Source organism: Rhinolophus sinicus, chromosome 14 (assembly GCF_057876585.1).
Source record: "Rhinolophus sinicus isolate RSI-liver-muscle chromosome 14, RSI-T2T, whole genome shotgun sequence".
NCBI lineage: Eukaryota > Metazoa > Chordata > Mammalia > Chiroptera > Rhinolophidae > Rhinolophus > Rhinolophus sinicus.
In genome coordinates, this window is record NC_142514.1 from 176,062,753 (window position 1) to 176,131,549 (window position 68,797).

The following is a 68,797-nucleotide window of genomic DNA, read 5'->3' on the forward strand; positions in this document are numbered from 1 at the left end:
TGGTGGCATCTCTGGAGATGCAGAGTGTACAGTACTCACAATTATGATCAAGGTCCCAATGAATTTAATTAGAGAAGAATCACCCTTGGAGATGTACCAACTGAATGACTCAATACTCTGTGTTGCAGTTCTAGTGTAGATATAGTGTTTCCACGCCTTTGTCCTTATCTCAGAGAGTGTTTGTCTGTAGATGTATTCACATGACTGGCTTTTTCAGGAATTGAAATGGTCGACTCAACACATCGAGTATGTATATGAAACTGTTCTCCATCCTTTAGGTAACCCACGTTCAACAATGCTGTATGAAGGCAGGCCAGCCTAACTGATTAAGCATCATGATATTGTAAAGGCAGTTTCACTATTTCATCTTTTGTTTCTATAAAACAAAACCTGTAAAATATTAGTCTAAATAATTCACATGAAGTTACAACTTTCTCTCCCATCAAAATGTTGATTTAAAGTGTTTATTGTTAGAACAAATGCTGCCAGCAGTGAATATTTTGGGTCTCTGTGAACAATCAAGATTCAGAGTTCTTTAGGTAACAGGACATTCATATTCCTTTTGAAAATCCTAACAATTTGAAAGGCAGGACTTTTTCAGAAAGGCTGAGATGAATCAGATTTCCCAGAAGCATGGAAAAATTTGGTCCCATGGAAACAGTTCAGGGCCAGTGATGAGACATGTGTTGTCTTGCTCTCCATATGCACAGTGGTGGCATCAGTACGGGGAGGGTAAGGAAAAGGGCACTGAGGCCCAGAACGTAGATTGAACGGGTCTCTCGTTATGCAGGAAACCCAGGGTATGCATTTATGCATAAGATTCTGAAGTAGACTTTACATTTTGCAAGAGGACTTTGATGGTTTGAAAATTCACAGTCTTATGAGACTTCTCTAATGTGATTCTCATAAACAACCATATTGTTTGTGAGTACTGAAATATATGGGGATTAATTCAATTCTGCATTACTGTTTTGAATATTTTCATTTATAAAGATCTGGAATAAATTTATATTTTCTAACTTTAGTATTCCTGGAAACTAAGTTTAGGTGTAACTATTTGGGGTCATTTAATGGGCAGGTATTTCTAGATCTCATGATAGGTTCAATTAACACGTTCTCTAAACATTGTTTAAATCTTAAAAAATTAGCTGATATAGAACTCGATTGAATGACTTTCAAAAATCAAAGTTCACATTGTAGTGTGCAAACTGTTAACTTCAATTTCAATATACATGTGAGATTTTACATTTTATCATAGTATTTTAAATATTTTTTATTGGCCACTTCAAAATATTCTTCATTTAATTGCCTGTTTATGTAATTTACCCACGTTGCTATTGGTGTGTTTGTCTGTCATTTGTTAATTACCTTCATCTCTTTGTCTATTTTAGATATTAACGCTTTGTATGTCCTCTAAAATGTAAATGTTTTTCCCAAACTACTTTTGCCTATCAACTTTATGGTATCCCTAAATCCTTAACAGAATTTGATATTGTCTATTTGGGATTTCAGTGATTAGTTAAGAAGATTCTCCCACCCCTAGAATATAGAAAGTCATCTCCTTTATTAAGAACTAGTCATCTCTTCTAGTTAAGAAAGTAAACCTTTCTTTAGTTGTTTATTAAAACTTGAATCAATTTTTATTTTTGTATAAGGTATTAACTATAGTGTCAATTTTTTTAGCTCCCAGATGGAAAGCTACCTGTGGCCACCCATTCATTATATAATGCGTCCTTTCTCACATATGTCTCTAATTACTTGCCTCTACACTAGTCTGTAAGATGGTTGAGGTTAGGACAATGTTTTAATCAGAACTGTATTCTTATAATCTCTGAAAGCACTGCAACATAACAAATCATAATGCCAATTGTTAAATGAATAAACACATTAATTCAGATTTCAGGAAGTCACTAGTAATACAAATATTTACAGGTAATTGTGTCCTGAGCCCTGAAATATGACATACAGAAGAATTATGGAACAAAGGACCAATGTGACTGAGTTTGTCCTCTTGGGGCTCACTCAGAGCCTTCAAGGTCAGAAGATATTGTTTGTTGTGTTCTTGTTCATCTACATCGTGACTGTGGTGGACAATCTGCTCATTGTTGTGACTGTCATGGTCAGCCCAACCCTGGATGCCCCTATGTACTTCTTTCTTGGCTACTTATCATTTATGGATGCTGTTTATTCTACTACAATCACTCCAAATATGATTATAGACTTAGTCCATGAGAAGAAAACCATTTCTTTCCAAGCTTGCATGAGCCAGCTTTTTATAGAGCACTTATTTGGTGGTGCTGAGATTCTACTCCTGGTGGTCATGGCCTATGACCGCTACGTGGCCATCTGCAAACCCTTGCATTATTTGACGATCATGAATCAACGAGTGTGCATTCTGCTGCTGCTGCTGGCCTGGGTGGGAGGTTTTTTGCATGCTGTAGTTCAGCTTCTCTTTGCTCTCAACCTTCCCTTCTGTGGCCCCAATGTCATTGACCACTTCGTCTGTGACATGTATCCCTTATTAAGACTTGCCTGCACTGACACCTACTTTATTGGCCTCACTGTGGTTGCCAATAATGGTGGGATCTGTGTGGTCATCTTCGTGCTGTTACTCATCTCCTATGGGGTCATTCTGCACTCCCTGAAGAATCTTAGTCAGGAGGGGAAGCGCAAAGCCTTATCCACCTGTGGCTCCCACATTACTGTGGTGGTCCTCTTCTTTGTCCCTTGTATTTTCATATATGTGAGACCTCCTTCTACTTTGCCGATTGATAAATCCTTGACTGTGTTTTACACCATTATCACCCCTATGTTGAACCCCTTAATCTATACTCTAAGAAATGGAGAGATGAAAAGTGCCATGAAAAAGCTGTGGAGCAGAAAAAGAAAATGAGGCAGCAGAGAAATGTATTACTTATTTTCAAGGAAGCATTTTTCCTTCTAGGAAAGCCTTGTGTGATTATTGAACTGTAGCTAATTTCTCCTCAGTTTTTATAACTTGGGCATGATGAAAAGCATTTATTATGTGCTCTTTGCTGCATCTACTGTGAGGATGAAGACCATTTTCAGCAATCAGACTGTGGACATTCTAGAAAATATGGACATTGCTCTGAAGGGACCACAGTTACTGTGAATGGCTCCAGAGGAACACTGTGTGGGTACTTCAATCACATCAGCGTAGAACTCAATATATTTGGAAAGAAAAAGAAGAGGCTCTAGGTTGACAAATGGTGAGGAAATAGAAAGAAACTGGCTACTGTTTACAGTATCTGTCATCATATACAGAACGTGATTAAGGGTGTTATATTGGGCTTCAGTTGTAAGATGAGGTTTGTGTGTGTTCACTTCCCCATCAACGTTTTTATTAAGGAGAATGGTTTTCTTGTTGAAATCAAAATTTTCTTGGGTGAAAAATACATCCACAGGGTTCACATGAGGTCTGGTGTTGTTTGTTCCATAGCTCAAGCCCAGAAAGATGAATTAATTCTTGAACGAAATGATACTGAACTTGTATCAAATTCAGCTGCTTTGATTCAACAAGCCACAACAGTTATAAAACAAGGATATCAGAAATTTTTTGGATGTCGTCTATGTTTCTGAAAAAGGAACAGTTCAGGAGGCTGATGAATGATATGTAAGCTGTCCAGCTACAGAAACACCAAAATGTCAAGTGATTTCTCCATCTTATTTGTGATATTTTAAAAATGCAATAAAAGTGATGTAATGAAAACAAACATTTGTTATGTGAATACTTGCGATGATCAAAATATATTTTCAAGATTGTCATAATTTCCTAATTCTATATATGTATTTTGTTTAAAATATATTTTTAATATTTTTATAACTTCTTGAAAAAATATACATTCAGCTTTTGTGTGTAAAATGTCTGTTGATATGATAGACTTATATTCTATGTGATGAGTTTGCTATAGTAAGTACTGTAAATGTATTTTTGTTAGTGGAAGATTTTTCTCATGTTTCTCTCTTAAATAATATAATCCTTTTCAGATTAATATTGTTAATTAAAGATTTCAGGAGATAAAATAAGAAATAAGATATAAAAACTTGGTTCACTTCTCCCCACACAAAGATAGTTCATATTAATATTTGAAGTATACCTATATCTCATTTTTGTATCTGCAATATTTTAAATATATAATTTTTTTTCATATTGCTTGGCATGTTAAGATTGAAGAAGAATGATGCTTTGGACTTCTAATATTAATTATGAGGAGGCTAAGTATATAAAATTAATCTGAATGAACAAGGCAGATACACAGAAAAATAACAAAATCTTATGCATTTTCCTGATTGGAAAATCATATTATCTCCTCATGTGGATCATCTTTGCTTGGTGTTATATTTTCATGAAGATGATCCATTAATCTTCCCAGATAAATTATACTATCTCATAATTCTCCTGCCATTTTTCAATACCCCATCTCCTTTTTTGCTTATAGTGTTTTATTGTTTTCTATAGAGAGACCCAGGCCCCCTAATACATATATATATATATATATATATATATATATATATATATATATATATATGATTAGAATAAACCATAATCCATGATCCTCAAATATGCAATACAAAACTTGACACCAGATATTTGGAGTGATGTCATTGTTAAGAATGATGCTGACAGCATATGCTAGTCTTACCCCTCTTATTAATGGAATAGAGATTATTAGGTAGCAAAGAGGCCAGAACATATTGTTTTATTTGACAGAGATCTCATTCATGAAATTCCCTCTATGAATCAAGCTTAAAACAAAATATTATTTGCCTCATGGAAGGAGAACTGACTCTAGGTGGTGAAAACACAATGGAATATATAGATGATGCATTATAGAACTATACACCTGAAACCTATGTAACTTTACTAACAATTGTCACCCCAATAAAGTTTAATTTAACTATATACATTATTTGCCTCAAAGATGGTAGGAAGCATGTAGTCATGATTCTGCCTCTCTATTTAGTCTGAATTCATAAGGGACTAAGGCTAGGGGCAGTGAGTTCTGTTCAAGGGTAAATCACACTGTACGGAAACTTTATATTCTGAGTTTAATCCCTGTTGTTATTACATGGAAATATCTTATATCACCTTAAAGTCTTCCCAAATGTAACACTATTCACTAAATACGAGGTGTGATAAAAAAACACTCCTTTAAATGTTTGTAATTCTCTTAAAAATACAGTGAATGTTTAAATTAAAAAAAAATCCATTACAGGAAAAGACACATTGCCATTAATCCTCAAAATACTCCCCTTCACTTTGAACACACTTATCCAACCGTTCTTGCCACTTTCTGAAAGCAGTTCTGGAAGTCCTCTTTTGTAAGTTTCTTATTTGCGCTGTTATGGCTGCCTCAATGTCCTGAATCAATTCAAAACGTTTACCTTTTATGGTCATTTTGACTTTGGGGAAGAGCCACAATTTGCACAGTGCCAGATTCAGTGAATAAGGTGGATGAGGACACGCTGTAATGTTTTCATTTGACAGAAATTGCGGTACCAGAGGTGATGTGTGACATGGAGTGTTGTCATGATGGAGGGTGAAACCATTTTCCTATTTCATGTTAATGTACTGTTCGTGATCCATTATTTATGGCACACTTTAAAACATACCTTCTCTCAACCGTAGCTGACACCTGAGTGACTGCACCGAATAAGTTGAACCTTGTCACACACTGTTACTAAGGTCCGATGAGCCGCTTCCCGTATTGAAGATGCCTGCCTTTCCATTGGATAGCGCTCAGCAGCTTCATTCACCGTAGTTTTTGCTCACAACAGAAAGGCACCATATCACACATCGCTTCTGGTGCTTTCTTTAGTGTAATTCTCTTAAAAATTTTGTAGTCTTGTTTGTTTGTTTTCTTTGTTTTCAGTTTACTCCATTATACAAGGGCCACAAATATCATGAAACTAGCCCTTCTAAGGTTTGGGCTGAAAGTCCATGTGCAGTGGTGTAATACCCTTAAGCGTCTTAGAAATATTTTTTGTCTAGTTAACAGATTTTATGAAATACACATCAAATCTTTCTGAAGTCTTAACAGAGGACCTTATATCTAGAACTGTGAGATGATATTCATTTTTATGCCATTTTTCACTTTGAGAGTTTTTTGCTCTTAGGAGAGGCTGGGCATGAGGACTAGTTTTATATTTGAAATTAGCAATTCTTGGCTCCTTTAAATGTTTGTAATTCTGCTTGAAAACTTAACGTTTACTCTTTTAACTCATCTCTCCTTATCCATCCTTTAGCATATTGTACACTAAAAGGCACAGCTGTCATTTTCAGTGTTCTGCTTGGAAATCTTAGCCGACTCCACTGCTCATTGAGGTATATTTTCTATTTTCCACCTTAGTATCGGTGATGGTATTCCCAAACTTTTCTAGCACTATGTAACATGAATCATTTTTTCCTTTCCTGTAGAAATAGTTACTCACTTGATACTGGACTGAAAATAGGGAACTGAATTAATTGACTGAAAATCATTGTGGTTCTAGCTGACATAGATTCCGGCCTTCAGAGCCATGTAACTGTGATGCCTTGTCTTTCCAAGAATTGAAACATCAACTTCCTAACTTCCTCAGCCCGAAAGCCTCTGACCCTCAGGGCCTCTTGTGCAGAGACTCTAAACAGCTGGAGTAAGGACCTCCTTTCCTAGGAATACGATTGAATAAGGGACCTGAGACTGGTTCTCCCTTCATTTGTCTTAAATATTTGTCTTGTTTAAACATTTCCTAATATGAAGTTCATAAATTTGTATTCACTTTATTTATTTTTCTTTTCAAATGAAAGGCTTTTCATATATTTGGCTGTCTGCTCCACTCTCTTGGCAAGACCCAAATCCTGTAGGGATTGTTCTAGGAAAGAAAACCGTCCAGAAGAGGTTACTTTGTTTGAATTTGTTCAAAATAGTCAACTAAACTAATTTATAGTGACCCTACATGCTCCTTCATTTAAAATAGTAATGATGTAAAAAGCCAGAGGCTGTTTCTGCAACTTAGAAATGGGAGGATTATTTTTCTGATAGAAATACCTGGGAGATTTCTGAAACTGAAATTTCTACCTAGGCTGGATTCTATCTTCAATTGATATCTGGTCCTGTCTGTTTGTTAGTTTTCCTTTGCATAGATATCTCTCATTGCTTGTAGAAACTTGTGGAAGATCACCATTATCTGGGATGAAGTTGGGGAGGGGTAGAGACATACTTTTAATTAGGGAGGGAGAGTCCTTAGTGATAAGCTGTTTGAATGGCTGAAAGGCTAAAGAGTTGTCATACTACCTGTGAGAACGCTCAGTCATTGGCTATTTCAGGAAGGTAAATCCCAGCATTTGTCTTGTTAGATACTACAGAGAGAGAGAGTAATGGCCAGAGACATGAATGTTATCCCAAATCCTCAAAGTGATTTTTGGGTGCCTCACCATAATTACTGAGAAGTACATTCAAATAACTACTGTCAGTATTTTAAAATTTTGTGTTGGCCAATAATGTGTTTTGCCAGGTTATTTCCACAAATTAGTTTTTACATAGCCATGAGAACTTAGCAGCTTTGTTTTTCTGTGAAGGAAATTTCCCAGCAGGTGAGAAGGTTCAACTATTTTTGCACAGTAAATATTTATTTTATTTAGGTGTCTTTTGTTTTGTTTTTTCTTGTTAGTTAGTTTATTGGGGTGACAATTGTTAGTAAAGTTACTTAGGTTTCAGGTGTACAATTCTGTAATACATCATCTATTTATCACACTGTGTGTTCACCACCCAGAGTCAGCCCAGCAATCCCTCTCCTGGGTATCTATCCCAAAAATCTGAAAATATTTATTTAAGTGGGCCCTCCACGTTGCATACTGCTGCACTTATCTGAAAGACTGAGGTGGTGGGGAGTCTGTGTGGATATATGGAAAGTCTGACCACATGAAACTAGTTCTAGATCTACTGACCAGCTATACATTGTTACATGTTCTGTGGCCACACACAGATAGTGAGGTACCTACAGTTACTCTCGGTGAAAGGAACACTGATTTCAGAGACTAAGGGAAAGACTCAAGGTGAGTTCTTAAAACAACCAACAAGGGACGCTCATTGAAAATGCATACAATATATTTAAATATACCTAATGTCTTAAATATATAATTTCATTGGAGGATATCTGAATTGAGAAAATTAAACTAGTAAAATACAGAAATTAATCAGAATATACGAAATGTATTTGGATTCAGTGTTACAGCCTGACGGGTGTTTATTGCCCATTTTGCTAAATAGCAGAGAGAAACACATAATGCATTACAGATTACAAATGGATTTGTAATTGTGGTTCATAGGCTATTATATTTTACATGACATGTTAATATTTATAATTTAAGGCTTTTAAATTAGAGAATTTAAAATTGTATACATACCACGTGTGTTAAAATATAAAGGAATAAATGCCTGTTCTGTTCTGGAAGCTTCATATAGGATTTGGGGATTTTGATTTGTAAGCTTGACATGTGTGAACCTTTTAAAATGATCCCAGCAACCCCGATTTGTGCAGATTCACCAAGAAACCTGTGCTCAGGGAAGTACCTTGCTTACTGCCACTTAGAGGATCATAAAACTATAATTTTCAAGTACATAGAGGGTTTTTTTTGTTACTGTGGCATTTTAATTTGTCTCTTTAAAAGGCCATATTCTTAAGAAGCTATGTTAAATAATGGTATATAAATAGGAAAATGTTACCTTAGTGGTTTAAGTTGAAAGCCCAGTAACACCATCTTTCAGTTTTTACAGTATAGAATCCTTGATGATTTAAATGACTGAGGAGAGTGTATATACCTAATTTTTACATCTACAGAATTTAACTGGCTAGTAGAAGATTTACCCTGGTGATTAAACAGTGCTGATTAAAAGCAGGGGCACTAGATAGATGCTGCGGAAAGTAAAATGTGGGAAAGAAAGAACTGGATATAGACTCCCTAGAGACTCCCTTGTACCTTTATGCTCTTCGAGAGGTGTGCCTTTATCAGTCTACACCATCAGCCGTGATAGGACTCCTGAATCACCTGGAGGCAGCAGGTGATGGAAGCATGTACAGTGCTCACAGCTGGCTTCTACAGAAAGCTCAGCTTCTTCTCTACATGTCCCCCTCCCTCCCCCTGCCACATCTATGTGAATGGACTCAGCTTGTCTACGTTTGAGGTTTAGGAATCCTGTAATTTTCCTTAGCCGTGAATGAGCAAAAAGATTGTGTTTGTAGCTATAGTTGTTCACTTCTTTTCTCTTGTTTAACTTTCTCCTTACCATCAGATGTTGGGACTCTGAGGAGTCATTTCTTTTTTCCCTTTCATTTAATTAAATTATTTAAGTTTTTAAAAAATTATTTTCAGGTGTACAAAACAATGTAATAGTTAGACATTTCACCCCTCACAAAGTGATAACTCCCCTCCCCCAATCTATTGCCCCTCTGACATCGTACATTTCTGGTACAATTCCATTGACTCTGTTCCCTATGCTGTACTTCACATCCCGTGACTATAAATATATACAAAATTATGTTTAATGTTCAATATTATTCAGCTTCAGGTGTACAGTGCTGTGGTCAGGCATTTGCCCCGTCCGTGAAGTGGTCTCCCTAATAAGACAAGTGCCCTTCTGACACCCTACAAAATCTTTACATTATTGGTTAGAGTCCCCAACCTGTCTTTCGTATCCATGTGGCCATATCATGGCTACCAATTTGTACTTTCTAATCAGCTCAACTTCTCCCTCATCCCCACCCCCTCCCATCTAGCAACCATCAATTTTTTCTCTATATGTCGGAGAGTATTTCTGTTTAGTTTGTGCATTTATCCTGTTCTTTAGATTCCACATATAAGTGAGATCATATGGTATTTGTCTTTCTTCGTCTGACTTATTTCACTGAGTATAATGTTCTCTAAGTCCATTCCTTCCTTTAATTAAATGTATTGGGGTACCATTGATTAATAAAATTACATAGGTTTCAAGTGTACATTTGTATAACACATCATCTATATATTGCATTGTGTGTTCACCACCCAGAGTCAATTCTCTTTCCATCACCATATATTTGATCCCCTTTTCCCTTTTCTACCACCCTCCTCACCTCTGGTAACCACTAAACTGTTTAAGTTAAAGTGGTTACCCTCTGGTAACCACTGAACTGTTGTCTGTATCTATGAATTTTTGCTTATTTGTTTGTCTTGCTTGTTTGTTGCTTTCAGTTTTATATGCCACATATGAGTGAAGTCATGTGGTTTTCTACTTTTTCTCTCTGACTTCTTTTGGTTAGTAGGATAATCTCAAGATCCATCCATATTGTGACAAATGGCAGTATTTCATCTTTTCTTATGGCTGAGTAATATTCCATTGTACATCTTCTTTACCCATTCATCTATTGGAGGACACTGGTCGTTTCCATGTCTTGGCCACTGTATATAATGCTGTAATGAACATAGGGGTGCATATATCTATATAGATAAAAGTTCTCAGATTTGTGTGTGTATATACCCTGAAGAGGGATTGTTGTGTCATGTGGTAATTCCATGCAACTTGTCTAGCTACTAGGGAAATGCAAAGCAAAACCACATGTGATACCACCTCACACCTGTTAGAATGGCTATCATCAAGACAAGTATAAAAAATTTTGGAGAGGTTGTGGAGAAAACAAGTTTCTTATTTTGTCTTTATGATACTGAAAATATAGGTAAAGAAATGTGTTATTTTGCACAGCAATCTGTTCTCTAAAAGATGAATTAAACTTAAATACTTTTAATTCTAGACTTAATTCATGATTTGTTTTGGTACAGAGTTTTGTTTTCCAATTTTATGTTTAAAAATCAGGTTTTTCTCACTCTGTAGCCCATCCTGGAACATCACAAACTAGGAAGAAAATGGAATTGCTTTCATTATAATATGGAGCATCGTGTATGCTTTATAAGTTTTCTAACTAAAAAATATTTTGAACTTTTCCTACTTTAAAATTTTATTATGTGTTTTTCATGCATACCAATAAATATATGCAATTTATGTAAATTTTGTAGCCTCTTGCCTAAATTTTGATCAACATCATTGGAACTACCTGTGTATACCTCCCTGATACCATTGCTCTGCCTCCGCCCGTAGGTAATTCCAGTGCTGAACATTTCATTAACCACAGTTAAAAAGAATTGAACTGCATGTGTACGTATCCTTAAAGTATATAGTTTAGTTTTTCATATCCCTTAATTTCATTAAAATGATACGAGGTAAGACATAATTTTCTGAAACTTACTTTTGTCTAAGATTTATGCTGTTGCCTGTCTCTCTAATCCCATCATTTCCCTGCTGTGTATTATTTCACGTCTGCATATACCGCAGATTATGTATTCATTTCAGTGGTCATTTGGGTTGTTGCTAGATTTTGATATTGCATAGAGTGCTGTTGTAAACATCCTGTAAAGGATTCTCTTGTGTAAGTAGGGTGTTTACACGTTCACTTTTACAGATGGTTAGCGATCTTCTCCTGGAGTTGTATTATCAGTTGCACATCTACCAACAGTGTGTAACAGCTCCATCACTCTACATCCCTACCACTTGATATTGTCAGATGTTTGATATTTTTGCAAATCTAACAAGTATGACTATGACTTCATTGTGGTTTTATTCTGCAATCCTAATTACTATTGAAGTTGAGCATATTTTCATGGTTATTGGACATTTATTTTTTTACCATCTTCTATGAAATGTGTATTCGTGTCTTTTGCCATTTTTTTCTGCTGTTGTTTTTCTGTTGTTATTAGTTTGTTGGAGTTCTTTAGGAATCTTGTGTACTCATTTCTTTTTTGTTTATATGTATTGCAAAATTTTCATTTTTACACTTCTATAATTTTATTGGATGAATAAGAACTTAAATGTAGTCAAATTTCTCAGTCAGAAATGTAGTTAAATTTCTCAGTCTTTGTGATTATGGTTAGCATTTCTGTCTTACTTAACAAATTATTCTCTATGATATGGCTGGGAAAATATCATTCTATGTTGTCTTCTAAGGATTTCAAATATTGCATATTTTAATTTTCAAATTTAATCCGCTGACTATTGATTTTTGTGTGTACACTGTGAAGTAAATGCTCTATTTAATTTTTTTCTAATGTAGAGAACCAATTGTCTATGCATCATTTATCAAATAGTTCATCGTTTCACATATTGAGTTTTTTATTTATGTCTGAGTTTAGTTCTGATTTATTTATTACAGTCAAATAATCAATTTTTCTAAACTTGTGTTTATGTATATAACTTTATAATAAGTTTTCATATCTGATAGGACAGGTCTCTCAACATGTCTTTTTAAAAAGAGATTTGGCTACCTTGGGCCTTTGTTTCTCCATATACATATCAATTCACCTTGTCATGATAAAAAAAGCTGTTGGATTTTTATATTGGAATTGCATTGATGCTATTGACAATTGAATCTTCCTACCCATGACTATAACATAACTCATAACTCTGTACTCATTTAGGTCTTTAATGCTCTTAAACTTTTAAGCAATTTTGTAAAAAGTTCCTTCTTACATCTTTTAATAAGTTTCTTCCTACATATTTTTGTTGCTCTTTCCCACAGACTTACTGAACATAGATTTTGATTAATATTTGTAATTTTTACAATATAAGGAAAATTATATCTCACTTTAAATCAACAATTTGCATTCAATTTGTTAATAGTGAGGTATTCAGCTATTGGTACTTTACTTCTTTTATGAATAGCCTTTTCATATACTTTATTTGATTTAATTCACATGTCAAAATATTTTATTGAATTAAAAGAGATTTTACACGTTATTAACACAAAACTTAGCAATTTTTCCTAGGTAGTGTTTTTGTAGCGTGGAATAGTTGTACTTTTTATTTCAACGTTGTCAATCATATTCATCAGAGTTTCAGCATTTTAAATTCAAGATTTCGTAAAAATTCATAAATATTTTCTTCTAGTTCACTTATTTTTTTATTTTTAAAGCTTTGAGTACACACGTATGCATGTATGTGGAGGGAAGTTTTAGATAGAGACAAAATGTGTGTATGTGTGTGTTTGTGTGTTTGTGTTTGTGTTTCTGTATGTGTGTGTATGTGTAAAGAATTTAAATCTATTTTTTTTTTCATTTTTTTTAAAATTAAATTTATTGGGGTGACAATTGTTAGTAAAATTACATAGATTTCAGGTGTACAATTCTGTATTACATCATCTATAAATCCCATTGTGTGTTCATCACCCAGAGTCAGTTCTCCTTCCATCACCATATATTCGATCCCCCTTACCCTCATCTCCCATCCCCCACCCCCCGCCCCCCTTACCCTCTAAATCTACTTTTTAAATGGTTTTCTGTTGCTTTAAAACCAAGTTTTTCAACACATTTTTTAAAATACAACTTACTTCCCTGATATGTCATATTTAATATATCTAAAATCCTAGTACTTGTGTACCAATTTTTAGATTATTCTCCTTTTATTGGTTAATTATTCCTAAGCAAATACCTCATTATTTTAGGTCATGAAAGTAGATTTTGATATCTAATAAGAAGCCTACTACTCAATATTGTTATTAAAAACAACATTTTCTGTTTCAAGTAATTATTTTCCACATAAGTACTAGAATTATTTCAGAGAAATTTACTAAGATTTTGACTGACAATATATTAAATGTTGAATTAATTTGGAAGATAATTGATATCTTGATCACATTGAATTATTCTATCTGGGGACATGAAAATCTGTGTATTTGTTTAGGTCTTTAGCATTCTTCAGCAGCTCTTCTATGTTTTCATCATATAGGATTTTCACATTTTGAGTTTATTTCCATGTAGTTTGTAATTTGGTTGGTTTGCATTAATGAAAAATATCATTTCCACATTACATTTTCTAAATAATTATGGCTAGTATTCATGAAAGTTACTAATAAATATTTATCAGCTTAATCAATTCAAATACTTTATTGACCTCTCAATTAATATGGTAGATTTTCAATGAATTCTTTTGGATTATTGCATAATAATAATATAATCTCAATTATTTTTCTATCCAATATCTTCTTTCTAATATTTTCTTTCATATTTCTCCTTATTATGTTACTTAAACATGAGCTAATAACTGTCAATAGAAGAAACCTTGACATATTCTTGTCTTTAATGGGATGTCTGTGGTTATTTCCCCATAAAAAAGTATGGCATTAAAGTTTATCATCCCCATCTGTATCAGGAACAGATATCACTCTTCAGAGGAACAACTGAGAAATATTTACAAAGAATTTTTAAGATTAAATAATTTTTTTAAAATGGTGAAGTACCCAGTACTAGCTACAGTGGAAAGTCTTTATTACCCCAGTTATGAAGGGGCAAAAGGAGGAGATATTTTTTCAGAACATGGTAATAACCGTAGTGGTAAAGAGAGGGTCACTTGACAGGATCTGTGGTTTGATTAGGGAGGCATAGTCATTTCCAAACCATGGCCGAGGGAAAGTTCCAGAGACATTAATACCTTGATGTCTTTTCTTTTCACTCTCTGATCTCTTGTTATTTCTTCCCACTGGCTGAACCTCACCAACTGAGAAGGAGCAAGTTTGCTTGGTTGGTGTACTGTGTAGGGGTCAGCTTCTTAGGGCCCAGAATAAGGTGGAAAAGATTGGAGCTGGATCTGTAGGAGCAAATGTATCACATCCAAGATAGTCAACCCTTTCTGCTGCTACTGTGTTTTCCTGAAAATAAGATGTAGCCGGACAATCAGCTCTAATGCATCTTTTGGAGCAAAAATTAATATAAGACCCAGTCTTATTTTACTGTAATATAAGACCGGGTATAACATCACATCACATCACATCACATCACATCACATCACATCACATCACATCACATCACATCACATCACATCACATCACATCACATCACATCACATCACATCACATCACAACACAACACAACACAACACAACACAACATTGGTGTAGTATATACCACGTCCTGTAGGATAACAAACCAATGTTGTTTTGTATTGTCTCAGGTGGCACTGTTATAGAACCTTTCAGCATCCCATTCCATCTTTTTATCATGTCAGATGCTGCTGCTTTTTTTAAAATCAAAGTTTATTGGGGTGACAATGGTTAGTAAAGTTACATAGGTTTCAAGTGTACAATTTTGTAATACGTTATCTATATATCACATTGTGTGCTCACCACACACAGTCAGTTCTCCTTTCATCACCATATATTTGATCCCGTTTACCTCATCTACCAACCCCTCCCTACTTACCTTCTGGTAACTACTAAACTAGTGTCTGTGTATGTGAGTTTTTGTTTCTTTGCTTGTTTGTCTTGTTCCTTTGTTGCTTTCAGTTTTATATTCCACATATCAGTGAAGTCATATGGTGCTCGACTTTGTAATGGGGAAATTTGTAAGATCAGTGACAGACTCTAGTTATTTTAAAATATTCAAATATTAATAGCTAAATAAAACCATGTCTAAAGGAAAGAACTATAAAACAGTGCCTCAACAGCTAAATGATTTATATCAATAAACAAATGAACATTATGAAAGAGAACAAAAATAAATTCTAGAGTTGAAAGTATAGTAATTGAAACAAAAAATTCACTAGCGTGGCTCAACAGTAGATTTGAACAAGTGGAAGAAAGAATCAGTGATGTTGAAGATAGATCACTGAGATGATCTGAGAGGACAGGATGTAGAGCTGTTAAAAGCTCCTCCCTCTTTGTTTCAAGCGAGTTCCACAGTGTTTAAAGGGTGTTCATACAATCTTATGTTTTTGCTACTATGTAGTAAGTGACTTGCTCCTTGCTGTTAGATTGTTATTTTTTCACTTACTTCCCCTAAAGTGATTGGCCAGGAGAAGCCTTTAAAATATAGTATGCGCCAGAAGAATCTTGTGGAAGTCTCAATTCTCTAGAGCCTGATTCCTTAGTGCATTTAATTTTGAACAGGCAACCTCAGGGACAAACTGTTTTAACAACTCAGTGAAATGATTTGTTACTCATTATTGATTAAGTGCCCAATCATATCTTCCTTCACCTGGGAGATTTCTCCTTGGGTATTAATGCTGCCATTAAGATGTAAAATGAAAGCTAGTACTTTGCTAGACATCAACCATATTAAAAGTCATATGAATGCTTTTAAAAATATTCAAAATGAAGCCCAATTCTTTTATTATCCAGCTCTCTGCATTATAGACTAAATATGCTGTTAAAGTTGTGTTCAATTAATTTGGGCAGTTAAACATAATAATTAGCTTTTAAATTGGATTCTTTTTTTTCAAAATTAAAATGTTTTGGGGTGACAATGGTTAGTAAAATTCCATAGGTTTCAAGTGTACAATTCTGTAATACATCCTCTGTATATCACATTTGATTCTGAATGCATATTCTCAATGACAGTTTTCAAAGTTAGTGACTCATCAGTTTTACCAACTGTATCTTCTTAAAGCCTACTTCGGATAATTCCATAATCCAACTCTAAAATGTTTATGAAAGTTGAAGAAGATGGTCATGCTTTTTGCGGGCAAAGAGAGATATATCTGGGTGTGACAAGCATTTCCATCTGCAGTGACTAGGTGTACCCTGATCTTTTCTCTGTAGCCACATCTGGATTGATGTGGTGGCAACCCTGACTTATCTTCAGCAAACTAAGCTGCTATCTTTCAGGACCAAAGATAGAATTACATAAGCCTGGGTTTGGAACAAGGGACAGAAGAGGAAATAGAAAACCCAGGTAACATTCACAAAAGCTCTTCAGTACTCCAAGAATAGCGCAAAATAGACTTACTTGGAATGAATTATGTATCGTTCTTAAGAAGCAGGTTTTATCAAATTTGATCTCAAACGTTTTATGCTAGAAGTTCTAGAAACAAGATAGTACCATGTTTTCCCCAAAATAAGACCTAGCCAGAGGGACAATCAGCTCTAATGGGTCTTTTGGAGCAAAAATTAATATAAGACCTGGTATTATATTATACTATACTATATTATTATATTATATTATATTATATTATATTATATTATATTATATTATATTATATTTTATATTATATTATATTATATTATATTATACCTGGTCTTATAGTAAAATAAGACTGGGTCTTATATTGATTTTTGCTCCAAAAGACACATTAGAGTTGATTGTCTGGCTAGGTCTTATTTTCGGGGAAACACAGTACATACATTTTCTCCATTTCATAAAATATTATTGAATAAATACAATGACAAATAATTTTCTTCAATTTTTTGTATTTGAGTTGTTTAAATGCAAACCAAAATAGAGAAAATACATAGCATAACAGTAAAACATGATGTATGTAAGGTCTCCACCGTAACTTTTTTAGTGTGCTTTATGTGGAGAATCCAACAATTATTTATTTTGTGTCAATATATTGATGAATAATAGTAAGGAATACGATAGCTCTATATAAATTCTTATTGTGTGTATGGTATCTTTAAATGCTCTGGCGCTGTGTAGACATTTTATTTCTGTTGGTAATGTTTTCTATTGTGGTAAAATATACCTAACACATTATTGTGCATCCAACACCACTGTCTATTTCCGGAACTTTTCATCGTCCCAAACTGAAACTCTACACCCACTAAACAATAACTCCCCATTTCCTTCTCCCCCTGCCCCTGGTAACCATTATTGTACTTTCTATCTCTGTGTATATGACTCTTCTAGGTACCTCATAAAAGGGAGATAATAAAATATTTGCCCTTTTGTGCCTGGCTTATTGCACTTAGCATAATGTCTTCAAGATTCATCCATGTTGTAGCGTGTGTCAGAATTTCCTATGTAAGGCTCAGTAATATTCCATTGTTTGTATATAGCACAATGTGGTTATACATTCCCTATTTGGTAGACATTTGTTTTCCCCTTTTGGCTATTGTGAATCACGTTGCAGTGAACATGGTTGTGCAAATATCTGTTCAAGTCCCTGGTTTCTATTCTTTTGTGGATATACCCCAAATAATATTTTGATATGTAAATTAATAGCCTCGCATTACAAAGGGAAAGTCAAAACTTATAATGTGAAAACATGAGTTCAGAGAAATTTAGTTATTTATTAGATTCATAGACCCGTACTTATTATACCCTATTAGATAGTGAATTTTATTGTCTGTGGACATAGAATTCATGAACTTTGTTAGATACAAGAACTACAGAATATTAAAGAAAATGCCAACATCTATTTCTGTCTGTGAGTTAATTGCATGGGTATTTTCTCATCTTTAGGGTCTTAAAAATATTGAATAAAACTGGACTCATCACATTATGCATCCAGTTGACCTCTTAATTTAGAAAAAGAAGATCCCTCAGATTAGTTTTAATGATACATTTCAAAGAGGATAATGAGGTATGGAGAAAGACAGCCAAGGACATTTCCATGCAGTAATGCAAATGGTGAAAAAGTAGAGCTTTCATAATTGTGTATAATAATGACCCAGTCAATCCATCCGTCCCTCAGGGAATGCTCCTTTGGATAACTAGAGAAGAGCGTGGACTTTGGGGAAACTTACATAAAACGAATTTCAGAGATGTGGCATTAAAGTGTCATGGGGAAATAATAACAGTATATTTAATATAAATAGATATCTTGAATTTATTTAGTGATTATTTGTCAGACAATTTTCAAAGAGCTTTATTTGCATTACTCTGTTTAATCCTTAAGACCTTTCTACACTTTAGATGCTATTATAAGTCTCGTTATATAGATGATTGAATAATTTACCCAAGGTCACAGAGTTGATAACTATAGATACTAAGGCTCAAATTCCAAACCAGTGTTTAGAACCTGAATTTTCATAAAGTGCACTGTAGGCATCCAGGGCCATCTCTGCAAAATTATAAAACAAAACAAATAAAAACTGACAAAGACTACATGTATATATGAGATAGGCACCCCACCCTTTCGGATTGTTATTTTTCTATATTTGTTCCCCAAGTCTGGCCAGCCATATTCAGGTTTTAGAGGTAGCATTTTTCCTTTACTATGAAGAAATTGACTCGGAAAATGTGATAGTTCTTTAAAATTAATCTTTTTTTATTTTTTAAAAATCAGATGATCTGATTAGATATTTATTAAGACATCAAAATTTTTGCTGCATCATTTTTATGGTCTCTATTCAATTAATTTTTTTTAAAAGCTATTGCTTATGTGGCAAACAGGTTTTACCACACAGATTATTCAATGGAAACATTTAGGCATGGATTGTGATCATGTTTTAAAAAAGGGGTGTCCAAACTGTGGCCCGCGGGCCAAATGCGGCCGCAGTCCATTGTTAATTGGCCTGCAGGAAATTCCAAAAATATATTTAGTTCACTTAAATAAACCAGGTGAGGCAATACATACTTCACCTCGAGTGAGTGGCCCGGCTGTTTGTGTGTTTTACCACATATGGCCCTTTGTAAAAAACGTTGAAAAAAGTTTGGACACCCCTGTTTTAAAAAGATCTAGACTAGTGGGCAATCTGCTTATCATGGTGACCATCATGGCCAGCCAGTCCCTGGGGTCCCCCATGTACTTTTTTCTGTCTTATTTATCATTTATAGATATTGTCTATTCTACCTCCATTGCTCCCAAAATGATTGCAGACTTGATGTACGAGAAAAAGACTATTTCCTTCCATGCTTGTATGACTCAAGTCTTCAGAGAACATTTCTTTGCTGGTACTGAAGTCTTTCTTCTGGTGGCGATGGCCTACAACTGATGTGTGGCTATCTGTAAGCCTTTTTATTATTTGATCATCATGAATTGGTGGGTATGTGTTCTCATGCTGCTCGTGGCCTGGACTGGAGGCTTTCTTCACTCGTTGGTTCAATTTCTCTTTATTTATCAGCTTCCTTTCTGTGGCCCCAATGTCACTGACAACTTCGTGTGTGATATGTACCCCTTACTGAAACTTGCTTGTACCAATACCTACCTCAATGGACTTTGTCTGATCGCTAATAGAGGGGCAATTTGCACGGTCTTCTTCATTCAGCTGGCTTCCTATGGGGTCATATTACATTCCCTTAAGACTCATGGTTTGGAAGGGAAATGCAAAGCTTTCTACACCTGTGCATCCCATATAACGGTGGTCATTTTATTCTTTGTTCCGTGTATCGTTTTGTATGCAAGGCCCAAGTCTACCTTTCTCATTGATAAATTCATGACTGTGGTTTTAAGTTTCATAACTCCCATTTTAAACCCCTTAATCTATACCCTGATGAATGCAGAAATGAAAAATGCCATGAGGAAACTTTGGTGTAAATATGTGGCCTTTGTTGGAAGAGGGCTGTATTCCTCATGCAGAACATGATTTTTATTCTTTCATAGAATCAAGGAATCCTTTCACTATCAGTGATTACATGTAGAAAATAATTTCCTTTGACTTGTTTAGCTTAATTATTCTGAAACAGCCATATATATTAATCTTTTTTTTAAAACTGCATCTATGTATGTTTTTCTTTCTTTTTTTTATTAAATTTATTGGGGTGACAATGGTTGGTAAGTTACATAGGTTTCAAGTGTACAATTCTATTATACATCATCTAATATATCACATTGTGTGCTCACCACCCAGAGTCAGGTCTCCTTCCATCACTATATATTTCACCCCCTTTCCCCACTTTTACTACCCTTCTTTACGACCCCTTTCCCCCTTACTCTCGTGCAACCACTAAACTGTTCCATCTCTATGATTTGTTGTTTCTTTGTTTGCTTGTCTTGTTCCTTTGTTGCTTTCAGTTTTATATCCCACATATCAGTGAAGTCATATGGTTCTTGACTTTTTCTGACTTATTGCACTTAGCATAATAATCTCAAGATCTCTAAGGAGAATATGTTGTAGCCCGTAGAAAGAAGGAGAATTGCATAGGTTTAATCCCTTACGGAGATAATCATACCATGTTAAGATTTTTCAGTGGACATTTTTTTTTCCTTTTTGGGTTTTATTTCAGGTTCTTGTTTGTGGAGTATGGTACCTCCCTGCTACATAGAAATGTGATCTCTTAGAACTTGTTTCTTTTTAGTCCAAGAAAGTGACATTTTAAAATTAAATATTCGGATTGTTAAAAACATTGCTAATCTAACAGTAAAAATAAATGTCTTGGTCAAATTAATTAATTTACAAATTCACAGCATGTGTTCGTAGCTAAGGATAAATCTAGGAGAAATGAACTTTGTTAACATCATACTGTGATGGTAACACATGGTTGATTTTCTATATTTTGATCAAATTTTGGACTGAAAAATTAAATTGTACAATCCCATTCTGCACATCTAGACCAATTGGCCTCCTCCAATGGTTGAAATACATATTTAAGCCTCTAATATCACAGTGCAGCCCCAGAGTCTGCCCACACTAAATTACCTCTCCAGGCACACTTTTAAAACATGCAATAAATGTTAAACATTTTGGGAATAGATTGTTTTGTTTTACATAGTGAATGCTTTCCGATTCTCTAAAAATTACATGTTCTTGACTTAAGTGATAAATTAAAGGTGTCTTTTCTGTTTGCAATAGCTCTATAGAGGTTTTGGTGGTCAAATACTATATTACGAAGATTCTTTTTTTTTCAGACTCTGGCATTACATGTTTTCTTGTTGAAAAGTCAATCCAGAACATAGATTCTAGGGCATAAAATCCATATATTTTTTTTGCCTTCATTTCTTTTTCAATTTATAATTGGATTTACTTAGTGTATTTAATAATATTAATGACTAGTTTTATTTAATGCATATTGAATACCAGCCATGAAATTTCATTTATTCTTTAGTGGAGGAAATAAGAACACTGCCATGTTTCAGATCCTATTGCCACATAAAAAACTCACCCCCAAATTTAGTGGCTTAAAACCCCAACAATCACTTTAGTATTTCAGATGGTTTCAGTGGGTCAGGAATTTGAGCAGTTCAGCTGGGTACTTCTGGCTCACCATCTCACATGAGCTTGTGGTCAGAAATTGGCTGAGGCTAAAGTCATCTGAAAAGTTTCTTCACTCATATACCTGGTACCTTGGCTTGAAAGCCTTGAAACGTGGGAACTGGAATAGCTGGCCCTTCTTGAGATCATAGGTGTGGGGCCCTAATTCAATAGAACTGGTGTCCTTTTAGGGATACCAGAGCTCTCTGTGTGCACAGCGGAAAGGCCTCATGAGGACAGAGAGAAAAGGCAGCATCTATGAGCCAGCAAAAGAGGCCTCACCTTCATCATAGACTTCCAACCTTCAGAGCGCTGAGAAAATTAATGCCTGTTATTTAAGCTCCCAAGTCTATGGTATTTTGTGATGACAACCCAAGCAGTCGATGATGATGATGATGATGATAAAAATTAATCTAGTTGATGAACAGAGGCCTGATTCAATTCAGGAAAATCATGGCTCCTGATCCAATACCAGACATGAAGAGTTTTATCCACCCCTGGTGCTTTTGGAATGAAGGATTCGTAAGGTATCCTTGAATAAGAATTCTGTGATGTCACCACAAACGGTGTAAATCTTCATCCTAACCTTTCTTTGAGGGTTCTGAGACCATTTACCAGGAGAACTGTGCTTTGGGCAAAGAGAAATACAAAAATCTTTCTGGAGATTATGGGAAATAGATTCTAAGCTAACACTCATTCCTGGTGGCTGAATGCCACTGGGGTCCACGGGTCAGAATGCAGATGGAAGCTGGAAGAATACTGACCCAAAGCTATCAGAGTGGACCAGTTCTGCTTATATAGAAGGCTTAATGTACTCTACAGGAGCCGTACATTTCTATAGTGGGTCTCTGATTCCTGGAGTGAAGTTGTCATGGTACGAAGGACTGAGTAGAAGTATTTGGTATTAATCTTCCTGTCCAAATAGTAACAAAAAGCAGCACCGTGTCCTTGGTCTACCAAAGAGCTGGGACAGATGCATGGAGTGAACCTTATCACATTCCCATTTGATTTACTTGTTTGGCTTGGGCATAAAATGGAGAGACAAGCTAAATCTGTTTGGAAAATGGGAGCTAAAAAAAAAAAAAATCCTGTGTCATCTTTACATTTTGTGATTTGCCTTCATATGAGAAAATCCTATACTGTGTTTCCCTGAAAATAAGACCTACCTGGACCATCAGCTCTAATGCATCTTTTGGAGCAAAATTATATTATGTATTACATTATAGTATATTATGTTATGCTATATTATACCTGATCTTATATTATATTAAAATAAGACCAGGTCTTATATTAATTTTTGCTCCAAAATACGCATTAGAGCTGATGGTCTGGTTAGGTCTTATTTTTGGGGAAACAAAGCCATTTTTGTTTATTATTATTTTGTTTACTTATTTTTGGGTAGGACAAAGTCAAAGGATATATTTGATTATGATCTCTCAGCATTTTTATGTCCCAACCAGGTCTCACTTGGGAAACAATGCAGCTCGTTGAAGTAATTATGTAGATCAACTGGGCAAACAAAATAATGTCTTTTGTTTGAATTACTCTGTAACAAGTGAGAATATCAGCTATTCCATGTAGGGAAAAGATAAACAGATTGGAATTTAGGAAATTTAAAAATCTGTCACCATCTAAATGCAATTTTGGGAATGTTTCTTTCCTTCCCCCATCTCAGTTTCTTCATATGCAAAACAAGAAGAATGAATTACTCTTCAGTGACGCATTCAATTCTCAACGCCTAAGATTTTCTGTTTTCTTATTTAAGATAAAATTCTGGCCTTCATTACTTGAATTACCAGAAAACTCTTATTATAATATAATATGAAATACATAATTATTATTCTGCATCACGTGGAACAAGGTCCAACACTTTCCAGAGACTTGTGATTTTGGCGAGCTCTTAAATTAGGCAGGTAACACTGGAGAATTGAGAGAGCAGAAATTGACTTTTAGTTTTATCACGTACTAGATACACATGCCTGGATAAGTGAAATAAACCATTTTAAGCCTCAGCTTTTCTAGCTGTTAATTGGGAATAATATAGTCATCTCATGGGGTTATTTTGAGATTAAATATGAAAGTGGAATGCAAATAATAAGCGTTCAATGTATGATACGATATGGTTCATAGTGAATTTGGGGCAGATTAGAAATAGACAGGGTCAGTAATGTTCCTAACTGATTTAACAAAGGAAATGATAAATAAATTTGTAATTCTCAATTCCCTTGAGAGGGCAGATGGGAAATTTTCAGAGAAAGAAGCTGACATACTTCAAATCCCCAAGTGTTTTTGAATCCACTTTTTATGCCTCCATGACTTGGGATGAGAAAGTCTTAAAGCCTTTGTTGAAAGACAGATATTAAACAAGGATTATGGTAACTACCTTGGTAAGTTTTTATGTGGGAGGTAATGTGGGGTCAAGGTCAAGATGAAGAGGAGGCCAGACAGACGAATTGTATCTACAGGTCAGCTCCTCACTAACTACGTCCAGGGTACAAGGCTTATCCTATCCATGTATCAATTTTCCTATCTGTAAATTAGGAGGAGGAAACTTTCGACCACATATGAGTCTTTTAAAAAATATTAAATAAGATAATTTATATAAAATGCTTTGCCTAGTGCCTAGCATGTATGAAACAGTCAATATTAATTTTTAATCATTACCTAATAATAGCTAACCTCCACACAGAATTTTATAATTTATCAAATTATTTACATCTCTCAAGAGGAAAGTAAGCCTAATTTCCTAAATTCTTAGTGTTCTCAGAACTTGTAATATTTCTGAGAGCACAAAAATGGAAATTGAGATGAGCAAGTGCTATTGGAACATTCAGAAAGTATTTAAAAAAATTTTTTAAAGTATCTTTTCTAAAATTAGAATACTATATAATCTTCATAGAAAAATACAAAATACAGATAAATAAAAAGAAAAATATGTTAGTTTCAGCATTTCAATAAACCTATAAAGTAATACCATTTTGTTCTATTTCTGTGTATTTTCCTGTATAATTGTACATTATTGTGCCTGTATTTTTCCAAAAATATATAAAATTTAACAATATAATAAATGAGCTTACTTCCATCAGGTTGAAAGATTTTGGAGAAATGTTTCTTTAACTCCTGAAGCCAGCAAGGGTTGCCTTGTTTAAATGCACTAAAATTACATAGCTTTTGTACTAATTGATTGTTTAGTAGACTCATGTGTAGTTTGGTTCTTAATGAGGCAGAACATGGCTGGGAGAGGTGCTCTGAGTTGTTCCATGTGTGTTATTGTGTGAGCGAGGCTATTTATTAAAACATATGGTTATTGGTGGAAGCTGTGTCTTCTTGCATCACATTTGAGAGCAATCAGACCTAAGGAATTCCTCTCTGCAAGAGTTGAGATGATCCTACTTGGTAAAATATAGAAAAGAATTGGAACCTCATTGCTTCCAAATTTTTAATCTCTTTATACAAGAAATAATAGTCTTTTGCTTCCAGAAGTGAGGGGAAACTCAGGTGGTTCTTTCAAGATTAGGCATTTAGAATACTAATCTCTACTAAGTGTAGAGATTTTATCTTCAGTGCAAAATGTTGAAGTGTCTGAGTCAACATGCCAGTCACAAGGACCTGACCCAGGGCTACGTCATCCTGGGCATCTGCATTTGCTTCTGTGGTCTCTCTGCATACATCCCGTGCATCTGTGACACTTTTCAAGTTTTCTCTCTTTTTCATTAGAAAGTTGGTGTTTCATAACACAGACCAGGAGCTCTTTGAGAGCAGACATATGTCTCTGCATCCTTCTTTGTAGAACCCATTCCAGCCCGTTTGTGGTGACATCACAGAGTTCTTATTCAAGGACACCTGCTGAATCCTTCATTCAAAAAGCTCTGGATGTGGAAACTCTCTACATGAGGGGCTTAGTAAATGGTTATTGAATTAGTATGGAAATCAATGAAGGTTTGGACAGTAGAGCAAATGAAGGATCAATAGATGAATGAGTAAATAAAAGGTTCTGAGAAATACGGTGTTTTTCATAAAAGGAGCAAGTGAATTTTATCTGGTTGTGATAATACTGCAACTCTATCTTATTTAATAATGTCTCTATCAATTCTCCAGGATGTTTAGATGATATTGTTGCAAGAGCAAGCCAGGAGACCAAGGCAACCATGTTTGCGAGAGAGAGAACATTGTTTAAGAAAAAAACTGGATCTCTCTCTTTGGTTCGCATAGACTCACATAGAAAAAACTTGTTTCCTTGCCTTATTTTATCTGTGGTGGTACTGCCTGTTAACATACCCTTATTCTTCAGCCTGGAGGATGACAAAGCAGGCTGGTTAAAGTTCTTGCAATGTAACTGCCCTGGTTTCTATTCTATGACATTCATCACTGATGGGCAAAGTAGGATCTTCACATTTCCTGGACCTCTGGATAGCTTTGCATCTCCTAGAGGCTACTCAGGTTGTTCTCACCAGTCTTTCTTCAGAAGGGACTGAAGGAATATTTTCTGGAACTCATAGAGGAGAAATATGATTTACTCCTTGAGTATTTACTGTTATATATTAAAGGATAACTCTAGGGGAACAATCTAGAGACATAAGAAGGGGATGGAGAGCAGTGAACAAGTAGAGATCATTTTTTTTTTTTTTTTATGGAAGAGGGATGGTGCTGAGCAATAAAGTGGAAATAAATGGGTTCGAAGGGAAGAGTATCAGTGAATAACACTTATCGTAAATATATTTCTTTATCTCAGAATATGTTTAACATTCATGTTAAAACTGTAATCATATGCAACAAACATTGTCTCTATCTGCCTAGTGCCAAAATTAATAATTCTTGTGTGTGTGTGTGTGTGTGTGTGTGTGTATGTGTATGTGTATTAAATAGCTTCCAAATAGTTACTTTGGTAAAGAAGGAAGAAAAAAATGTGTGCTGGGTGGTTAAAAGCCATGCAGATAGATGATAGACAATCATGTTCTCATTGTTTTTAATAATTCATTGTTTTGAGTGGCATAATAGAAACAACATAATTTTAATAGTCATGGTCAAATGTCATACATTTTCAATGATGTTAACCTACACTTTTAAAACAATTTCAATAAGAATTAAAATAGCTGAGATTGCCAGTTATCTACTTTGTATCAACTTTGGGCCAAATACTAAGCTAGTAGTCCCTTCACTCTCACTGCCACTCTTTGAGCCAATTATCTTTGTTTTGCAGAAAATAGTCAAGAGTTTCAGAGGTTGAACACATTTTATAGAATCACCTTTGCTCTTTATTTCAATGTAAGTCAGGGGTCACAGCCCAGCCTACTGACTTCCATCGAACAACTTCTTTACTCTTTCTAAGCATTAGTTATTTCACCTGTTAAATAAGGATAATAATAGTATCTGACTTGACGTTGATATAAAGATTAAGTATGTCTGGCACTTGTAAGCACTCAAGCAAATGTTGGCTGTGTTAGTTGTGGCATCTAGACTTGAAATCTTCTCAGTAAATGACAACACTGTCTTCAGGTGATGTAGTCCAAAAACTTTGAAGCAAGTTTGACTCTTTTCACGTCCACATCAAGTCTGTCAGAAAATTCAACTGAATCTACCTTCATAATACATTCGTAATATTTAAAAATTATGATCACCATGAATGGTAGATCAATTTAAAAAACAAAGTATTATAAAGAGAAAAATAAAAGCCAAATACTTACCCACCTAAATGTTTAATTTATCCAATACCAAAATATACAAACTCCATATTTAGCTCATTTGTTATTAAATATCCAGATTCATAAGTGGTCAACTTTTTTCTTCTTGTCATGGCATTTTTGTCTTTATGTAGACTTAAGGAGGGAGTTAAACATTAAAGATGAACATTATAAAAGTTCTCTTCTGATGTGCAGTTATGTGAAATAATTGGGTTCTTGGCAAGATCTGCTAATGATGGAGAAATCCCCGTGAGGTCTAATTAGCCACAGCTAAGAAACTTTACCGTCTTTGCCTGCAAATAGGATATGGGGTAGCACTTATAAGGCTCAAGACAAAGGACTTAGCCAAAGAGGCCACTTACAAGTCAACAAAGACACTTATTGTAGCTGAGCTAGTTGGCATTTTACAACTTTCTTGGTGTACTAACAGCTGCCTGGGGCCCTGGCCATGGAGCTATGTCAGACAAGTTCATAGGTGAGATTTTTCCCCCCAGAAAATCATATAATTATAGAATCTCGGGTTTAAATGGATCTTACAAATCATATAATCACCCCTCAACCCACCAATCTGAAATTAAATATCTTCTTCAGTATGTCAAACATCAGGAAAGATATAACCGAGTATAATACTACCAACTAAGAACTAAACATGTTTTGGGGTCTTTTTTCTTTATTGATATGTATTTAAGTTAGTTAGAATCACATTATATATTCAAAATTTGCATCCAAATTTTCCCCACTTAATATTACAACATAAGAACTTTTGTATATTGCAAAAATTTTTATAAATATCTCTGTTAAAACTATACATTATTCAAGGAGATGCATTGCATTTTACTTACCCATTTCTCTAATTTTGGACATTCCATGCAATTTCTAATTTTCCACAGCTCTTAATAATTGCGTTGAGCATACTTGTACATAATGAGTTTTGTCTTTTTAAAATATTTTCCTTTATGGTGTATTCCTAGACAGAAATATTGTGAAGTCACAGGAAAAAGACAAAGTAATTTCTATTTATAGTTATTTCTGAATCATTTTTATTGATTCTATCTTACTCTTACTGTGTACATTGTATCTTTTCTCCAGAGTAAGGGTGGGGCTGCTGCTCTTTGTTTTCACATATGTGTATGGTTTTCATTTTGGGTAATTAAAAATAAAGCTCTTTATCCATTTACCTTTAAAAGGAAAAGAAATGATTTTTGCAGAATATATTTTGTTAGATTTCTGTTTTTTCTTTTCTTTCTTCCGGGAAATTTATGTCCCCCAATGTCCTCATTCTATTAACAATGCCTTATCTTGTAACAAGGAATGATGGCTGATGGATGGTGTGGGAGGATGGGAGGGTGGGAGGAGGAGGCATGAGAATGCCTATCGCAGAACCTTAAAGGAGGAGGGAGGATCATTCATATCAGGGTGGATGAGCTGCTGCTGTTTGGTTATAAAATGTTGAGGGGTGGATTACTGAAGGCATTTAACATGTACACTTTTCATGACTTCATATGGACCAATATACATTAATTTACATAGTAAATGTGCAATAAATATTGAATAACTAAATGTGTAATAAGTATTTATAGGAAATAATAGATTTTATATGTGTTTGTGAGTGTACCTATGTATAGATGTATAGTACTTTATCTTATCTATAGACTGTTTCTTTCCATTCTGTGTATTAAATTTCTATTTTTAAAACTTTGAAAACAGGGCTTCCTTTGCTTGATAAATCCTCATGTATTGAACACCTATCCAATAGTTTTTGTTTTTTTTTGATCCCAGCCTACCGAAGCTGTAAATTTATATCATGTCACTGTGTTAAAATTGTATTTGGAACAGAATTTTGAAGAATAAAAAATATTAATTAACACTGTAATTATCCTGAAAGTAAAGTACCTCAGTAACATACTCTTTCCTAGAGGCAATTAATATTTTTATACTTACCCTATATAATGTGTCAGAAACTATTCACTGGAATGCAGCTTCCTCTCAAAAGTTTATTTATGTTTTTCATAAAGTAGAGAGTAATGATAAACAACATGAGAATGATGGAATTCCTAGGCTTGTGGGCTGGGAAAGCATGCATAGTCTTACATGTGGAGATGAAGGAAGTATGGCAATTCACCAACCATTTATTCATCACCCAATAGGTGCCAGACACTGCAGACATGATGCCAGGTACTGGACAGGCACAGTGAGAAACACACATGATTATATATGTGTTATGGTAGGTACCAGGGAGGGTGTGTCTCCAACCACTTACACATTTCTCCAAACTGTCTGCTTATGATACATATTTATCAACCACATCTTTCCTTCTGCAGTTAGAGCTATGAGTTCAAATGCAAATTCTTCTGGAAGAGGAAATAACTCTTACTATATGCAGCACTTTACAGCTTATGAAATACATCTGAGAGTTACAATTTTTAAGCTCACAGACACAGAGGAGGGCTTGTCAGCATGGGGTGCTGAAATAACTTAGCAACTTCACTGAGAATTAGAACCAGAAGGAGAATCCAGATCTCAATCCAGATCTCAGTAAATTATACATGAAACGTTGCCCTATAGATGTTTTATAGGTAACAGGTACTAGGTGTCTGAAGAGTTGGAAAGCGTTATGGAGGAAGTGAGAAAGAATTGAAACAATTACTGGGGTCAGGGGTGCCAAGGTCATGCTCCCCAGTTACAGTGACTATCCTGTGTCTGAACTATGAAGTTCAGACTACAATCCTTTCATGATTCACAGGTATCATTCTTTATCTCTTTGTAGGTAACTTAGGCCCAGGAAGGTGTTATTAATACGTCCTGAATGGATCGCCTCACGCCTCCCAACAATGTGACTGAATTTATTCTCTTGGGACTCACACAGAATCCGCACTTGCAGAAAGTTCTCTTCATTGTCTTTTTGTTCATTTTCCTATTTACTGTGCTGGCCAATCTGCTCATTGTCATTACCATCTCCCTCAGCCCCACACTTTTGGCTCCCATGTACTTCTTTCTCACATACTTGTCTTTCATAGATGCCTCTTACACTTCTGTCACCACCCCCAAAATGATCATCGACCTGCTGTACCAGAGGAGAACCATCTCCTGGGGTAGCTGCCTAACTCAGCTCTTTGTGGAGCACTTCCTGGGAGGGTCAGAGATCCTCCCCCTCATTGTCATGGCCTACGATCGCTATGTGGCCATCTGCAAGCCCCTGCACTACATGACCATCATGCGACAGGGGCTCTGCCGCCTCCTGCATGCCACTGTACAGATTCTTTTCATAGTCCACTTGCCCTTCTGTGGTCCCAATGTCATTGACCACTTCATGTGTGATCTCTTTCCACTGCTGAAACTTGCCTGCAGCGACACCTATAGGCTCGGAATGGTAGTGGCGGCCAACAGTGGGGCCATGTGTTTGCTCATTTTTTCCATGCTGCTCGTCTCCTACGTAGTCATCCTGAGCTCCCTGAAGTCCCACGGCACTGAAGGACGGCGCAAAGCCCTCTCTACATGTGGCTCCCACTTTACCGTAGTTGTACTCTTTTTTGTGCCTTGCATATTCACCTACATGCGTCCTGTGGTCACCTACCCTGTGGACAAGTTGGTGACTGTGTTCTTTGCAATCCTCACTCCCATGTTTAATCCTATCATTTACACAGTGAGAAACACAGAGGTGAAAAATGCCATGAGGAGTTTGTTGAAGAGGAGAGTAACAGGCTGTTCATAATGCCAAGAATGTAGTGATATACATACATGCATATGCAGATACATACACATAGTCAGGATACACAATGGAAAGAACAACCATAAATCCATAGTTTGATGAGTCCAGAATATGTGTTTCTCCAGTGTCTCCCTGATCCTTTACTAAACTCCTCATACATATGTGTTACTTGGCTGAAATTGGCTTTTTCATAGGACTTTGGTCTCAGAACTTCTTTTATTTTTCATTATCTTGTGGTAGAGCAAAAATGAGAATAAAAATTCTTAGATATATGGGTAAGCGGCAGCTGGGGAATGGGAAAATCACTAATGAGTTTTTTTTTTGGGAGCATTATGAATCTGCCCAAAGCAAAAAGAGAGACCCCCCCCACAAAAGGAAAAAATAATTCATAATCTATCTCAATTTTTATTTTCTTGGCACAAAAATAATAAGCTAGAAACTTTAAATTACTTTTAACTTGGTATTATTTTATTAAATGTCCTATGGCTCACAGTTTTTCTTGAATATAAAGGAAGCTTTTTATTTTTCCATACAAAGACTTGAGGAACTATTTGAAGTGACAAGGGTAAACATTCTTTTACTTGATCTCAACAAAAAGGCCTATGGTTAGGTTCCAAAGCTGTTGCTCTGTACGTATGATTTATTTGTAGGTGATGTATCTATGTACTAAGTTTGTAGTTCCAATACTATCCTTATTTTACAGAGAAGAAAATTGAAGACAAGGGATTTTGTTTTCTAATTTACTTGTTTGAGTTCACACATCTAAGAGTTTCAGCTACAAAATTTGAATCCAGGTCTTCCAAATTGCGGTCCTACTTTCTTTTAGATAAAACACAGTTGCCTGTGACATATTTATATTTCTAGATAATAAATTTATCAGCAGTCTTAAAGATTTACTTTACCCTTCAAGAAAGATGATACCACGTTTGTTGTAGCCTTATCTCACATATAGCAACATATTTCAGCAATAATGCTCCTCTGTGTACATGGAAAATACCAGGTCATTCTACATTACTATAAAGCGAAGCTTTATAAAGCAAAGCTTCTCTGACTGTAACACTCCAACTCATGTTACTTTTCACAAATAACCCTTTCTCAAACTTACTGGTCATCTGGAGGTACTTCTTCCATAATTTGACCATACAATAATGCCAGAATGTGGTACACCTGTTCTGTGGGGTGACTGTGTGTTATAGTTGATGCATGGCTATTTTAAATTCATAAGAAATAGAATCTTTCCCATGAAGTCTAGGCCTGGAAGAGGATATAATCAACACAATCTATTAAAATGGTCAAGTTCGTGATTGCTGGTGATAAACAGTTCAACGGAATCTAAACTATGTAAATGGTTTGTGGTTAGGAGATAAGAGTAAGCTGGGGGTAAGGGTAGGAAAAGTATTGAGTAAATGTTTCTACTCTAAGACAAAATAAGAGTTTGAAGAGGGAAACTAAGGCCAATGATTATGCCTCAGGGGCTATACCAAGTACTCTGTGGAGTGGTGAGAAGATTAATGAGAATTATAAATTGTCAACAGCAAACCTGGAAGGCATAAGAACTGAAGGAGGAAATGTAAGGCAGACTGACATTCTCAGTGGATAGAGTCTTGCTGGTGTGTGGATAATTTAAAGAATGTTAAGATGTCCCTTTGCACTCATCATTAAGAATTTCTCTGCCATCTGATTATTTTTGATACTTAAAACAATATATAAGGAAACAAGTATGTTTACTCCAGAAAATTAGTAAGAAAAAATAATGTTTGGATCTACTATATAAGGATACTTTGGTCTAATTTCAGTGAAAATATTAGACGTTAAGTGAAGGGAGTGAGCTAACTATTGTTGAAGGCCAACTATGAGGCATCCATTTTGATATGTTATTTACATACTTTCATCATAGAAACAAGTTTTATTAGATAGGCATTTATTCCGTTTTATACAAATAAAAAATGAGGCTTAATGAAGCTAAACAATAATATTAAGTCTTTTAGACTCTGAGTCATCTATTCTTCCGACTTCAAAATACTCCTTGCTTGTATGATGTGAAAATATCGAAACACAGAAGTGACCACTGGACACATTGAGAAGGTTGTCCTTGAGGCTTTCATCCCTTGTTTGAGGGGCCACTTTCTTCCCTTCAGCTCTCCCTTGAACTCTGCTTCCCAGGTTACTTGCAGTCTCTTGATTCCTCTTATGTTGGGGAAAAGCCATTGGATGATCTCATTTCCACAGATGTATTTCCCTTTATGGGCATCATGAAAAGTGGGATGTAATGGGCTCAAAAAATGGAATTCAAATGGTTGAACTTGAAAGAAGGTGACACATAAGTGAGAGATATGTTTGGAGGAAAAATAAGAAACTTGATCATTGAGGAGACTGATACTCTGGGCATGAGGGCAGAAACTTGAAGAGCCAAATGTTTTTTTATTTTATTTTATTTGTTTTTGTTTTCATTTTATACTGGGGAATATTAGGGAACAGTGTGTTTTTCCAGGGCCCATCAGTTCCAAGTTGTGTTTTGGTCTAGTTGAGGAGGGCACAGCTCACTGGCCCATGTGGGAATCGAACTGGCGACCCTGTTGTTCAGAGCCTGTGCTCCAACCAACTGAGCCACCCGACCACCCCTAAATGTTTTTGTAGAGCTTTTCCTATTGTTATTCCCTAGTGTTAATACTTATTAACACTGTAATGTTAATATTGTGTTAATATTTATTACTTACAAAATGACTCTGTAGTCAATTAAGTTTAGGGAATTTTGACCTATTTTATTTATCCAAAATACTGTTTATTGCCTATTGTGTGCCAGAGAGTTCTGGGAGCTGGGTATACAATATTGAATAATACAAAGAAGGGTTGTGTTTGTGTGGAGCTTAAATTCCACACAATGGGGAATAAATGGATAATAAACAAGTGAACAAATAAATGAATACTATAATTTTGTTAGTATTGAGTATGATGAAAAATTTTTATTGAAGAGCGTGATGTAGGAGAGATGAATTGGATATAGATTTGTGTAGTTGTTTGAAGCACAGCTAAAATTTTAGGTCTAAGTTTAAATAACCACATTATATCCCTTCCCTTTAAAAAAAAAACTAGGTTACTGTAACATGCATTTTAAATGGGGACACTATCTCCCCCAAGTAGGTAAAATGGTTTCTTGGAGGATGAGAATACTTTACTATTTTTATATATAAAGCACAGATATACATAAAGTGCATAAAAAAGTAGTATATCTGTGGTATTAATATTTTAGAGGGATGTGATTAAGGGACCAGAATGTCTGAAAAGGCACCTTAGGATGGCAGTGATGATAAAAACATAGAGGAACTCTGTCCTAACTCGTGTCTAAATGGTGAGAGCATGGAGTAACTTGAGAATGTTAGTAAAGGTAATCCAAACGCAGACATTGGCTTATCACCTGTGAGGATCTATCTGGTAAAACTGAGAGACTCCACCTTCTCAGGAGACTTCCCAGGGTGTATGGTCAAATGTGTTAATGAAACAGTTAAAATCTGTAAAGTATGTTGTAAATGTAGGCTCTTGATATTTCGTACTATTGAAGATGGGAAAAGAATGAAGGCTACAACCCCAAAGATTTCTACATTAAAACATGTTATTTGAGAATACTAAGTGTTACAGAGTGAGAAAACGTAAGCTTTATTTTTTTCTGGCTGAGGCACATTTTAAAATCCTGAATAATGGCAACTGTCCCACAGTTAGATATGACACAATTTTAATAATAGTATTACTACTAGATGAAGAGAGTACCAGACTAAGGGACAAAAAAAAATTGGTTCTGGTATTTGCTGGGTGGCTAAAATTAAGTCATATTGACTTTTCTTCAACTATATTACCAGGCATATGGATCATTCTGTATGCATTCCGTTGTCAAGGAAGAAAGCAGAGTTGTGGAAAAAAATAATTGGCTGGTTGATTTGCTTTTGTGTTCATGGAGCCTTGGCTTGGTCTGGCTCCAGTGAAAGTCTGCTTCTGGGAAAACAGATTATTGCAGGGGTGGGTGGGAATTTACTGGTATGTGATTAGCTCCTCAGTCAGGAGAGATACAGCATCAAAGGGATGTAATTGGAATGATGCAAGGCTGCACATTTGAAGATGGCAGTCTTTTAGCCCAGGTGTGTTACCTAGAGGAGAACATCTTATTAGTGATGTTTCTTCTGAGATGTGGATTGGAAACTTCACAAATTAAGCTCAAAATATAGCAAAATTGCAGGCATAGATCCATGAATGGTTTTCTAAATAGCTTAGTTGGCTGCCTTTTTTTTGGGCAATGTTTCCTCTACAGAAGAATTTTAAATTCCTCTGCCAGTCACAAGGGTTGTTTCCTATTTAAATCCTTGGACACCTAAACCATCTGTTTTAAATCTCTTTAAAATCACTAGAAACTTTGGTGCTATCAAAACAAGTTCCCATTAAATTTTTGGATGATTTCTTCCCCCGCAAAGGTCCTGATTTACTTGCTTCCACTCTTGGATTTGCTAAGTTGAAACTAAAATGGCATGACTCGTAGCTCTTCCGTAGAGGTAAGTTCCTGTGAGTACATCCTGGATGGGGCCGGATCTTTGGTTACCTTGATGTGACTCAAGAAAAAGTATTTGCACAATCTTTACCTTCTACTTACTGGAACAGCAGACCAAGAAGCTGAGTTGTGTACTAATAGTCAGAGAACTGTGATGAATTAATAAATTTTAAGAGACAAGGGGTATTATTACCTATTCCAGAGCACTATGTTTTAAAATATTTTCAATTATGAGATAGCTCAAAGAAAATCTTACTTGGAAGTGTAAACATTTACCGCAGATAGGAACCGAGCTGCTGTGTCTAAAAGGAGCAGCATCCCTGGGCTGGCTCCTCTGAACCTCTATCGTTCCACTCATCTGCCACAACTGCTTCATACTCTTCATGAGGAAACTGAGGCCCAGAGTGGTGAGCAATGTAAGAATGTAAACTAGGAGTTAGAGGGATAACCTGGAATAAAAGCCAATTACCCTGATTTCCACGATGTGTTCCTTCTATTTCATTAGGACTGTTAAAGAATTTCTGAAGTTCTTGGACTGGAGATGGGAGAGGTTGGGGTTAGTCCATAGAGTAGATTTGCAGAGAGTGCCTTCTAGCTGTGTACTTTGTTTAGTAAGAGGGCTAAGACTAAGCATGGGTCTTTGGGTACTTTCGGGTGTTTAGAGGAGTCTTAGAGAACATATAGTTGACATTCCCCCCTAATATAGTCCCACCAAGTGACAGACAGCCTCTGCTTAAGTATCCCTAGTGAATAAATTTGCTATCAAAGCAGCTCTTTTACAGTATCATTGGACTGCAGTAACAATTAGACTCGTATTTAGCAAGTTGAAGCCACTATTCATTTCTTCAGTGGTATAGATGGTTAAGAACTTGTGATAGTTAAGAACTTGTGTTTCAAAAAGAGATTACATGGGTTCACAGTCGCCACTCATTTTAGATGAGATGCTTAATACCTCCAAGCCTCAGTTTGCTCATCCTCAAGATGGGATTTGTGATAGTACCCGTCTCATGTGATATGAAAAATAAATGCAATAATGCGTGTAACAGACCTAGCACCTTGCTGGTACATAGTGAGTGCAAAAGAAATGAGTTGTTTTATAATTTTTATTGTTCTTTAGAATTCTTTGTTTCATCTGGAAGCATTCCTTCACAAGAAAACACGGAAGTAATGATTTACACTGAGTCAGGTTCATGTGCAGGGATGATGTCAGCTAAGTGGAATATGGGTCTTCCTGGAGCGGAGAAGAAGGTTTACGCTTTTATTTTCTTCTATCTGCATATCTGGAAAATGATTGGCATCTTGGAAGCTTAGTTAATGATTGTAACTTTTAGCTTCAGAATTGGATTTTATATACTTATATAAAACCATTTATAATGTATATAATTAGAATGTGCTCTTTACTGTAGAATTGTCATTGACTTTGCCACTGAATTTTATTGCAGAATTAGTGAAGGAAATTAGCTCAGGATGCATGAATCTATCTCACTGGCTTGTTGTGAAAGTGAAATTATATCATGGAGCACGATGTCGCATTTATATTGAGCACTTGTCGTTAGAGGAGGAATATAGCTTGTTATTGGTATTGATTTTGAACCAGGAATAAATAGCTGGATTTGAATTTGGCTTCTGTGTTTACTGGTTGTGGGAACTTCATGTTATTTTGTTCACCCCTCTAAGCCTCAGTATCTAATCTCTAAAATGAAAAAAAAAATGTCATAGGATATTCCACTGACATAGTAGGGACTCATTGAATATTAGTAACATGTAATAATAATCCAATTTGAGAAGAAAGAAATGTAAGTAGAAAGAGTATAGTTTTTAATAAGTGGAAAGTTCTTGGAATATAGCCTGTTTCTCTCGTAGGTTCTTCAACTAGCCCATTCTAGGTGCTCAATAAGTATATGGAATAAATGAATGGAGATTTATATGAAATATTCCCAGTTCTTGGTTCTTAGGTGTTTCCAGTGATAAGTGGTCAGCATTCTTGCATGAGTTTCCCAAGAAACAGAGACTGAGAGAAGGGCTTGTATGTATGTAGTTTCTTTTGGAAAGCAGAATGGAGGCAGTGAATGGGGAAAATAACAGGAAAGGAAAGAAAGTTAACCCAAGATTGTGTTAGGCTAGTTACAATTTATCCACTGGCTCCTATTTACTAATGATCAGGGTTTCCTTAAGGTAAGTTAATTCTTTCATATTTCCAGGTGTGTTTATGTACCAGAATGATGAAGCAGGGTCTTGTAAGTGTCTTAAGCAGCCAAGTATCAGGACAGAAAGCAGGTGAGACACTGGTGAGGGAAGGTGTTGGGGGAGTGATCAGTGAGATCAAGTTATTGTCAGGTTATAACTGTCAGCAGCTGGTTGCTGTATCAGTGCCTGGAGAAAAAGGTAGGTCAAGAGGGTGAGACCGGGTACAAAAAATGCCCAACACACTCAGTGATTACTAATTAAAAATAATATTCTTTGATAGATTTTTCAGCTCTGAGTGAAGTGCTTACATCAGCCCACAGTAAATGGAGAATCCAAACAATGTGACTGAATTCATTCTTTTGGGCATTACAAAGAACCCAGAGCTGCGGAAAATACTGTCTGCTGTGCTTCTAGTCATGTATGTGTCCACAGTTTTGGGGAACCTGCTCATTGTGGTGACCGTGATCACCAGTCAGAGTCTGAGATCACCTATGTATTTTTTCCTCACTTCCTTGTCCATCATGGATGTCTCCTTCTCTTCTGTCATCGCCCCTAAGATGATTGTGGACTCCTTCTCTGAGAGCCCCACCATCTCCTTCGGTGGCTGTATGGCCCAGCTCTTTGCAGAGCATTTCTTGGGTGGTGTGGGGATCATTCTCCTCGTTGTGATGGCCTATGACCGCTACGTGGCCATCTGTCAGCCCCTGCGGTACGTGACCATCATGAGCCCTCGCATGTGCTGCCTGCTGGTGGGAGGAGCCTGGCTCGGGGCATCCATGCACGCGACCATACAGCTTCTCTTCATGTACCAAATACCCTTCTGTGGCCCCAATGTCATTGATCACTTTATGTGTGATTTGTTTCCATTGTTGATACTGGCCTGCATGGACACCCACACCCTGGGCCTCTTAGTCACCCTCAACAGTGGGGTGATGTGTGCAGCCATCTTCCTTATCCTCATCGCCTCCTACGTGGTCATCCTCTGCTCTCTGAAGTCATGCAGCTCTGCAGGGCGGCGCAAAGCCCTCTCCACCTGTGGCTCCCACCTCACAGTGGTCGTCTTGTTCTTCGTGCCGTGCATTTTCTTATACATGAGGCCCGTGGGCACTTACCCCATAGACAAGGCAATGGTCATGTCCTCTTCCGTTGTCACACCCATGCTAAATCCATTGATCTATACCTTGAGGAATCCGGAGGTGAAAAGTGCCATGAGGAAACTGTGGGTGGGACAAAGGACACGGGGTGGTCACTAGTGTACACACTAAGAACAAATCGTTCCTACAAGGACAGTGAGGTCTTACTCTCCCCATTCAGTCCCATCCATGGGGCACACAGCAGCCAAGGGCAACTTTCAAACATGCAAATCAGGTTAAGATACCACAATCAAGTTACTGCCCACCTCTCTAGTGCATTTGTACTCCATTGCTTTCCTCACAAGGCTCTGGTCACTCTTTTTTCTAAATGTTTTGAATAATTTGTCTTTCCCAGTCCAGGGCTTTTATTCTTACTCTGCTCATTGCTGGAATTCTCTTTCCCAGAGATTTTGCGTAGCTGGCTTCTACTCATTTTTTCCCATTTTCAGATGAACTCCCGCCTCCTTGAACCAGTCTTTCCTGATGACTTTCTGTAGTCAGTCGCCTTAGTTCTTCTCTAACTCTTCATCTGGTTATACCCTTAGTATCAACACTCACAAACTATACTTTAAAAAATTATTTATTTTATTTCCTCCATTTTCCCCACAAGACTGAAATCCCTGTAAAGGCAGGGATTGTGTTTATTTATTCAAGCTGTAGGTAGAGCCTGGCCAGTCACCGGCTAGGTGCTTAATGAATATTCCTGAATGACTATGTCTAAAACAGACCTGTTTTGATATTTGCAATTTTATAGATTTTTCTTTCTTTTCTTTTTTGTTTTTTAGATTGGTATTATACTCTTTCTTTTTTTCCTTCTGGGTACTTTCCAACACTATGCCATCCATGGGGACAACCAGGTGCACCCAGAAGCTCTGGATTCTGTACTTTTGAAGTTATGCCGGGCCCTGTGGTCAGAACCTTGGTTCCAGGAGGCAGTCTGGCAAGCAAATGGCTTCCATAGGCTGGTTCATTATTTCTTTTAGAACATTGTACAAAGTTGATTACTAGAATGGATGTTTACAGGCTGATTTGGGGCGACACAGGACAAGTTCAAGGAACTGGGCTACAAATAGTTTCCTGCTGACTCTTGGCTTGGGCCAGGTTCTGGATCCTTCTCACTCTCACCTGTCTATGCTCTGACTGCAGTGTCACCATATAGAGCCCTGCAGATGGTGGCGGTGGCGGCAGGCAGTTTTGATCCTGTGCATCCCCCCTGCTCACCAAAGAGGTCACCCCAGCCCTTCCACAGGCTCTATGCCATGTGTCAGGCAGTTCTTGAGCGGTGACTGAGCTTATCTCCTTCAAGGGTTTTAAAAACTTGCTGTGCAGTGCCATGTGGCCCTTGGATCAATGCCCTCTCTTGCCTCCCATAGATGTGGTGGATTGTGCTCTTCTGTGTTGACTATAAACCATACGTGTTGAGGGTCATGACTTATATGACCACTTTTCTTGGTTTGCAGTCAGGTCGTTCATCTGTCCTCTCTGCTTGTGGTGGCGTGTGGAAAGCAGGTCACTGTGGTCAGTGTTGAAAAACATCATATTCCAGAAATTCAGTGGTTATGGCCTAACGAGTTCAAGAGTGAAATCATATGGTTCTCAACTTTTTCTGTCATTCGTATGTGGGATATAAAACCAAAAGCAACAATCAAACAAGATAAACAAACAAACAAACAAAACTTAAGACACATACAACTGTTTAGTGCTTACCAGGGGAAGGGGTAGCAGAAGAGGGTAAAGGGTGTCAAATACATGGTGATGGAAGGAGATTTGACTTTGGGTTGGCGAACACACAATGCAATATATTGATGATGTATTATAGAATTGTACACTTGAAACCTGTATGATTTTGTTAACCAATGTCCGCAATAAATGTAATAAAAAATAGAGTAAGCTCTAAAATTAGTTAAAATGTCAAAACTGATTATGTAGACTCAATGCAAGGCTCTTCATATGAATCTATGTTCTTGTTTCTATGCATAGTCACTTAGGTCCATAGCATGGAGCGTAGCTTGCAGCACCCTCCCTCCATTCCCACATTCATGGCCACAGCCTTCGCTATGATCGTTATCATGCTCTATTTCAAATAATTTGAAAAGCAGAGTGATCGAATGAGTTTACCAAGTATTGCTAGCTCATATTTTTTTGTATACATTGATTGCTTGTATTTTTAACCTGTAAAAGTTAAAGTATAAAATCCTAAAAAAAAGAATTCAAGAGAAGACATGATTGGAAGATGCTTAGTTCTATACTTACACTACAAAATTTCAAACAGTCAGCTTAACGTGAGCAGGGAATGAATTATTGTTCACATTTTTCTGCAGACTCTGGTCATCAGATTTGTATTTGTGTTCATTAGGAAGGAAATATTGTTGAGTCCCTGGACTCAATACTGGAAACCAGTATTCATGGGCAGTCCAATAAATAATGCAGCATAATTAGATATGATATAAAACACCATTAAATAGATGGTATTAAGGAACTCCGGAGGCAATATTCCAACATATAAAGGCTCTGAAAAGAACAAGAAGAGGTTGATTTTGGAAACAAACAGGAAGGGAGATGCTTGGACACCAGAAAGAATCTTTCTGTGCTCTGACTGAACAATGAATAAATACATAAGTACTTCCTCTCTATCTGTGATTCTACATCTCCATCAATAAATCACTATATTTCATACTGACCTGTGAATTTTGTAATATACTCTTTAGTCACATTGTTTATCATTAACTTTTTTCCACCAAGCCGTTTATATAGTCGGGGGTCCTGTAAAAAATATTTGGCTGGTTCTGCACATCCTAGGGGAGGCCTTGCATTTAGACATCAATTCTGTGATGAATTACTGACACCCTCTCCCATGACAAAGTATATTTTCATGGAAATTATAAACCAGTTCTAAATTTTATATGTACCTGTGTTTGAATAGCATTGGTGATAAAAACAATATGAGAAGACTACAGGTAGGGAACTAGATCTACTAGATATGAAAACATATCATAAAGCTCTGGTTTGTAAACGTTTTGCTAGTTTGTAAACAGAAGAAATGGCCCAGAAATTGGGCCATCTATCTTTGGAGACTGAGTATACATTTTGTAATTAAATAAATAGTGAATGTGAAATTTCAGTTCAGTGAGGAAAAATGCCCTATTAGATAAATCCTAGAAAGGCAAATTGCTATTTATCTCTTCCCTGCCCCTCGTCCCAGTTCACACATCTCCTTGTGACTGTCTGTTTCTGTCCCCCTCTCTTTTCTGATTTGTCAGGTTTCCTGAATTCACCCCATTTTTGCACAAATAATGCAGATAATATACCTGGTTTCCCCCAAAATAAGACCAAGCCGGACAATCAGCTCTCATGGTTCTTTTGGAACAAAAATTAATATAAGACCCAGTGTTATATTAATTATATTATAAAGACCCGGTCTTATAGTAAAATAAAACCGGGTCTTATATTAATTTTTGTTTCTAAAGATGCATGAGAGCTGATTGTCCAGCTAGGTCTTGTTTTCGGGGAAACACGGTACATTATCTGCCTCATTCTATCTGAACTCTCTCATTTCATTGTTATCCCACTCTGTTGTTCCTCTAAGTGAAACAAATAACAAAGGATTAAGCAAAGTAGGATGTGGAATAAAGTTGAAGATGCTAAGTGTGGTTTAAAGTAGGAACCAGGGTTCCAGAATTAATTGCTGGAGTCCTGCTGTTGTCCTATTTAAAAAATATCATCCCCTCCAGGCATGGTTCATGTCAGATGGTGTCAGGAAATCTGTCTAAAATTTCAATGAAAAGAGAATCACACTTATCCCCTAATACCATAGGCAATTAAAGTGAAGGTGCTTCTGGGCTTTCACCTTTCTGTTGAATTAGTTCAATTCTGCTTCTTTCTGTGAGGTGTGAATAGCTATAAAAATACGTAGGAGACAAGGGTGTATAGAGCGACAAATTCCTTGGTACAGACCCTTTCTGAAGGCACCTGATGAGCTAAGCTCACGTTTTCCCTCAAGTTTCAATCTCATTGATACATTCCATCAGAGTAAACAGACCTCTCATTTCTTCTTTACAAATAAAAGGAAAAGAGAAAAATTCCTTTAATCTCTAAAAATTGTGCTGTAGAGTTGAGGGTCATGTCATATCAAGATCAGGTCCTGAGAGGAAAAAAAGAACGTTTGGATTGATCTATACATCTTTTTTTTTTTTTTTTTTTTTTTTTTGATCTATACATCTTTGCATGTTGAGAGATAAAATATCACTTTTTAATAAGCACTTATTTGTACTATTGTCTTCAGCACATGTCCTTACAGATGGATGCTGTGCCTCACCCCAGAACTCAGCTTCCACGTGGTGAGCACACCGTATCATCCCATATACAGTGTTCTATTCCTGAACATGAAAGGAAATGAAAGCATCTTCAGGAGCAGTTAAGAAAAAACAAACTCTAATTGGTCCGGGACATAGAAGTTTTGGATGCACTTGAGCAAATCCAACCACATAAAAGCGCCTGTTGGACATGACCACTGGTTGACCATCGAGCTGGACCAAGGCAGACAGAGGCCCTTCACCTCCTCCTCTGTCCTTGGAATTTACACTCTGCCCAGTTCTCATAGCTGGAGCTGTTTTTAGGGACACAGGGTGTTGTTGGGACTGTCTGGATGGTACATGTGACAGAACCCCATTAAGGCCTCTGTGTAAACTTGATTCTGGTGGACAGATGTGGAGATCTCTTCATTTTGTGGTCGCCCAAGACTAGTCGTGTATGCACGAGGTACTTGTTTATTAAAACTGCTACCTACCAATCTGGAGTGCCCGGCTTCCTTTTTCCATCTCTCCCTGCCCTCTTTATACGGGGCTGGTTTGGAAACCAACAATGTCTTGGAATATCGTACTGATGGGAAATTTCCAAACCCTAACTGTAGCTAAGAGGCAATTCTACAGGTTTATGACCTCTCAAGAAAACCTCTTTAAATTCCAGTTGGAAATCAAGGCGGAAACTTTTGCTTCTTTATTTATTTTTTGCCCCAAGACCATGTTGAAGGCCGTGCTCGAGAAGCAGTGCGGCGCATTTTCTAATTGGTCTGCGAGAGATGCTCTTCCTTTCTCTCTGGTAGATGTAGAAGCAAGACTTAGAAATGACCTTCACATTTTTCCAGCCGCTGAATGTACTTTTCTCTGTAGAGAATAGAAGACTGCTGTCACTAGAATTTTTAAGGAACTGACACATGGTGAGATTTATAGTTCACATTTTTAGAGAGGATTTCAAATTGTGATGTTGTGCTTTTAAAGTGTGGGTGTCGCGCTCCAGGCTACCAAGTTTAATGCAATTAAAGTGTGTACTCGGGCCACTTACCTCACCTTCCTGGTGCTCAGAATCTCTATGGGGATTAAAATATTACCAAGTTGAAAAGATTTAGAAATAAATAAACAATGCATGTGGAGTCAGTAGGACAGTGCTTGACACATAATATGTGCTCAATAAATAGCAACAGTTAGAATGTAGACTTTGGGGGGAGGGGTTAGGAGGACCTATTAGCTCAAGTCTGATGAAACTAGACCAATCTTCACTTTTTCATTTTCAAGTTAAATCCAAATAACTTAGAAATGCAGCGCATGCGTATTTTTGTCTTAGCTCTCCAATAGCATTTTATTGATTCGTTGTGGCTATATTCTCATTTATCATTCACATGAGGATGAATGTCCTCATATAATTCTGAATATTCCCACCCTGGTGTTTTAGATCGACAAGTGGAATTTTCTGAGGCTGTGTAAAGAATACTGATGTAGGGGCATGATAGTTCAAGTGCTGCCTCCCGTTTACAGAGTTACAGGTATAATATAGTACCTACGTTCCCATAATGAAACCCTAACAAAGGCACACAGAAGGGCACCAAGGATAGGAAAGAGTGTCTACTCGAGTCACACAGCAGAGTCTTCTGATTTTAAATATGTTCACTTAGTTTCCTCTCAGTGTATTCGATGTCATAAATAGCGTTAGGTTTCTGCGTCTGAATTGTTCAGGAATATTTAAATGGCTGAATTGCAGACATGCTTTAGTGCTAGTGGATGTGGCTTTGTCTCTTAAAATGGACTAAATCGCTAGGACAATAGAAAGGAGAAGGTTCAGGCATCAGGAAGGACACAGGTGGAAACAGAGAAAGTTTTTTTCTTTTTGAATTTCCAGAAACAGTAAGAGAAATAGCTGAGACATTTAGGGACATCAGTAGAGCAACATGGAGGGGAGAGAAATGGACCTGAAATCTGAAGAGAACATACTTCCCAGGTTGTCGGGGAAAAGAACATGCTTAGCTAGAGAGACAAGGAATAAAATCCTTCATTACTGAAGTAAATAATAATCCTGGATCAAAAATAAAGTGGATGTAAAAAACTTAACAAGGAGGGTAGTTAAGAATGGGGTTTTCATCTAGTCTTTTAGTTTGTAATCACTATATTTACTTAGAAAAATACATGCAAATGTGACTGATATGCACATGTAGGTACCTAGAAATGCATCTAAACTTTACTGCTTGCAATGTAATTACAGAACACTACTTACGACAACCTTACCGCTAATTCGTCATGTGGTTCTAAATACTATATGTACTTCAGAGTTGAAACGGGAATTTCTGTTATTTTCAGAATGACTCATGCTAGAATTAAGTTTGGTGCCAAAACGGATGGGACGGAAATAGTGGGCATTGGGGACGGTGGGGAGGCAAAACTCCCAAGGCCACAGCCCCAAGAGGTGGCCCAGAGTCTACAGTTCCTGGCTGGGAGGGGCCCTGAGCAATTTCTGTGGCAGCTCCAGTACATTACAGTGTACAACTGTCAAGAAAGGACAGGCCTTGGAATCTTCTAGGAGAAACCTGAGCAGAATAATCTGCTTGCTATAGGAGTATATAGGTTTAGGATTGATATCAAAGTGAGTATAGAGGGTGAGAAGGGCTCGGCCTGTGATACCACTGTTTCTGGAAGGTTTACGATAGTTTAACATTTTTAGTATAAGATTCTATGTTACGTTAGCATGTTAGTTCCACTGTGCAAATTAATTATACTGGAGATAATAAAAGTATCCTCAAAACCCATCTCCTTTTTCTGAACCATTTAGATGATGGAAAAATATAGTGTTTTGGGTTTTAAACTTGATTTTTAAAGTTATCTCTTCTTAAAATTATATCAAGATACATATTGAAAATAAGTCTGCCATTTTGATATGTTCCTTTGTATATTTTTAAATTATATTAAAATGTCTGTACAAGTGGGCAGTTATTACAGTTTTTTTTCATTAACATATTGAAGAAATGCTTCACCATCCATGTCCTCATATTATTTAGTATTTATAGCATCATGTGCTGTTAATTTGCAGTCTGATTTATGTAAACATTCTCCTATTGAACATTTTAGATATTTCTAAATTTTCTCTATTATAAAAGACACGCAAGTTTCTATTATAAAACTTATACCATCTCATTTCACTTGTAGAATAATTTTTTAGATTTGTGTTACTAGTATAAGGAATACAAACATGTCTATGATTCTGGAAATGCTTGTTAAAGTGTTTCCAAAAGGATTACATGAATGAAGTAGTTTATTTGCGATTTTAGAATTAGTATAATTTAAAAAGCATGATTTTAAAACACATATTTTATTCTTAGGATTCATTCAATTTTGCAGCTCTCTTTGTGTGTGTAGACACTGCTGAAAAATAATGCTGATACCAATATTTCACATCTTCCTTTTGAATTACTCGTTGCAAAGCATGTTCATAATAACTGTCTTAATTTGACTCTCGTGGGCCAGGTGGCTCACACTAGTGTTGTTACATAGATTTTTTTGGAGAGGATCCTCAGGCTTAGTAGTTTCTTCAATGACGCATGGCTATTAAGTGATCAAGCTGTAATGGCTAGCTTTTTGAAAGCAGAAACTGAACAATTATTATATTATTTTTAATTAACTTCTTATTTTGGAGTAACTTCAGATTAATAGAAAAGTTCCAAGGCAGTATAGAGAGTTCCTGTATACTCGTCACTTAGTTTTCTCTAGTATTATCTTCTTACATCGCCATGAATGTATTTGTCAAAACTATGAAATGAATATTGATATTTTACTCTTAATGAAACAGCAGATTTTAATCAGATGCCACCAATTTTTCTATTACTGTCCCTTTTTTGTTCTAGGTTTCACTCTAGGATAACACATTGCATTTAGGACAATTACCTTTGAACTGACTTAAAATCATAAGCCTTGCTGTGGTAAACTCTGAGGACACTGTACTCTCCATTGTGAAAGTTTTAACATTAACTTTAGAACTGCCTTTTATCTGAAAAAAAGAGGAGGTGATTTGCTTATATCTAATGAGCATCTCAATTGTGAAATGGTGTTACTCTTAGGAACTCCCCAGATAAGGGAATTGGAGAGCCCAAGAATTAATTATTAGATTCATAGGGAGCCTTGGTCTTCCTCTGCACCTCCTCGCCCGATCTGGTTTTCTTTGTACAATGAAACTACCTGAAAAATCATTGGACACGTGTACGTCTGAGGGCCGCAGTAATTTATTCAGGGACTATTAAGGACATTTACACATCTTGCACATTTAAACAATACCACATCCGCATTGTGATAAAAAATATTTTATATTTGTGAATAAGTAAAAGGGCGAGTAAAAGTACTTACCAGCCTTGGTCATGGGAAAGCAGGAGTTAGGGGTGAAAACATTGTCATTTTTCGCTGTGTGTCAGTGTCTTGGGGGGATTGTTCTCACTATTTACCGTGATATTCTCTTGTGCTTCTAGCTACATAACTGTTTTTATGTCAATTGCCTTATCTAAGTCTCACAACAACCCTATTAATACCGTTTTCCCCCCAAAATAAGACCTAGTTGGATCATCAGCTCTAATGCATCTTTTGGAGCAAAAATTAATATAAGACCCGGTCTTATTTTAATATAAGTCTGGGTATAATATAATGTAATATAATATAATGTAATGTAATATAATATAATGTAATATAATACTGGGTCTTATATTAATTTCAGCTCCAAAAGACGCATTAGAGCTGATGGTCTGGCTAGGTCTTATTTTCTGGGAAACACGGTAGGCAATGTTATTACCCCAGTTACAGAAGTAGAATTCGAGACTTTCAGAATTTTAAGTAACTTTTCCATCACATATATAACTAAGTAGAAGAGCCTGGATTTGAACCTATGTACTTATCTGGAGCTGATGCTCTTTTTTTTCCCCTCTGTTTTACTTTTTTTATTGAAAATATTTTTTTAACTTTTCAATTACAGTTGACATTCAATATTGTACTAGTTTCAGGAGTACAGCATAGTGGTTCGACATTTATACAACTTATGAAGTGATTCCTCCATTAATTCTGGTACCCACCTGACACCACACAATTATTACAATAGTGTTGGCTATATTTCCTATGCTGCACTTTATGTCCCCGTGACTATGTTGTAACTGCCAATTTGTACTTCTTAAACCTTTCACCTTTTTCACTCAGTCCCCCAACATCCTTCACATCTGGTAACCATCAGTTTGTTCTCTGTAGCTATGCGTTTGTTTCTGTTTTGTTTGTTTGTTTATTGGAACTGATGTACTTATTTCAATTCATTATCTCTCCTCCTTTGACCATAGGATAAGCTGATCACTGCTGGATCATACATTAATATTCTTTACTTTTTAATAAATGGTTGGTGACTGATCCAGTGACCTTACAGGGTTTGCTTTATATTCTTGTTTTCTTGGTGAAAGCTTGTAGCTGGATATGGCGTTCATACTGCAGGCACTGTTTAAGGACGTCTCGTACCCTGGAAACATTATGGAAATGGTTATTTTAAAGTAAACATAAAGACAGATGCTAGTATACAAAATTGTATATTTTTTTAGTTTTATCAGTATTATAAATTGTTTTCATTAGTTCTAAGTGGATTTCACAAAATCAGATTATTTTTAATTTTCATGCTAAGCCTCATTGATTTTATTCACCTATTTAACAAACAGATTGTATGCATATGTATACACACATGGCATTTGATGAATAAATTTCTGTGATATGTACAGGTGCGGATACAGTCATTCTTGGAAGCTGTTGTCTTGCTATGGAAAACAAAGTCAAAAATTGGAATAATTATCGGGTGACTCATGGAAGAGTTTTCTGTGGGTAAGACTGCTGACTCTTTAAGGGAGTGAATAGTGACTACAATTGGTGAGGACATTTATCATAAGCAACTTTTACATTTGCCAATTTGACCTCATAATCCTGTGAGATGAGCAAGTAAGTTATGTATGAACATCCCTAGTGTACAATAGTCATATGAATGGCCAGTTGTACTTGATCAGATTGGACCACGTAGTATAAATAACTAGTAAATAATTAAAACGTCTCAAGACTCTGGCTGTATTCAGTATACCATTTCTATTTCTTTCTTTTTTTTTTTTTTTTTAAAGATTTTATTGGGGAAGGGGAACAGGACTTTATTGGGGAACAGTGTGTACCTCCAGGACTCTTTTTCCAAGTCAAGTTGTCCTTTCAATCTTAGTTGTGGAGGGTACCGTTCAGCTTCAAGTTGTTATCCTTTCAGTCCCAGCCGTGGAGGGCGCAGCTCAGCTCCAAGTCCAGTTGTCGTTGCTAGTTGCAGGGGGCGCAGCCCACCATCCCTTGAGGGAGTTGAACCGGCAACCTTGTGGTTGAGAGGACGCTCTCCAACCAACTGAGCCATCCGGGAGCTCAGCGGCAGCTCAGCTCGAGGTGCCGTGCTCAATCCTAGTTGCAGGGGGCGGAGCCCACCATCCCTTGCGGGAGTCGAGGAATCAAACTGGCAACCTTGTGGTTGAGAGCCCACTGGCCCATGTGGGAATCGAACCAGCAGCCTTCGGCGTTAGGAGCACGGAGCTCTAACCGCCTGAGCCACCGGGCCGGCCCACCATTTCTATTTCTTACCTACATGCTTGTTGCCAATTTGTATCTGTAATAACAGGACGTTACTTCTTGACTCGGCATCATTTCCTCTGTGTCCTTTATAAGGGGCCTCATTCAAACATGAACAAAGGAATTGCTGGCCAGTAAAATAGGGATGAGACATGACGTGAACTGTCTCCCACTCCCTAAGACCTGAACAACTGCTTTCTTTGCATTGTTTAACTTAGTCATCACGACAGTGCTCGTAAGTAGGTATTATTATCTTTTTAGAAACTTCTGTCCTTATTTTAAATGATGAATGAAGAAAAAACCCAACTCAACATGTGCATACTTGTTATGTGTTTATATAGAGCTAGACACTTTCCCATAAATCGTTCTCTTTTATAGGGAATGAATTAATTCATCATAAAGGTCCAAGACATTTCAGACTATAAAAAAAATAATTGGGAAAGTAGTCATAATTTTCCAGCACCTCTTAAACTGGCAGTGATTTCTTCTTCTGTTTGTAAATAAGGCAGTTTCCTGGTCAGGGATGGCGCCCAGGTCATCCAACTCCCATTCCATGCTAATGGCAGGTGTGACTAATTACAGCCCTCCCACCTCAAAACTTGGATGTGCCTTCAGAATCCTTCTCAACAGGTCACTCCAGGAAACCACTACTCAGTGACCAGAATTGGCAGTTGAGATAAAAACTATTTTTCATTCCTATCAAATGTGCATGCTTCCCTTCTCCTATATTAAAGCTCTGGCTATTTTGATGTATTTAGTAATCCATCTTCTCCTCAATTCTGCCTGACCTCTCATGACCATATTTAAAAATTTCTAATTTTGTGTTCTCACTTAGGACGATAGAAGCATATAAGTTAAATTTTCATATGGATGCACCAACTCGTCTTTGACTATAATACCTTAAACTGCTCTGAGGTGAATTTTTCTTATCTCATAATTGCAGATTGTACATACTTACTGTAGTAGCTTTTAACTTTTCCTTGGAAATCATGCAAAACCAAAGCTTTGTAACCGAGTTTGTCCTCCTAGGGCTTTCACAGAATCCCAATGTTCAGAAAATAGTATGTGTTGTATTTTTATTCAGCTACATTGCCACTGTCGGGGGCAACTTGCTAATTGTGGTGACCATAGGCAGTAGCCCAGCGCTCCTGGGCTCCCCCATGTACTTCTTCTTGGCTTTCCTGTCCTTCCTGGATGTGTGCTTCTCCACCGTCATCGCCCCAAAGATGATTGTGGACTCTCTGTATGAGAGGAAAACCATCTCCTTTGAAGGCTGCATGACCCAGCTCTTTGCCGAGCACTTCTTTGCTGGGGTAGAGGTGATTGTCCTCACCGCCATGGCCTATGATCACTATGTGGCCATCTGCAAGCCCCGGCACTACTCTTCCACCATGAACTGGAGACTGTGCGGCATTCTGATGGGGGTGGCCTGGACAGGGGGCTTCCTGCATTCCGTGATCCAAATTCTCTTCACTTTCCAGCTGCCCTTCTGTGGCCCCAATGTCATTGATCACTTCATGTGTGACTTGTATCCACTACTGGAGCTTGCCTGCACTGACACTTACGTCTTGGGCCTTTTGGTGGTCGCCAACAGTGGGTTTATCTGCATCTTGCTCTTCTCTTTGTTGGTCGTCGCCTATGGTGTCATCTTGCTCTCTATGAGAACCCACAGTGCTGAAGGGCAGCGGAAAGCTCTCTCCACCTGCGGCTCTCACATTGCTGTTGTGGTTTTATTCTTTGTCCCGTGCATATTTGTGTACGCCCGACCTCCATCTGCTTTGCCCTTTGACAAAATGGTAGCAATATTTTACACCATCCTAACTCCCTTGCTCAATCCTTTGATTTACACCTTCAGGAATAAGGAAGTGAAAAATGCCAAGAGGAAAGTGTGGGACAGAATAATGGGGGTTTGTAATGAAAGATAAAACATTAAACTTTGAGAAAAATTAAAGTTTAGCGTAAAGAAGTCTAATTGTTTTAGATTAAAACTTTTTGTGGATGGGCCTTGTTTGATAGGAAGTAATGGAATGCAATATAAAAAGCATTAACATGGGCCAGGAAGTAATGTTTTCACCCTTATATCACTTGTCAACTCTGATTTGACAATTCAGTATCCTCATGTATAAATTAAAGAGTTGACTTTTATACTTACTTAGAATCTAAAGATCAAAAAAAGAAGGAAAAGAGAAATTACTTAACATACCTCTTGTCACTCATTTCATACTTTGTGGAGGGAAGACAAAGCCTGAAATGCTTAGAGATTAGGAACAGAAACTTACTCAAAGTATTTCAAGTGAATAGAAGTTTATATTTAGGACATTTGATCTCAGTGACTGATGGGGAAAAAACTTAGAACTTAGAAAGGGAAGAGATCCGAGCATTCTCACTGTAGGTATTTTTGTATCATGACATGACTACTCTATGCTTTTAAAAATAGCATCTCACTCCTTGGCTTTCATGACCTCCTCCATATCTATTTTTATTGAAAGCACTTATCATTTTCTGATCTATTATATAATTTGCATACTTTTTATTTTTTGTCTGTGTCCGCTCCTAAACTGGAAGCTATGAGTCAGGGAATTTGTTTTCCCTCTTTGGTTCACTGATGAATCATTAGTGTCTAGAATAGACTAAAGTAGGGGCTTAGTCAATATCTGTTGATTAAATGAATAAATGAATAAATGAGGTATCTTTCCATAACTATATTTAAACCATTCTTTAACATTGACACACTAAAGTGTCAAGTTTGGCAAAGGATGTACATATTGCTGATATTAGCCCTTAGACCTTGATGACAACTATAATGCATGCTTTGATGTAACACGGAGCAGAGTGTTTAAAATAAATTTTATATTCTAGTTAATTTTCCTATATATAAAATTTAAATATAATATATAAAAATTCAAATACAAAATAAAGCCATTGTTCTCTACCCACTCTCTTTCTCATTCTTCATTATCTAGTCCTTCTTCCATTCTTTGCAAAAGTAAATTTTGCTGTCAGTGATCTGACTTTTATTCTGGAAATATTTGTGATCCAAATATAATTGTGTATGGCCACAAATTTGCAGAGACCCATTCATTGGCTTTTGTTGTTTTCCAGGCCAAGAAGTCTTATGACATTATTGTGTATCTTATTAAGATAAAAGAGATTTAGACTTTTACTTAAGAAATTTGGTTTCTAGGCTCAGTTCTGTTACTAATTAGCTCTTGGACTTTATGTGTGTTGTTCCCTTCTTTGATCCTCAATTTCTCATGTTTAAGGAGAATTAATAAAAGCATAAATATTTCCTCTGGACTTTCTCTGACCCAGGGATTCTTTCTTTTCATATGTTTTAATATTAACAGAAAGTTTTTAAAGATAGGGTTTCATATTCCCATTTCACTGATGGGGAAGTTGAGGCACAAGGACATTAAGTAACACACCAAAAACTTTCCTCAGGGTTCTTATAGTTCATTTGTAACAAAAAGGCCAAGTGGTGGGGTGTGACTTTCTTCATGATGTTTCTCTGAGACACTTGGTCTTGCTAGTTGTCCCTAGACCCTTCAGCAAAGTACGACAGATGGTGCAACCTATTCCTGGCATCCTCTCACCTCAGTTTTGGTCTCCTGTCTCTCTCTTTCTATCTTTACTCTGCACCTTTCACTTCTTCCTCATTGAAGATACCTAGCAGACCATGTCATACTTTGCAGGCAATTCTTAGGCCAGAATACTCAGTAGTAACATGGTTTTCTGGGTTGGAAAGTAATGTGATGGTGTAGTCTATCTCATTTTCAACAGCTGGCAACCATTGAAAAGCAAAGATCTACCATGTTTCCCCGAAAATAAGACCTCACCGACCATCAGCTCTAATGCGTCTTTTGGAGCAAAAATCAATATAATTAATAGTAAAATAATATAGTAAATAAGTAAAATAATATAGTAAAATAAGACTGGGTCTTATATAATACAATGTAATATAAGATAGGGTATTATATTAATTTTTGCTGCAAAAGACGCATTAGAGCTGATGGTCTGGTGAGTTCTTATTTTTGAGGAAACACAGTAACTCTTCCTGGTAGGTGGAAGGGCATAGATCTTTAAAAATAAAAAGAAAACACATAGACAAGTATTCAAGAATTTCTTTCCCTTTTCCTTCTTTCTTGCCTTCCTCTCTTCAGTGATTTAAAAACAGATAGGATTAAAAATGGGAGAACTTAATATGAATAATTTAAAATAAATAATTATTATTACTAGGTGCCTTTTATAAAGAGAAAATTGGCAATTCAAGAGGTTGAGATACTTGCTTAAATCACATAACAGATAAGTGGGGCAGCCAAGACTCTATCTACCATACAAATGTCACCTATTTTTAATAGACTTCAAAGACTCCCATCGTGCCTCAGGTGGAGATGAGCACAGCTTGTCATCTGTGTCTTAATTATCTGTCCTCCATATGTATGCATGACTTACCTCCTCACTTCCTTTGGTTTGTTATTAAAACGTGTCTTCTCAAGAATGACTTTTCGGACTACTTCATAGAATTGCAACTATCACCCACTAACATTCTCTACCACCTATTCTTCCATCTCTGCTTGATTTTTCTCCTTAGCACTCATCATAGTCTAACATGTCATATAGCTATTTATTTTGCATTTTTTGGGTATGTAAACTAGAATACAGTTTATATGAGGGTAGGGATTTGTGTCTTTAAAAAATTACCGTTAAATCCCCAGTGCCTAGAAGAGCATCTGGCACATAGTAAGTGGCCAGTAAATATTTGTTGAATTAATTTTAAAAAGTTAATAAAATATAGAAATGGGCTTCTGCTCCTCAGTGAGATTCAATAACTTGTGGCCAAAAATGCTGAAAGCCATTTGCAATAGATAAATCACCTGTAGGAGGTAGTGGAGACAACCAAAACTGAATGGGAGAAGTCTCCAGAGAGACAAACCTTCAATAAAGTGAGGTGAATTCTGTGGCCACTTTACTCTGGGAGCATTATTAATTCTGGGCGTAGACAGGAGGCTGGGTATCTGGGCTCCCCACAGGTGGAGAGTACTTCTGGGGCTGGGTGAGGCCAGACACAGCAGCAAGCTTTTCAAGGAAATTGGAAGAGCCTCAGTCATAAGCATTTTTTCTCTCAGAACATTTCCCCAATTCTAGAGGCTATATACAGTTTGTTCTGAGTTGTATTCCTTCCCCCACCAAAGATGTTGGAGTCCTAACACTCAGTGGCTGTGAATGTTCATTTATTTGGAAATAGGGTCTTTGCAGATGATGGAGTGAAGATGAGGTCACTGGGATGAGCCCGAATACAATATGACTGGTGTCTTTAAAAGCGGAGAAAATTGGACACAGAGACACATCACACAGGGAAAATGCCATGTGACGATGAAAGCAGAGATTGGGGTGCTGCATCTCCAAGCCAAGGAACGCCAAAGACTGCCAACAAACCACCAGAAGCTAAGCGAGAAGCTTGGCCCAGACTGCCTCATGTCCTCAGCAGAAACCATATTATAACACCAAATAAAAAGAGCAGAAGCAAAAAAGAAAAAATGGAATATAAATGTGAAGAGAACACACACAAAGCCAAAATTTGGGTCTTTGAACAGAAGAATAAAATTATTAAACTACTACCATTTGATAGTAGTTATGTGTTGCATACATTTGTCAAAACACATTTCCTGTACATTTAAAAATGGGGCATTTTATTGTATGCAAATTGTACCTTAAGAATCGATTTAAAAATAAGGCATTAAAATTGTTTTCTTTTTTTCCCTCTCTTCTCCCTTCCATTACCTACTGACTTCAAATTATTTGAGAAATTATAGAAATTTAAATTAGCATAATTCATATTAGAATAATTTCATGTTAACTATTCATATTATATTTTATCAGTATCATTAGGGTTTATTATAATTATTATATCTAACAATAACATTTTGTAGAAGAGGAAACTAGGAGAAGAAACTTCCTAAAGTCACAGAAACAAATAATGGAGCTAGAATTCAATTATATTCAAACACATCTACTTGAACCTTGCCTGGGCTCAGAGCTTTGCCGTTAGAAAAGATTTGACTAAAAGGACAGAGCCTTTGGTTACTCTTAGTGGTCTGTGCCTCAGTGTGCCTTTGAAAGCATGCTGCTCCTTAGAGTACGGTGCATGGTGGAGCACCTGGTAAGTGACGTGGGAGGTGTCCTGTAGGATGGACCAGGAGAGGAGAATCTGCCTGTTCACCACCTTGTATGGGGTTAATTGGCCCACGATCTGCTGTGATCTGGGTTAACTGCGCTAATTAGCTCACTGAGCAAATTGTTCAGTCTTGCATGGGAAGGGCGGTGTCCTCCTGTCTCCCGAGGCTGGACACCTGTGAAGTTATATGCCATCCCTATAAATAGCTGATGGAGGAAAAAGAAATATTTCATTCATGTGCACTGCCAGAGAATGTTTTGAGGTAACCGAGCTGGTTTTAGAGATATTTCTATCACAAAATAGTAGGGTTATTTCCTTTTTTATTCTAGAAAGTTCTGAGAGTAGAAGTAAGAAACTTTCTGCTGGGGTTTTCCATACCCTTTTGAAGAATCTAATTCAGGCTTTCTAGGAGGGGTTGTCTATCCATGGAGTATATCCCCTCCCCATAGATCCTGCAACAGAAAGCTAAATGGGTGTATTTGAAGTACAGTTTATATGTTGCAACCAGATTGCACATGATTCATTTTCCAAGTAAGTCAGAATTAACAAAGTGAAAACTGGGAGGTCTCTAGTGAATATCCCCTCCTTTTTTATAAGAAAAAGGTAAGTCTTTAAGTCCAACCAAACTGTTTCCTTTTTCTTGCCTCCCATTCAGGACTAGGTTTTTGGGCAGTTGCCATCATCCAGTTCTGTCTCCTGAAAAACCTAATGTTCCAGGAATACTTTCCCACAGTTATGAGAAGATTCTGGTGTGTCAGGGTTCCCCAGCTTTCACTGGCGTCTGCTTGATGTAGCACTGTCTCAGGCCTCCTTCTCATTGAATCAGGGGGTACATTGAAGGGGGCGGAGGTATAGTATCCTATAGCTACAGATTTCTTATTTGCAAAGCTTAGGGTCAGGAAAAGAATAGGGATGCGTACTGATAATCTATGACCAGTTAGCATTGATACTGATGATACTATGATTGTGTAATGTTATGATACTGGTTAGCCTAATAATGATATTAATGTTGCTTGTCCAAGATCCACCGTCATCTCTGCTTATGGCCAAAATATCACATCTTCTTTCAGGGGTTGGAGTAAAGGCTAATATGAGGAGTGGAGGAGAGAAGCAAAACCATCTAGTGAAATCTTAGGGCAAATTTCTCTCTCTCCCTCACATGGCTCTTTGCGCACCTTGCACTGTGGGGTTTTCCCTGTCGCAGCCCTTGATTCTTCTTCCTTCTCTAGCTTTTCCCCACAATCATATTTTTTCCCCTTTGACTCTGATTCCTGCCATCATCTTCTAATCTTCTACCCTCTCTATTCCCTCCTCCTCACTATTGTTTTTCAAATATACATATAAAATACTGATTTCTTTGACCCACCCTGAGTGTGCATCCATTGGATAGTCAGAACATGCACTGAAGATGGCAGTGGTTTTCTTTACCTGTTTATGGTTTCTTGGCTTTACATGGAGTCTGATGCTTTGCATGACAATATGGGACTGAGTGTTAGAGAGATTGCCATGGAGCATGAAGGTTTGAGTTCTGGGCTGATTCCTCTCTGACTACACTCTGCTAAATTCTGCCTGCTGGCTTAGCCTGAAATGCACAAAATAGGACAATGTGAACTTGCCTTATGAGATAGTGGAAAATCAAATAACAAAAGATATTAAGGCAAAAAAGAGAGAAGGTTATAATTGGGTATCTCATGATTCAGTACACACACACACACACACACACACACACACACACACACACACACACACACATTTTAATTGGAAGGCCATTAACAAGAAAGTGATTTGACTGGAAAAACCTGGAAGGCTTTGCTGAGATGATGGCATTTGAACGGTATACCCTGTATACAGATAGAAATGGAAGGTCATTTAGCCACCATGAGATATGGAAAATTCAGAGAATAGATGGCCTGAGCGTATACGTGAGAGAGAGTAGTGTCAGCCTTGGCTGGAGCCTGCAGAAGGAGAAGCACTGGGCAGAAAAGTGGGCAGCAAGATGATGGCACTGAGCCAGAGGGCTCTGAAAGCCACAATGAGTATTTCAGCCATTGCATTTGAAAACCACAGTAACCATTTTATTATATTTATGATTCGTCATATTTTTTAAATGCCCACCTTTTCTTTTCAAGGGGCAGCAAGGAGAGCAAAAGAGAGAGAGGACAGAAAGATTGACGAAAAGAGGGCCTCTCTGAAGCTTTGTTTAGAAACATTGCGCACCCATGTGAGAATCCACTTCAATTCTAGAACTGGCCATACTGATGTTCGTGATACTGAAATTTATGGAACACCATCCTGACTGTCTGGAATGTGTGAGCTAATAATTCTCACACAGATACCTCACTCCAAGTGTCATTTCTCTTCCACTAAATTGTGCGAGACATTTTCTTTAGTACGTACTGAGTATTAGCTACTGTCTGAAAGGAGCTATGTTCTATGTTTTGGGAATATAGAAATGTACCTGTTTTTAGGGCAGTGAAAATACTCTGTATGCTGTTAGAATCACAGGCACGTGTCATGACACATTTATCCAGACCCAGAGAATGCGCTACTGTGAATGAACCCAAAGGTAAACTGTGGACGTTGGGTGATCACGGTGTGTCATTGTAGGGTCATTGGTTGTAAGAGATGCATCACTCTGGTAGGGGATGCTGATAGTGGGGGGCTATGCATGTGGGGAGGCAGGGATTATATGGTAATCTCTGTACCGTCCTCTCAGTTTTGCTATGAACCTAAAACTGCTCTGAAAAGCTAAAGTATTAACAACACCAGCCGTGATCCTGTTATAAACAGGAGCCATATGAGTCTCTGTGCCCACAGAGACCACTTGAGAGCGAGCGCTTCTGATCCTTCTCTAAGAAAGGAAGTGACTGAAGAAACTATGGCATCATATTTGGGATGCCTGCAGGCCAGTCTGTGTTTTGTTGGGGCCACAGTGAATCCACTTGGATGCTGTCCACTGAGATTCCAAGTGCAGCGGGTAGATAGCTGTCTTTCGAGGAACTCTGCCATCTTGAAGGAGGTGGGCACCTCATCACAGATATTCTCGAACTCCAAGTGGGCTCAATTTAGAAAGAACAATGACTTAACTTTGTTAAACAAATCGGAGTGATGTCTTTTCTCAGGTGCTGGATAAATCTTAATACCATCTACTCTCATGGTTTGTATGCCTCCAAATTTTAAATTTTACCAATAAAAATATTTTCAAGCTAAATAACCTGGCTTTCATGGCCTTTGGCTGGGAGGAAAACTTAGTTTCCAAGCTTTTCTACTACAACTTTAGAATGAGGCTAAACGAGGGCTTTCATACTGATCTCTCTATTTGTCTGATACAACAGTTGTCTTATATCCATAGAAACTTTGATTTCATGTCCTTTATTCCAAATGTTCTCACTCTTTTGATTTTCATATCTCTGGATCCCAGACTTATACACAATGAAAAGCCTGTTTTATTTCTATTTTCCTCTCATCAGGGTTCCACATACTGAAGCTGTTACGCACTTTTTATTTACTTTTTTTAAATTAAAGTTTATTGGGGTGACAATTGTTAGTAAAATTACATAGATTTCAGGTGTACAATTCTGTGATACATTATCTATATCTCACATTGTGTCTTCACCACCCAGAGTCAGTTCTCTTTCCATCACCATATATTAGACCCCTTTTACACTCTTTAGAGTCCCCCACCCCCTTTACCCTCTGGCAACCCCTAAACTATTGTCTATGTCTATGAGTTTTTGCTCCTTAATTTGTTTGTCTTGTTCTTTCATTGTTTTTGGTTTTATATCCTACATATCAGTGCAATCATATGGTTCTTTACTTTTTCTGTCTGACTTATTTCTCTTGGCATTATAATCTCAAGATCCATCCACGTTGTCACAAATGGTACTATTTCATCTTTTCTTACCAACAAAAAGTATCCCATTGTGTATATATATCACAACTTCTTTATCCATGCATCTATCGAAGGACATTTTGGTTGTTTCCATGTCTTGGCCACCGTAAATAAAACTGCAATGAACATTGGAGCACACATGTCTTTATGAATAAATGTTTTCAAATTTTGGGGGTAGATACCCAGAATAGGGATTGCTAGGTCATATGGTAGTTCTATTCTTAATTTTTTGAGGAACCTCCACACTGCCTTCCATAGTGGCTGCACCAATCTGCATTCCCAACAACAGTGTATGAGGGTTCCTTTTTCTCCACAGCCTCTCCAACACTTGTTACTATGTCTTGTTGATGATAGCCTTTCTGATTGGGGTGAGGTGATATCTCATTGTGGTTTTTATTTGCATTTCTCTGATGATTAGTGATGTTGAGCATTTTTTCATATGTCCATTTGCCATTTGTATGTCCGTTTGGAGAAATGTCTCTTCAGGTCCTCTGCCCATTTTTCAATTGGGTTGTTTGTTTTTTTGTTGTTGAGTTGTGTGAGTTCCTTATGTATTTTGGACTTTAGCCCCTTATCACAGGCGTTGTTTGCAAAAGTCCTCTCCCATTCAGTTGATTGCCACTTTATTTTGTGATGATTTTTGTTTTTTGCTGTGCAGAAGCTTTTCAGTTTGATGTAGTCCCATTCATTTATTTTAGCTTTTACTTCCCTTGCCTTTGGAGTCAAATTCATAAAATGCTCTTTGAACCCAAGGTCCATAAGTTTAGTACCTATGTTTTCTTCTATGCAGTTTATTGTTTGAGGTCTTATGCTTAGGTCTTTGATCCATTTTGAATTAATTTTGGTACATGGTGACAGATAGCAGTCCAGTTTCATTCTTTTGCATGTGGCTTTCCAATTCTCCCAGCACCATTTATTGAAGAGGCTGTCTTTTCTCCATTGTATGTTTTTTTGCTCCTTTGTCATAAATTATCTGTCCATATTTATGTGGATTTATTTCTGGGTTCTCGATTCTATTCCATTGGTCTATGTGTCTGTTTTTCTGCCAATACCATGCTGTTTTGATCATTGTTGCCCTGTAGTACAAGCTAAAGTCAGGGAGTGTGATACCTCCACTATTGTTCTTTTTCTTAGGATTGCTTTGGCTATTTGGGGTCTTTTGTGTTTCCATACAAATCTGATGATTTTCTGTTCTATTTCTTTAAAAAGTGTCATTGGGATTTTGATGGGGATTGCATTAAATCTGTATATTGTTTTGGGTAATATGGCCATTTTAACTATGTTGATTCTTCCAATCCATGAGCATGGAATGTCTCTCCATTTCCTTGTGTCTTCCTCAATTTCTTTCAAAAATGTCTTATAGATTTCAGCATATAGGTCTTTCATATCCTTGGTTAAGTTTAATTCTAAGTATTTTATTCTTTTTGTTGCAATTGCAAAATTAATTTTTAAAAATTTCTTTTTCTGAGATTTCATTGTTATATATTAGGAATGCAGTGGACTTTTGTACGTTGATTTTGTAGCCAGCAACTTTACTGTATTTGTTGATTGTTTCTAATAGCTTTTTGGTGGAGTCTTTAGGGTTTTCTATATATAGCATCATGACATCTGCAAAGAGTGATAATTTAACTTCTTCATTCCCAATTTGGATGCCTTTTATTTCCTTCTCTTGCCTGATTGCTCTGGCAAGGACTTCCAACACTATGTTGAAAAGCAGAGGTGATAGGGGACAGCCCTGTTGTGTTCCTGAACGTAGAGCAAAGGGCTTCGGTTTTTACCGTTAATTATGAGATTAGCTGAGGGCTTGTCATATATGGCCTTTATTATGTTAAGGTATTTTCCTTCTATACCCATTTTATTAAGTGTTTTAATCATAAATGGATGCTGTATCTTGTCAAACTCCTTTTCTGCATCAATTGATATAATCATGTGATTTTTTCCTTATTTTACTTATGTGATGTATCACTTTGATAGGTTTGCATATGTTGAACCATCCTTATTCCCCTGGGATGAACCCCACTTGGTTGTGATGAATAATCTTTTTAATGTATTGTTCCATTCGATTTGCTTAGGATTTTTGTTTAGGATTTTTCATCTATATTCATCAGAGATATTGGTCTGTAGTTTTCTTTTTTTGTGTTTCCTACCAGGTTTTGGTATCAGGGTAATATTGGTCTCATAAAATGAGTTAGGGAGTATTGTCTCTTCTTCAATTTTTTGAAAGACTTTGAGTAGGACAGGCATTAGACCCTCTTTGAAGGTTTGGTAGAATTCACTAGTGAAGCCATCTGGTCCTGGACTCATGATTTTGGGAAGGTTTCGGATGACTGATTCAATTTTGTTACTGGTGATCGGTCTGTTTAGATTTTCCAGTTCTTCATGGTTCAGCCTTGGATGGCTACATGTTTCTAAGAACTTGTCCATTTCTTCTAGGCTATTGAATTTGGTGGCTTATAGTCCTTCATAGTATTCTTGGATGATCCTTTGTATTTCTGTGGCATCTGTGATAACTTCCCCTTTTTCATTTCTGATTTTATTAGTGTCTTTTCTCTTTTTATCTTAGTGAGTCTAGCCAAGGGTTTGTTAATTTTATTAATCTTTTCAAAGACCAGCTCTTTGTCACATTAATTTTTTCTATTGTCTTTTTGTTCTCTATTTCATTTAGTTCTGCTCTGATTTTTATTTTTTGTTTTCTTCTGCTGACCTTGTGTTTCATTTGTTCTTCTTTTTTCTAGTTCTTTAAGGTGTAACATGAGGTTATTTATCTGGGATTTTTCTTGTTTCTTGAGATAGGCCTGTAATGATATAAATTTCCCTCTTAAAACTGCTTTCTGTTTCTCATTTGTTTGTCTTGTTCATTTGTTGCTTTTAGTTTTACATCCCTGGTATGAGGACCTTTATTGTTCAATTTCCCAAATGCAAAACTTTAGTCCAATGGAGTGAGTTTATGAACCAACAGGGAGACTGGGGAGAGGCTTGGACATGTGCAGATTTGCAAAGGTTCATAGGGGGTTAAAGGTAGTTGGAGGTAAGAGGATGGAGCAGAGACAAGGAATTCAGAGTTCAGCTTACAGATTTTTCTCAACATGATACTTTCTTTCTTATCTCTGCAGATTAAACCTTTGTCAACTGCATCTTACCTACCGCCACTAGGATGACAATGAATCACAGTGTGACTGAATTCATTCTGTTTGGGTTGACACAGGATGCAGAAAAGCAGAAGGCAGTATTTGGCGTCTTCTTGATTCTTTACTTTGTGACACTGTTGGGGAACTTTCTCATTGTAGTGACTATTAAAACCAGCAGGACCCTAGGGAGTCCCATGTACTTCTTCCTGTTCTATCTGTCCTTTGCTGATGCCTGCTTCTCTACAACCACAGCCCCCAGGTTGATTGTGGATGCTGTTTCTCAGAGGAAGACCATTTCCTACAATGAGTGCATGACTCAGGTCTTTGCAGCCCATTTTTTTGGGTGCATGGAGATCTTTGTGCTCATCCTCATGGCTGTTGATCGCTATGTAGCCATCTGTAAGCCCTTGCGATACACAAGTATCATGAGCCGGCGCGTCTGTGTTGTGCTGGTGATTCTGGCCTGGGGGGGATCTTGTATCCACTCTTCAGCACAGATTCTCCTGGCTTTGAGATTGCCCTTCTGTGGCCCCAATGTGATTGACCACTATTTCTGTGACTTGCAGCCCTTGTTGAAACTTGCCTGCATGGACACTTATGTGATCAATTTGCTAGTTGTTTCTAACAGTGGGGCCATATGCATGGTGAGTTTTATAATCCTCCTTATCTCCTATGTTGTCATCTTGTACTCTCTGAGAAACCACAGTGCAGAAGGGAGGCGAAAAGCCCTTTCCACATGCTCCAGCCACTTCATTGTGGTTGTCATATTTTTTGGTCCATGTATATTCATATATACACGCCCACCAACCACATTTCCAGTAGACAAGATGGTGGCTGTGTTTTATACAATTGGGACACCCTTGCTCAATCCTCTGATCTATACACTGAGGAATGCAGAAGTGAAAAACGCCATGAGGAACTTATGGTGTGGCAAATACGACTTCAGTTGATGAATGATTCACGGGGATTCAAATGCATACTTCCTTAACAACTTAGTTTTGTTTTGTGGATAGGAAAAATAATATTCTTGTCGGGAAGCAAGCAATTAAGAAATCTCAGAGGATTGCATAAGAATTTGATTACTACTTAAATCCATAACCATTTTCAACAACCTACAATGACTGTTACTTGAATGCTGTCAACATCTGGCTATATTCACATGGTAATTTAGCTTCCTGTACAATTTTTTTCTTCAGAAAGAAATGTACTGATTAGTAACGAATAAGTGTGTGTGTGTGTGTGCACGTGCGCTTGGAGGGTATATGCGCACACACAAGCATCAATACTTTTTCTAGGTTTAATTTACTCCTTGTGAATGTGGTCATCAGAGCTAACCCATAGGGACTGGAAACTTGCAGAATCAAGGTTGCTGTCTTGACAACCTGAGGATTAGGGACGATGTTCTGAGAAAATACTACTCTGGGAATCTGTGCCGGAGACTTCTTCACTGAGGGTATCTACCATGAGGGACCCTCAAACTCCAAGAAAGGCTGGAAGCATCAGGTAAAACCTAGACTGCCACTGGGAAACCTCTCAAAATTCATTCTGTGAGTGGGGAGGGAGGGAGGAGTCTTACATTTGGATGAGATGGGTGGTCCCACCAGGCAGTTGCTCTTTGGTGTCTTTCACACTCTGTTTACAAAGAAGGGGAAGAGACAGTGAGAGAGTTTTGTAGCAAGAATCTGCAGAAGGGAGGGTAAAGGGAAGAAGGGAGGGCAGAGAACAATACATGATGAAAAGAGAAAAGGTGAGAAGAAAGTGGCAGTTTTTTCTAGATAGGAGAGAAGGAGCTTTGTCGTCCTTGCGTTTTGAGTATCAGTTTAGGGTACATGAACATTTGCAGGAGAAAATGAAGTTTCAGGGTATTCCTATATCATTGACCTTCCTTGGCTGTTACGTTTATTTGAATATCAGGAAAGAAGCTTTGTTGTTGTTGCTTTTATAGTGTCTCAAAATTCAGATTTCTGGGGGACAGCTGGGATTGAAAGTCAGGTCTAGTACTTCTCAACACTGCTCTTTCAGTTTTACATGAGAATCTTTTAAAATGTGTATTTTCGTTTTTAAAGATAACCTAGTCTGTATGTATAATACACACCCACCACCACCTCCTCATCATCTCATCATCAAGTACTGTCTTGCTGTTTCAGTACCCAAGTTTATAATGGCCATCAAATTGGCACCCAAAAGTATTACTTTTAGTCATATGGGCTAATGAGAAAGAAACACCATGAACTTCATAAGTATGTAAAGCATTTCCATCAACTGAAGACAAAATGTTATGTTGCACCAAAGACTCCGAATAGTTCTGATTTAGACAAGCAGTGGCAGATGAAATATTTAAGTCCCAAATAGGAAATTCATCAGAGCTCTTAATACCATATTCACAGGTGGCAATTTAGCTTCACACTTCTTCCAAATGAACACTTTCAGTTTTCCTAATTTTATGTCTTATAGTTCTGTTTTTAAAGCATTAGAATCTGATCCTATGAGTTACATTTATATTTAAGTGTGATTGGTTTTTAAGTAACAAAGACATAATAAAAATAAAATTGTAATTCTTATTTCTTCTTTCTCAGTGAAATTTAATATACCGTGTTTTCCCGAAAATAAGACCTAGCTGGACCATTAGCTCTAATGCATCTTTTGGAGCACAAATTAGTATGAGTCCCGGTTTATTTTAATATAAGACCCGGTCTTATTTTAGTATAATTATAATATAATATAATATAATATAATATAATATAATATAATATAATATAATTAAATACATACTGGGTCTTATATAATATAGTATAGTGTAAAACTGGGTCTCATATTAATTTTTGCTCCAAAAGACGCATTAGAGCTGATGGTCTGGCTAGGTCTTATTTTCAGGGAAACACGGTAATGGGAGAAGTGTTTATCTATGCCTGAATGAAAACCCAGAAAACTTCAGGAATTTTATTCTCGTTATTAGACAATGAAAGAGTCCAGATTCACATAGATTTTAGACAAGGGGACAACTAAAGAGGGTGGGAGAAGCAGTCCGGGGATAGAAAGCTTTTACTTGACCTGGTATTTGAACAAGGGGGCTTACTCTATCTGGGCTTGGCAGACGTTGGAAGCTTTTTGTTTCCTTCCTTTTGGGGATTTTTTTTCTAAGTCTTCTAATCCTAGTAACCTTGATTTAGGAAGCTAATGTCTGTTTCTTTCTTTCTTTTCTTTTTTTTTTTTTTTTTTATTGGGGAAGGGGAACAGGAGTTTATTGGGGAACAGTGTATACTTCCAGGACTTTCTTATTTCCAAGTCAAGTTGTTGTCCTTTCAATCTTAGTTGTGGAGGGTGCTGTTCAGCTTCAAGTTGTTGTCCTTTCAGTCTTAGTTGTGAAGGCCACAGCTCAGCTCCAGGTCCAGTTGCCATTTCTAGTTGCAGGGGACGCAGCCCGCCATGCCTTGCGGGAGTTGAACCGGCAGCCTTGTGGTTGAGAGCCCACTGGCCCATGTGGGAAACGAACCGGCAGCCTTCGGAGTTAGGAGCACGGAGCTCCAACCACCTGAGCCATTGGGCCGGCCCATATCTGTTTCTTATGATCACTGTTGACTCCTTGCTTAGCCCTTAGAAAGCCAGTATTACCTTCAAAATTGTGTATCTTTCCCAGTTGCCTCTTGGACCGGTCCCTAGAAGAGCTCCTTATGGCTCTACTATGGCAGTCCATGGGGAGCCATCATGCATCTCTGCTCTGAGGAATACAATAATGTAGAAACATCCTTAATGTAGGTTGATGTCCACCAGCCACCCTCACCCGACTCCACCAGTATGTCATCCAGTCTCTCCTCCTGCCTACACTTTTCGGAGTCTCAGTCCCTTGAGCCCAGCAATATGGAGGGTTGCATGCTAGGTGCTTAGGATAACACTGAAATATCCCTCCATTATACACACACAGAAACACACACACCCAGTTTAGGGTTGGGGTGAGGGGCAGGCATATCTCTACACTGACCTCCCAAAAGCTGTTCTGCCACTCAGGCAAACCACTCTGCCACTTGATACTCTGAGTAGGTTTATGTTCTTTATCCAACTTCAGGATATTTACATTTATCATTTCCTTTGGTTTGCAGATAGGCACAGTGTGATTTGGACACACTTTGTAACTTCACATCTATTGTGTATAGTCAAAATTTCAGTTTTAACACTTTGTAACATGAGAAATGTTAATTCATAAATAATTTGTGTTAACACTGGCCTTCAAGAGAATTTATTTTCATTTAGAAAGGGATTGTGCATTTACTCCAATTTGAGAAACACTTGTTTGTACTCATGTGAAAGATACATTCCATAGACCAAAGTTTGTACAACTTAAACTTATCTGTAAAAGGGGAAAACTTCAAAGTGAATTGGGCACATTGACTTTTGAAGGAGTAATGAGTAAAGGAAGAAGATCCCTCCAAGGAGAAGGGAAGAAAGTCTGAAAATCAGTCTTTGATTGGGTCAGGGAAAAAATAAAGAAATAACAGTGACTTCACAAAGGATGTAAGACAGCTCTCATACAATTCTTTTGTGATTTCTGTGGTGAGGGAGGCCATTTTCAGTTCCCCAACTCTCAGCCTCTTGTACAGAGAAAGAGCCCCAGGATCCTGGAGAGAATCGTCACTAAGGTGTCAACACACAGTGGGGCTAGTTAGTGTTCAAGTAATTTTGGGACCAATCACTTCAAATAGCTGGATGACTAAGGGGCTCCGTAGGACCCTAGCAGATGACAACAGGTCACAGAGTTCTGTGGGAGAGTTGCAGAGATCTCTCACACTCCTCGTGTCTCTAGCTCCTGGGTCAGGCGAGTATCAGAGCGGAAGCTAGAATGGTAGTGTTTGAGTAAGCAGAACTGGGTTAAGAAATACGAAGTTTTGACAATTAAACTCGCAAACTTGTTGCAATGAAGTTGCTAACTGTTTTTGATGTCAGAGGGATTATTCATCATGAATTTGTACCAACTGGACAAACAGTTAACCTTCTTTACTCTTTGGAAGTGCTGAAAAGGCTGCCTGAAAAAGTTAGTGAAAAACGACCTGAACTTTTTGCCAACAATTCATGGCTCTTCATGACAATGCAGCAGCTCATAAGGCACTGCTTGTGAGGGAGTTTGTAGCCAGTAAACAAATAACTGTATAGGAACACCCTCCCTACTCACCTGATCTGGCCCCAGTGGTTTTCTTCTTTATCCAAAGATAAAGAAAATATTGAAAGGAAGACATTTTGATGACATTCAGGACATCAAGGTTAAAATGACGACAGCATCTCTGATGGCCATTCCAGAAAAAAAGTTCCAAAATTGCTTTGAAGGGTAGACTAGGCGCTAGTGTCAGTGCATAGCTTCCCAAGGGGAGTACTTTGAAAGTGACCATAATGATATTCAGCAATGAGGTATGTAGCACTTTTTCTGGGATGGGTTCGCGAACTTAATTGGCCGACCTCATATAATTTATAAACTTTAAGGAACGTGTTTAGACTTTAGTTCCATGACAATTGGGGTCATG

The 68,797-nt window shown here is 37.1% G+C and overlaps 5 protein-coding genes and 2 pseudogenes across 5 annotated transcripts; all 7 read left to right on the plus strand.

Annotated features, from left to right (window-relative positions):
- Positions 1-1,975: 1,975 nt before the first annotated feature.
- Positions 1,976-2,893, plus strand: LOC148755897 (olfactory receptor 4A15-like). Its single transcript, XM_088789966.1, has one exon. It carries the CDS (start codon positions 1,976-1,978, stop codon positions 2,891-2,893), a length of 918 nt encoding a protein of 305 aa, XP_088646092.1.
- A 141-nt stretch (positions 2,894-3,034) lies between these two features.
- On the plus strand, positions 3,035-3,631 carry LOC141572341 (large ribosomal subunit protein uL6 pseudogene; annotated as a pseudogene).
- A 14,740-nt stretch (positions 3,632-18,371) lies between these two features.
- On the plus strand, positions 18,372-20,321 carry LOC141572459 (olfactory receptor 4A15-like; annotated as a pseudogene).
- Positions 20,322-30,413: 10,092 nt separating this feature from the next.
- Positions 30,414-31,319, plus strand: LOC148755898 (olfactory receptor 4C3D-like). The gene has a single exon (XM_088789889.1). It carries the CDS (start codon positions 30,414-30,416, stop codon positions 31,317-31,319), a length of 906 nt encoding a protein of 301 aa, XP_088646015.1.
- Positions 31,320-38,360: 7,041 nt separating this feature from the next.
- Positions 38,361-39,290, plus strand: LOC109439198 (olfactory receptor 4C6-like). The gene has a single exon (XM_019719449.2). The coding sequence runs from the start codon at positions 38,361-38,363 to the stop codon at positions 39,288-39,290; it is 930 nt and encodes a 309-aa protein (XP_019575008.2).
- Positions 39,291-51,081: 11,791 nt separating this feature from the next.
- LOC109439404 (olfactory receptor 4C15-like) lies at positions 51,082-52,017 on the plus strand. The gene has a single exon (XM_019719709.3). The coding sequence runs from the start codon at positions 51,082-51,084 to the stop codon at positions 52,015-52,017; it is 936 nt and encodes a 311-aa protein (XP_019575268.2).
- Positions 52,018-63,313: 11,296 nt separating this feature from the next.
- Positions 63,314-64,237, plus strand: LOC109439197 (olfactory receptor 4C11-like). The gene has a single exon (XM_019719448.3). It carries the CDS (start codon positions 63,314-63,316, stop codon positions 64,235-64,237), a length of 924 nt encoding a protein of 307 aa, XP_019575007.3.
- The last annotated feature ends 4,560 nt before the right edge of the window (positions 64,238-68,797 follow it).

Bases quoted from the DNA above. Each gene is read 5' to 3' on its own strand.
- LOC148755898 (XM_088789889.1), top strand. From the start codon at position 30,414: ATGGATCGCCTCACGCCTCCCAACAATGTGACTGAATTTATTCTCTTG.
- LOC148755897 (XM_088789966.1), top strand. From the start codon at position 1,976: ATGGAACAAAGGACCAATGTGACTGAGTTTGTCCTCTTGGGGCTCACT.
- LOC109439198 (XM_019719449.2), top strand. From the start codon at position 38,361: ATGGAGAATCCAAACAATGTGACTGAATTCATTCTTTTGGGCATTACA.
- LOC109439404 (XM_019719709.3), top strand. From the start codon at position 51,082: ATGCAAAACCAAAGCTTTGTAACCGAGTTTGTCCTCCTAGGGCTTTCA.
- LOC109439197 (XM_019719448.3), top strand. From the start codon at position 63,314: ATGACAATGAATCACAGTGTGACTGAATTCATTCTGTTTGGGTTGACA.